General features: G+C 38.4%; 1 protein-coding gene across 5 annotated transcripts; it reads left to right on the top strand.

Moving 5' to 3' along the window:
• The first annotated feature begins 11,220 nt into the window (after window positions 1-11,220).
• On the top strand, window positions 11,221-54,723 carry Gel (Gelsolin). Of its 5 annotated transcripts, none has more exons than XM_065217459.1 (8): window positions 32,726-32,922; window positions 51,839-51,913; window positions 51,973-52,459; window positions 52,526-52,740; window positions 52,792-53,907; window positions 53,968-54,204; window positions 54,273-54,345; window positions 54,576-54,713. In XM_065217459.1, the coding sequence occupies exons 1-8, from the start codon at window positions 32,863-32,865 to the stop codon at window positions 54,632-54,634; spliced, it is 2,322 nt and encodes a 773-aa protein (XP_065073531.1). In that variant the 5' UTR covers window positions 32,726-32,862; the 3' UTR covers window positions 54,635-54,713. The 5 variants fall into 5 exon arrangements, with proteins under 5 accessions (XP_065073536.1, XP_065073531.1, XP_065073532.1 ...); XM_065217460.1 differs by having other exon boundaries at window positions 32,728-32,922; window positions 52,795-53,907; XM_065217461.1 differs by lacking the exon at window positions 54,273-54,345 and having other exon boundaries at window positions 32,734-32,922; window positions 54,576-54,723.
• The last annotated feature ends 8,039 nt before the right edge of the window (window positions 54,724-62,762 follow it).

The following is a 62,762-nucleotide window of genomic DNA, read 5'->3' as shown; positions in this document are numbered from 1 at the left end:
TTTGTTGAGCATCCAGATTGAGATTTAGATGTGTCACCCCCTCGGATTTGTCCAAAGTTCATTTTTACGTAAGTTTCATCGTCCAGTAAAATACATCCGTTATACTTGGTCAGAACTTGCTCGTAGCTTCCTTGCACGGTTTTCGGCAACCAGGTTTTGTTTCAGCGTCCTGTTGGGATGTTTGCTGGCATGGCACGACCGGAAACCTTCTCACATACAGATTTGCTGAACTGTGCTGTCGCGGTCGCGAAATCACGACCGGAGATCCCAGGATTCTTTTGGACTGCCCTTATGACCTTCGCTCGTAGTTTTCGGTCATATGTTCCACTTCTACGTGGAAGGGGATTCATTAGGAGCGCTTCTTTTGTTTTGAGAACAATGAGTGTAAATACTCATAGAATGCGCTCTAATAGGATTAATGTTGTAGCTAATGAACTAACCCTTCGGAACAAACCTATTATTGATTTGTGCACGGTGAAATCATTGATACTATTGATCTTTTCTGATCGATAGAACTGAAATGGACGATTACGACGAAGTAGCGCTCTACCCTATATGAATCCTGATGAAATTTTCACTACTTTTCTTGCTACGATAACTAGATGCACTACAGTAATTAAAAAGAAGCGGCCAAATACTAACTGGAACAGACTTTACACAGTTTTCTCTTGACGCCAGATTAAATATTGTTTACGTTTTTTTGTTGATGCAGGAATTTATTAAGCTTATTTTACTGCGAATAAAATTAATCGCCACCACCACCAAATTATTTACACCGTACCGGAGTCGAACTCAAGACGACCACATTGACGAACTTTGATACTACCAACTTCACTACGCCAACACTTTGAACTGACTTAAACAAATCTACATGCCCTTCTACAACAAGATCGCTAAGTAGAGGCTTTATAATAGTACACATGAATCACTTTTCTCGACTAGTTAATTCAACTTTGTGAAGAAGCAGATTAAAAGCTATAAAACTGCACACGTCTAAAAATTAAACCTACTTGACTGTAAAATAGCTTAAAATGTAGCGCTAACACAGTTTATTAGTTGAGCACAGGTTGCTTAATTGTTGAAAAGGCACTTTTGATGTTTATGTTATTCTTCAAGAGTGGTTGGTTGTGTATAAGTCATCAAATAAGTAATATGTTCGCAATAATATAATAGCATTCCGCTAACAACCCAATTTCATTACTTCATTACTTCATAATATATTCATTTTATTAGCTTTGTTTTGCAGCTAAAAGTTGAAAACTGATTAACATTTGCATAGAAGTGACATTAGCGTTTATTGACTGATGTTATTCAGTGCGACTGACAAATTGAATAATGGTTGTGAAAAGTTAAGTAAACGCTTTCAAAACTATTTGCTAGCACTCCCACAGTTATTAATTGAAAGCTTTCGATGCCTGTAGAATTTTTGCATTAGTATAATTGTGTGGCAAGTACAATCATACTCTGGACAAACCAAATGGAAACAATATATATATATACTCAACACCTTCCTGGCCTTTACCGCCCAACTAACATTTTCAGCTTTATAAGCCAACTTTTCCAGCGTGTTGCTTGTAGCTGTATCTGCAGCTTTGTTAAAGCTACTTTACTGCAACACGCTGGAAAAGTTGGCTTATAAAGCTGAAAATGTTAGTTGGGCGGTAAAGGCCAGGAAGGTGTTGAGTATATATATATATTGTTTCCATTTGGTTTGTCCAGAGTATGATTGTACTTGCCACACAATTATACTAATGCAAAAATTCTACACGCATCGAAAGCTTTCAATTAATAACTGTGGGAGTGCATCTAGAACATTAAGTTCGTAGAGTCGGATTCGTAGAGTCGGATTCGTAGAGTCGGATTCGTAGAGTCGAATTCGTAGAGTCGGATTCGTAGAGTCGGATTCGTAGAGTCGGATTCGTAGAGTCGGATTCGTAGAGTCGGATTCGTAGAGTCGGATTCGTAGAGTCGGATTCGTAGAGTCAGATTCGTAGAGTCGGATTCGTAGAGTCGGATTCGTAGAGTCGTATTCGTAGAGTCGGATTCGTAGAGTCGGATTCGTAGAGTCGGATTCGTAGAGTCGGATTCGTAGAGTCGGATTCGTAGAGTCGGATTCGTAGAGTCGGATTCGTAGAGTCGAATTCGTAGAGTCGAATTCGTAGAGTCGAATTCGTAGAGTCAGATTCGTAGAGTCGGATTCGTAGAGTCGGATTCGTAGAGTCGGATTCATAGAGTCGGATTCGTAGAGTCGGATTCGTAGAGTCGGATTCGTAGAGTCGGATTCGTAGAGTCGGATTCGTAGAGTCGGATTCGTAGAGTCGGATTCGTAGAGTCGGATTCGTAGAGTCGGATTCGTAGAGTCGGATTCGTAGAGTCGGATTCGTAGAGTCGGATTCGTAGAGTCGGATTCGTAGAGTCGGATTCGTAGAGTCGGATTCGTAGAGTCGGATTCGTAGAGTCTGATTCGTAGAGTCGGATTCGTAGAGTTGGATTCGTAGAGTCGGATTCGTAGAGTCGGATTCGTAGAGTCGGATTCGTAGAGTCGGATTCGTAGAGTCGGATTCGTAGAGTCGGATTCGTAGAGTCGGATTCGTAGAGTCGGATTCGTAGAGTCGGATTCGTAGAGTCGGATTCGTAGAGTCGGATTCGTAGAGTCGGATTCGTAGAGTCGGATTCGTAGAGTCGGATTCGTAGAGTCGGATTCGTAGAGTCGGATCCGTAGAGTCGGATTCGTAGAATCGGTTTCGTAGAGTCGGATTCGTAGAGTCGGATTCGTAGAGTCGGATTCGTAGAGTCGGATTCGTAGAGTCGGATTCGTAGAGTCGGATTCGTAGAGTCGGATTCGTAGAGTCGGATTCGTAGAGTCGGATTCGTAGAGTCGGATTCGTAGAGTCGGATTCGTAGAGTCGGATTCGTAGAGTCGGATTCGTAGAGTCGGATTCGTAGAGTCGGATTCGTAGAGTCAGATTCGTAGAGTCGGATTCGTAGAGTCGGATTCATAGAGTCGGAGTCATGGAATCGGAGTCCGAGTCGAAGTCTAAGAAATAGTAACGACTTCGACTGTTACGAAAAAATATATTTGAAACTAGAACCTAAGTTGGACCACGGCAACTTTTTTGGCTCATGGTCAATTCGATTCGATTGACATCCCTGCACTTTTTTCATAGAGCGTATAGAGCGGCGTTGTGTTAATTTGGTCGTGGCACATTTCGAGTATGAGAAAGTAATTGCAGTTAGATCAAAAGTGCCTGAGAAAAAAAAAAACAATTACTGTCGCGGATTACCCGAAGTTGCGATAGTGAAGATATGATCACAGACAAACAGACACAACACTCTCAAAATGTTCATTTGAATCGCGTAAATTTAAATGTTTTTTAGTCGGCTTGCGGCGCACATAATCAATTCCCTTGCGTTTGACGTTTACACACTACAGCCATCTGTTGAGTGTATTGCCCATCACAGTGTATACGACAGATGGCGGTAGGGTTTACAATGAGAAATGTTTAATGTGTTGTGTCTGTTTGTCTGTAATATAAGATTGAGGTAACATTAGGATAAAATCAAAACTGGCTAAAAAAAAGAAACCCCATGGTTTGGGTACTACCACTATAGTTTTCAACGATTGGATTACAAGTGTCTAATAGGTTTCTGAGTCCGCATCGTACTCTGATTTTTATTTAGTTCACTTCGAGTCTAGTGAACTAAACAACCTTCAGGCCTCAGAAAAACTAGCCTTATGCTCCATGTCCAATTGAAAAGGGAACACTTCAGGAAGACTGGAGGAAATTTCCAAAACCTCACCCAGTGCCGTAAGTGCCAGGGATTGGGTCATGGAACGAAACATTTCTACATGTCAGCTAAATGCATGAATTCTGGTGACTCCTTCCACATAAAGAACGCCTGTCCTGAAATTTTGATGTTAAAAGCGATCCTACAATCACGTTCTAAGCGACAGGAAACACTCTACGTTCTCGTTCAGGTACTAATACTTCTGCTGTTAACAAAGGTCAGCGAGGAACAAATTCTACATTCGTACCCGTCGGTAATACAGCTTCCCTGCTTAAATTCTTCATCTATTTTTTTTTCCTTGTCGGGTATTTTCATCACTGCGATCATTTTTCTGATCTATTGTGATATATTCCCCATTTTTTTTCTTTAGCTATATCAAGATGCCGTATCACTTTTATTAGGAGTGATCGCCATCGTTTGACTAATAGCATTATCCCAGCACGGCATTATACTTCGAATAAAGTGCACTGCCGTACTGGGAGTTGTTCTCCAAATGTCAAATGGTTCTATCAGCCCCTTGTCGAAGAACTTACGCCTTTTATTGAAAATTGCCGGACAGTGGCATAGCAAATGTTCCGAGTCTTCCTTTTCTATGCCACAGAAGCGACATACATCATCTTGAAGTTTTCCAATAAGCTTCAAGTGATAACGGCTCGTACAATGACCTGTTATAAGACCTGCATATATACTAAGATCTTTGTTAGAAATGCAATGTAAGTGTTCTTTCAGTTTTCCTCCATTTTTGAAGATACCCACGCTTTTAGCTCCATTCTAAGAGATGCAGCCGATAAGCCATAAAACGTCTCTGGCCCGATGAACTTATGAGAAGATCCGAGTCTTGCTAGTGCATCAGCTCTTTCATTTCCCTCAATCCCGCAATGATCAGAAACCCAATATAAGTTGACTTGATTATGACAAGACAATTTTTGAAGTGATTGAACACACTCCCAGACAAGTTTTGACGTACATGTCGCCGACTTTAAAGCATTTAGAGCAGCTTGACTGTCGGACATGACGCATATATTTGAACTCTTATAGTTTCTACGCAAACATATAACGGAACACTCTAAAATTGCTTGGATTTCAGCTTGGAACACAGTTGGCCATCTGCCCATAGGAACCGATATTTCTATCCCTGGGCCAGTTACTCCTGCTCCCACTTGATTGTTCAATCTTGAACCATCTGATAAAAAACAATCGATCCTGGACGAAGAACCGGGCCACCAAATTGCCATGAATTACGCCCAGGGTCAACTACTTGAAAAAGTCGATTGAAATTCTATCTTTTCTCCAACCAGTCTTCGTTGTTCCTTACTAGAGAGTTGATACTAACAGTTTTTAGAATCGTAACATGTCCTCTAAGGTCTCCTTCAAAGAGTTCCACTGACCTTGTAATCCTTAGAGCACACTTTTCGGCTTCTAATTGTACAAATTGATGCAATGGTAGCATATAAAGCAAAGCATCCAATGCTTTCGATGGTGTACTTCTCATTGCACCTGTTATTGAGAGAGTTGCTAACCTTTGGAGTTTTTCTAACTTTCTCTGAGCGACACTCTCTTTTGTTTTTGGCCACCAGACCAATGCACCATAAGTAATCCTGGGTTTCACAATTGCCGAGTAAATCCAATGGATCATTTTCGGTTTCAGTCCCCACTGTTTACCGAATGTTCTTTTGCATATCCATAGAACATTAGTAGCTTTGTAAGCTCTAGATGCATATTCCAATTAATTTTACTATCAAGGATTACTCTGAGATATTTGACAGCAGTAGAAAGTTCCAAAAGTGTGCCTTTCAATCTTATGTTGTCTAATGAAAATTTCTTCCTTCTGGTAAATGGCACGATAGTAGTTTTAGAAGGATTTATGTTTAGTCCTTCCCTATCACACCACGATGAGACAAAATTTAAAGCAATTTGCATTCTGTTAGCGTGTATTATCATATTTGCCACGTACAATTATTACTAAATCATCTGCGAAGCCAATTATTTCGAAGCCTTGGGCTATTAAATTTTTAAGAAGATCATCAACTATTAAAGACCACAATAGAGGTGATAACACGCCTCCTTGCGGGCATCCTTTGGTTGCTCTTACACTGATGAGTGAGCTTCCAAGGTTTGCTGATATTTCTCTTTTTGATAACATTTCATTGATCCAATTTACAATGCTTTGATCGAAACCACGTTTCATCATAGCCGTAGTCATTGAATCGTGAGATGAATTATCGAATGCACCTTCAATGTCAACGAATGCAGCAAGTGAAATTTCTTTTGCTTCAAAAGATCTTTCTAGTTTTGTAATAACCGTATGGAGTGCTGTTACTGATGACTTACCTTCCTGGTACGCACATTGATATTTGCTCAGAGGATTTGTAACTAAATATGATGACTTTATGTGTTCATCTATTATTTTTTCCATTATTTTTAGCAAAAAAGACAATAAGCTTATTGGCCTGAAGGATTTTGGTGAAGTTTTATCCTTTTTATTAGCCTTGGGGATAAAAATAACCCGCACTTGTCACCACACTGCCGGTATGTAGCTTAATATTAAGCTTGCTCGAAATATCTTTGTTAGAATAGGCATTAAAACCGCTTTTCCCTTCTGTAGTAGTACAGGAAAAATTCCATCCCTACCTGGTGACTTGAAAGGTTCAAAGGAGTCAATCGCCCATTCAACTTTTCTTTCAGTAAATATTTTGTTGGCCAAAGTGCAAGCATCAGCTCTTGTTCTGTCTAACTCAGTCGTTTCAATCAATATTTCATGAATATCCGTCCTAGTTTCATCGATACCAATTGAGTCACGTTTTGGTCTTCGTTTGAATTAATAATAGAACATGGAAAATGCGTTCTCATCATCAACTCTAACGTTTCATTCGTAGAAGTAGTAAAAGAGCCATCCTCTTTTTTCAAAATGCCCAGACCATTGGAATGATCTTTAGCGAGTATTTTCTGCAACCTAGCAGTTGCTTGAGTATTTTCAATGTTCTCACATGTATACCTCCAGTGTATCCTCGTTGATCTCCGTATTTCCTTATTATAGGCGGTTTGGGATTCCTTATATTGTTCCCACTGTTGTGTTCGTTTAGCCCTATTGAAAAGCTTCCGGGCTTTTAACGAATTTTCTGTAGCCTGTTGTTCCACCAAGGTACATTCCTGTTTGTAGAGCGTTCCTTTTCGATGCAACTCTCATAAAAGGCATGTTGGATCAAATTTTAAAGTTGTTTAGAACTATTCTCAAGTTCTTCACAAGTGTTTAAGTTAATTGCTATCGTGTCTCTTCCTGCCACTAGCTCTGAATTGTATAACTCCCTGTCTGTTTTCCTAGGATCTCTAAAAGTTTGTGTGAGCTGTTGACCAGCCTCATATTCAAATAATATTTGCTTGTGATCAGACAAAGATATTTCGTCTGACACATGCCAATTTTTGATTTTGTCTGAGATTATTAGACTACACAAAGTCAAATCAAGACCTTCTTGTCTAATTGCATTTATAAATGTTGGAGCATCTCCTCTGTTACATATATCTATATCCAGTGTTAGAAATATAATCTTAAAGGTACTCACCTCTGGCATTGATGTCCGTGCTAGCCCATATTGTGTGATGAGCATTTGCATCACAGCCAATTATAAATGCCTTATTTTGTTTCTTGCAGTATGAAACAAACGCCCCTACTTCTGCTGGAGGTACATCTCCCAAGTCTCCTGGAAAGTATGCTGAAGCAATATATATTTCCGTTTTCCCGTGAGCTGTTGGAACCTCCATCAGGACCGCAACAATGTCTCTTTTTATAAATTCTGTAATAGGAACTAAATTTACTCTTCCATTTACTAAAATTGCAGCTCTTGGAGCTAATTGCCCTTCATCGTAAATTAATTTACAAGATTTTGTAGGAACTCCTAATATCCTACTTTTATTTGTCCATGGCTCCTGGATAAGGGCAATATCCAGTTTTCTCTGTGAACCTTTATCAAAGTACAGCAGTTGCTCCCTTTGCATGGTGAAGGTTCACTTGAACAAATTTGATTTTATTGTTGTTGAAGTTGTTGTTGTTCGCCACTCGCATGGGGATTTAGTTCTTCCCCAACATTGGTTTTGCGGTTCCCCTTATTTGGATTCTTTTCTGCTTGGATCCTAGTAATTTTGTATCCTGGCTTCGATCCTTGTTTTTGTGGTGTAATCTTTTCTTTTCTTTTGTCACCGACTGTATTTGTAGTGTAGCCAGGAGCATTACGGTTTGTTTTTTGCTCTCGACACCACTTGGTCCTGGGATTTCATCAATTTGATCTACGATCATCTTGTCATCGCCAGTGCCTACGTGGGTCTTTTTAAAATTCACCATCATCCCTTTGCCCTGGTCCTGTAGATTTCTCTTCTGGAACTTTTTTCTTATGTTGACATTTCCAAACTTGAAATCAAGGATGAATTTACTGTTTTTGATGGAGTTCAAGGATCCTCCGTCGACAGTGAAAACTAGTTCTACATGTTGGTTTTTTTACGTTGCGCTGCTGTATCATCCATGCATCAACAGCCAACCCATCGTTTTGACTTTCTAGGAGAGTCAGAATTTCTTCATTTTTGTCCTCTGAACTCCAAGGGAAGAAACCAATGAGTATTTCAGGACACGGGATTTCCTTTTCATCCACTGCTAACAGCTCTGCCCCTGACCAGGGAGTTACTGTAGAAATAATGCTTTTTAGCCAGTCTGCCATTTCTTTATTTTTACAGACTATGACTAAATTTTGGTTTCAATGGTGCTTTTCGTTGTCCTGCTACTTTAGCTAAAATTTCTTTTTGCGTAGCAATTAATTGAGCTGTTGTAAGCTCCATATTCGGGTATCCTTTTGGGAGCACACCTAGCTTCACATACTTCGCAACATCGCTGTAGGATGGGTTGATCTTACCCTCTTTACCTCTAGGAGGTTCTGAGTGTTCTGATCGAAACGCATCAATACGGTTTTGAACCGAACTATTCTTGACTGGAGGTTTACGAGTAGCCCAGTTCTGCCGAGCAATTTTAGCGGGTGTTGGATTGCCACTTGTATTTGACCCATTCTGGTCCGATTCTTCATCTATACCTGCTGCTAACAATGTTCAGCAAGTAAATGGAGCTACCTATGTCAGTGGCGTTTCATTAATCTCAATCTACCTGTGCACCAACGCTCAAAACATAAACAATAATAAAATATTATTCCAATGGATAGATATCGAGGAAACTAGAAAATTAAGTGTATTTTACAACCGATTCGAGTATGAATATGGCATTAAATCTGGTTTAGAAAGTTGGTGCACAGATAAAAAATGAGGTTACGGGATGTCACTGACCTATGCTGGTAGAAATCGAAATCAAAAATCTAACGGAAATTTTGATGATTTTGACATAGAAAGCATTACTGCTCGTAAAATGGAATTTTTACAGAAATCATTAATCGACATGATAGCTGATATGCTGAAAACAAGCTCAATGTTTGATGCTATTCAAACTGGAGTTAAATGTGCTAACAATGTCGTCATGAGTTTGAAATTCAGTAATGGATTATAAATCATTAAATATTTTGAATTTTAAAGCTCGATCTCTTGATGATTACGAAGACGATCTATTTCATTTTTTGAGAATTAATAACATGCATATTGCCGTTATAACTGAAACGTTCCATAAACCTTGATTTTGAGATGTAAAAGATTCACTTCCTCAACATTGATTCTAGACGCTTTGAAACGGTTTTCAGTGAAGCAGAGAATTGTATATTTTGCTATGGTGTTCATTTTTAAAGTAGTCAACGGTTTGCTGCCTCGTATTTGTGTGATCGAATTGAAAGAGGAAGTGACTTTCATGGATATAATACTAGAAACGCAGATAAAATAAGAACACCACATTTCTTGACATTGATTTACAAAATTGATTGTATTTTAAAGTCGATGCCTAGACACATTAAACGTGCAACAACATTAGCAGAATCTAAGAGACATTGCATTTCACACGTTAAAATTGTCTTTTGAACAGTTATCCAGTGATTTTTTTTTTTATGAATTGACAAATTATGTATCTTGACGAAGTTATCTCTGAAGAATTATTTTGTAGGGATAGCTGTCATAACGACTTTTTCAATAATTATTATTGTAACACTACAAAAACTTTTTTTTGCCGCGATGGCGATGATATTTGATTTAGATTAAAAAAAAAAAATAGTCTACAAAGGTTTGAGCTTCGCGAGCGTATTACGGATATAGAGAACTGGATTTATCATTTCATAAAAAATGCGATTTGAAGCTTATTTGGAAGATACCTTGAGTCAGTAGTAAGTTTTCTGGCTGAATGTGGGGGGGTTCGTGAGTATGACATTGCTGAAAATTATGATAGCATCAGATTGCGGGGTTGCTAGTGTAATAGGATGCTTTGTTGATTGTTCATTAACTCTTGATCGCTTGTAATACTTATGAATATTTTAGGTGGACAAAAAGGCAAACTAAGAGTTGGAAGCCTAAGCTATTTCACATTTATATCGCTGTGAAGCAGAGGGAATTTATATCTGTAACTGTAACCAGTTCGATTTTGTTTGCTAACCTGGTTAAAATGTCATATTAAATTATATTAAAGATAAATCGTCCAGCACAAACCTTAGTAGGGCTAAAAGCGGTAGGACCATCATCATCATTTTTTTAAATGCTGCTCGGTTGCAACAATCTTTGAACCTGTTTAATTCTTGTAAGAAATTAAAAGCAGCCATCTTATCAATAACCTAATCCATCAAATGAATAGCAAACTCTTGCAGTTGGAACCGGTAAACTACGATGAACCTACTTCGACAACAGTTCCAAGAAGCAATTCTTATCACGCTAAACGAACGGCATCCACAAAGAACAACAAGTACCTATGTATACAAAAATGTGTAATTCCAGCAAGGCACAATAACATCATCATCAATGGGATTTTAAATTTCTGCCATTTAAAGCTACTACCGCCAATGACGTTTGTCATAAATTATGCATTTCGATCCAATTACGTCCAAAGGCCCGGATGACTTGTATAAGGAAAAGTTTGACATTATTATCAATCAGCAACCTATGTTGCTAATCAGTCTAATAGAGTCCCGCTTCGCAAAGAGTTCTATATTAGAAACAACCCGATTCCGAAGTAGACGACTCTATTGAAGCTGCTGCTGCTCTAGAACACGATCAAGTTATCAATCACTCATTCATCTTACGGCGACCGACAGTGGAACCTTCATAATCAGATTATCAATGAATGATACAAATTGTAGCCAGATGAGATCATCCCCACACGGATGCCACTGTAGTCGCCGTAACATTTTATGTAGTTTTTTTTCCTACAATGATTACTATTCCTTCCCAGCGGTTCGTTCGCAGTGAGCCGTTGTGATCATCCACTTACTTGGTTGGTGAGTGTTTGTTTCCAAAACAACACTCCGAGAGAAGCTAATTGCTATAAATTGACTTCGTCCAGTCTCAGTCCGAACGAGGAAACCGATCGGAGAGGTTCGAAAAGAGTAAAGTTAGAGAGACACACGGAATAACGGTGAGTTGTGGTTTTTTTTTATTAAGATCGAAGTGTGAACTTGTTCGATATTGAGCCGGGATCATACGAGGTGTGAAGTGAGTCTCGGTGTGGTTGTGGTGGAGATAAAGTTTTTTTGAAATTTGAGAAGGGTCCGGTTGAATGCTCAAGTGCTAAAAACTGAAAGTAAATGTGAAATTGAATCGAAAAGTTATATTAAAACTGAGACTTGGGAGTGAAGTACTACGGTGGTCATCCGCGTGACCACATAGGAATGGCGCAAACAAAAAGCCTTGAAACCGTTCGAAGACAGTGTGCATTATCGCTTGACTGACCTTTGATGTCAGTCGCAGACGGTCGATCGTATATTTGTGTATAAAAGTTGTCTATATGAACGCGTGGTTTAAAAACATTGATAACTCGCAAGGTGGGATTCACTTCAACGAGGATTTCTAGGAAGTAGTGCTGATTTTAACGAAAATAGTTAGCGTTATGAAAACAAATGACGTGGAAAGACCAACCGGAGGAAAAAGAGAAGGACGTTTAAGGGGCTGTTCATAAACTACGTAGACAGTTTAGGGGGGGGGGGGGTTTACAATTATCCACGGCCCATACAAATTTTAAAATTTTTGTATGGAAAATTGTCTACGCAAGGGGAGGGGGGGGGGTCAATAATCCCAAAAAACTGTCTACGTAGTTTATGAACAGCCCCTAAGTGATCTTAGTTAAAATGAATCAAATTATATTGAATAATTATTTCATTTTTTTTTTTTTTGTAACTGGCAAAATCATGGAACAAAACGACATGAGGGACATTTTCCTCGATGTTGGAATTGAATTCAAACCAGTTGTAACAACAGGGTTGTTCGGAAAGAACCAGGCCACAATCTTTCTGATTTCCGTCTAAAAAGTAGAGCTGTGGAGTCGGACGCATTTTTGAGCATAAGGACTTTGAGTCGGGGTCGAATAAATAGTTCCGACTCCGACTCCGATTGTTATGCACAAATAGTCTTAGACTAGAATCTAGTTTGGACCACGTGCAACTTTTTTGGCTTGTGATCGATTTGATGAACCGTCTAAGATATACCGAGATTATGATAGAGCCAGTCTTTTCATACTACAGTTCAACGCGTTTAACTTTCAACGTTTTTATTATTTTATTTTCAATATTCATTTTTTCATGATGCAAAATAATAAATATTTTCCAACTGAATACGGTGTATTAGGCACATATCCACTAAATTCTAGTTCTTTTTGGTGCACCAAGCAAGTGAGACGAAAACATATAATATTAAAGAAATTGGCTAAAACTGCTCAGACGTGTAAAATGATTTACCAGAAATTTATAAAACATTTGATCGCTACGTAGAAAAAAATTGTCTCGCCAGTTAAGGGGCGGTTTGAAAAATGTAAACTTAACTACAAAACAATTAAAAATTTATTAAAATATTAAAAATTACTCAAAAGCACTTTGGATATCCGTGCCATATACAAACATTGCGTAAACTTTGCTGTTTTTGATAACAGTTGGGCTAATTCAATTAGAAGTTCGGGTCGGTTTTCAAAAAAATATAAAATGATCAGTTGGCTCAAAAGTTGTGAAAATTTCCTTCGAACTTGCGCCAGATTTCCGTTCAAGTATGTTGAAAGTTGTGATAAATTTCGACTTCGTTAAGCATTGTGAACAATTTCATTTAAAGTTGCGACCAATTTATTTTGCAATTCAGACCAATGTTTGGTTAAAGTTCGGCATTCCAATGCAGGCCTTGAGCAAATTTTGATATTTTTTTGCATCAATCTCATAAAGAGTTATTGTCAATGTCTTTATATAAATACACGATAAATGTATTTGACATTTATAACAAGTTGTGTCCATTTTCGTTGAAATTGGTGAAAAATTGTTAAAATTTTGTCTTGAAGCGGTCAATGTCTTTTAATAATTATAAACATTTCATTGTAAGATGGGGAAAGTTTTGATTAAACGTTCAATAATGTTCATTGGAAAATGTGATTTGAAAGTTGTGACCCATTTCGTTTAGCTTACGATAAATTCCATGAAAATTTTATGATATTTCTATGAAAATTCTTTTTTAATCATCTATAGTTTTATACTCGAAACTGTGGCAAATTTCGAATTGAAAAGTATCCATTTTCCAGTTTGTAACCGATTTTGTTAGTTTTATGTCTTACAATAGGGTTTTTTTATTTCTTAAACTGGTAATCAAAGTAAAGACCAACTGATAAGTTCGATGTTCAAACCCATAATGACCCCCTAGTCACAGTTTTATTCAAACTTCTCGACTTTTTTGTATTCTTTATTAAGGAGATTTTTAGCCTATAGCTAGTTCATCTCCGGAGGAAGGAGAGGCCTCAAAGTGAGTAATCTCTAAATACGTGGCATATTAATATTTTGTAAATAACTTTGGTTGCTGGCTCTTCAACTTATATGGGAAAAATAAAAATATATAAAATAGCGAAACAGCGGAACAACATAAAACAAAATTATTTTAAAAAAAGTTACAAACGAATAATCCAAACTGAACAGAGCTCAGCTGGCATCGGTCCAATAGGGGAAATCCATCCAGCTGAGATGTCCCGACGGCCGAAAGAAATTCCTGCTATACCAAGTGGTAGATTTTGGCTTCTTTTAAGAAGGTTACTAGTACTGCCAAGCAGATCCCTGATGCCGAAGATTTTCGAACTCCGGGAAGTTGCACAGGATGTGTTCGACGGTGTAGGGTACCCCGCAGATGATGCAGCTTCTGCGGAACGGCAGGTCACCATAGTTATAGTAGAGTTTGGTGTGCACGGTCCGAAACCGCAAAATCACGCGTTGATCCCTCAGGGTGTCCAGTTCGCTCCATGTTTCAGTTGACCCTTTGACTTTGCGGATGAAGGCAGTTCTGTTGTGGAACCACTCGGCCTCCCATGCCGCTCGAATGGTCTGCATGATCCACCGTCTTGTCGTCTGGGACCCGATGTCCTGGCTCCGGCACCGACTTCTCGACGACTTTCAACTGCGAATCGTCTAACGTTTGATCTTTACAAAATTATCGCTCTGTTTTTTGACAGCGATCGGGATATGTTCGCTAGTGCACTACACGTTAAAGACAATCTACGCAAAGAAGATTTGTACATGACAGCAAGAAATAAAGACAAATTACGTTAAATATTGAGATCGGGTCACTTCAAAGTTATTCAACATCGATTGGTTAATTCCTTTTAAAAACACTATTTTTATTAAAATGTACGGTTTTTATCGATAGAAAATATTACCATTTCGATAAAGGTTGTTAGGGTTGTCAGTACCGGACCTTTTTTTCGGGTACCGGTATTTCGGTACTGAAAGGAAAATAGGAAGAAGGAAAGGTAAATTACCAGTACCAAGAGATTTAAGAAAATAAATGAAAAAAAATGCTTATAATTTATTTAAAGGATACCGTCTAAGTGAACTCTCACGCTTAAGGTCACTTCCCATAAGAGTCACGAAAAACCTAAAAATAATCAAGCGACTATAACAAAGGAATCATAGGTGTAGTGGTAAGCGTGATTGCCTCTCACACCAAAAGACCTGGGTTCAATCCCAGTCAGCACCGCCTCCGGGATGTTCTGAGGCATAACATCTCTGATCACGCTTCGGAAGGAAAGTAAAGCCCTTGGTCCCCGGTCTATGAGCTGACGGTAGGGTCCAGTTGTGGGAGCTGCCTCCCTGGCGTCGGTAGCATTGGTACACTGATACTACGCATTAGTACAAACAACACCTCAATGCGTCCCCTTTGAGGAGCGTCCATAATCGTAATTAAGGGAAGCTGAGCATTGGATTTTCGGTTTCAGCCATTCCACACAGAAAAAATTCTGAATGTTAACTATCACGTAAAATCTCCCTTCGTTTAATTTTGAGCTATACTTGTCATAAACAGTGAAATCGTTTACAAGCTTGCATACAATACAATACCATTTTGAGCTATACTTGCCATAAACAGTGAAATCGTTTACAAGCTTGCATACAATATTGCTAATTTATGTGATATTGCGCTTAAGTTTACACGAAATATCGCGTAAATTTATGCCAAATCTAGTGTTAATTTTATGTGCGCTATATCTCACAGAAAATTACATGAATTTTTCAAACGGTGCATAGCAAAACGATATAGTGGTTCTCAGAATTTCGTTAAAATGTGTAGTTTTGTTCCTTATCGCAAAATATTAGAACCGCATTTTTTATTCTGTCATTAGGTGACCATTTCCTGGTTAGGGTGGTCTAAACAACCGATTTTTTTATAACTTTTGAGCCACTAAACCGATTTCAAAGATCAAAATATCAAATGAAAGGTAATTAAAAATACTTTTTATTAAAAGTATAATAATTCTAAAAAAATAGATTTTGTTTAAAACAAGCTTTGATTGTATTTGTTTTTTTATGGTTTTAATGGTTTGTAGATAGAAGACGCAATATTACCGCAATGCACCGAAATCCAAACACTTAGGCCCAAGATCCGGACACGTTAAAACGGTGATTATTAAGCCCAAATACGATTCAAATACCACGAACATTTTATTACGATCCTATAGTGTCGTCCATGTTTATCTAACATAATTATTGTGTTATCAAGTGGGTGTCATATTTAATTAAAAATGAAACGTCCGGATTAAAAGAATTTCCGGTATTCGGTGCATTACGGTATATCACAAAATCAGCTATGTATTTTTTTTTCGTTTTTGAGTTACATTTTTATGAAGTTATCAAGTTTTGGGTTTTTGCTCAATACTCCTATGCGACTTGACTACCATGCATTTCCATCGATTTATAGCGACTTTAACATGGTTACGACGCATGGTAGTCTAGTCGCATAGAAGTATTGAGCGAAAACCCAAAACTTGATAACTTAAATAAAATATATCAAAATTTTTTTGTTTTATATTTATAGTTTTCCTAAGAACTATTTTTAATTACCTTTCATTTGACATTTTGATCTTTGAAATCGGACCATTGGTTCAAAAGTTATGAAAAAAGATTATTGAAAAAAAATGATTTTTTGACCACTCTAACATGGAAATGGTCACCCTAATGACAAAATAAAAACAATCTGGGTCTAATATTTTGCGATAAGGAACAAAACTACCAATGTTTACGAAATTTTGAGAACCACTATACCGTTTTGCTATGGAATGGCTGGTTTAACGGTAAATCAAAACGCTACGATGTTTTATCAGTCTTTGAACATTACCTTCTTCATAGGATAAAAAGTTGTACCAAGTTCCGTTCAGTGCAAAACATTTTACGATCTACTAAAAATAGCCTTGTTTAAGATCCCAACCGAAACCCTTTCAAGATCTTTTAAAGTCTAGACTTTTCAGAAGTTTTAGATGCAACTCTGAAATTATTGGTACTACCCTAAAGATCTCTAAACTTCAGCAAATTTCTCACGACTTCCTTGAATTTCTCATAACATTTTGCAAATTTCCTGAAGTTCATTAATCCATCCAGAAGTTCCTACATTTTCCTAAAGTTTTTGAAGCGGTGGATCATCATCATCAACATCCTTTAAAATCTCTAAACTTCCTCTAACTTCTCTGGATTTACCTGAAATATTTGCTCCTCCATGACAGTGTTCCCTAAATTATAAAAAAGTTCTCAGAAGTTCCTAAACGTTCCAACAGTTATCCTGATATTGATGGAATTTTCCTTACAACCCCGCAATATTTCTGAAATTTTTGAAACATTTATAAAATTTCAGGAATTATCGATAATTACTCGAAATTGTTTAAAAGTTCCAGCAATTAATTAAAGAAACTACTTTGCAGATCTCTGATCATCCTTCAAATCCTCTGAACCAGGGGCCCACAAAGTCACTTTCAATCGAAAATCTTCAAGTGACGATGAAGCTCTCAACCATCACTTTCAACTGAAAGTCATTCTGTCTTCTCTTCGAGCAGATCCCCGTCAACATCAACAGAACCACTTTCGATCGGTTTTCATGCTGTTTGTTTTGGGTTGACTTGTGTTCATTTATTCTTTCATTGTCAAATGAACTTACTTTTGCATTGAAGCAAAGCTGTTTGAACCAAATTCGCGCAGTTTTTATGACTTTTGTTGATTGTTCACTCGGTTCATTTAAGCGTGTGCGCATAGATCTGTGCAAGTGGTTGTAAAATTTATCATTGTTGGGTGGTTTGTTTACCCATCAATAGGGTACTTTTTGAATCGGGGTGACGTCTAGAGATCGAAAATTGATATGCGACGCCATTTTTAAATCCAAGATGGCGGCTGCCAGTTTAAGAAAAAGTGGGAAATTCTGTCAAATACTTATCAATAAAGGTATTTTTGGAATCGGGATAATTTCTAGAGGATGAAAATCGATATCCGACGCCATTTTGAAATCGAAAATGGTGGTTTCCGATTTTTTCGTAAATACAGTCAAATACAGATCGAAAATTGATATGCGACGCCAATTCGAAATCCAAGATGGTGGCTTCCGTTTTCAGAATAAGTGGGAAATATTATCAAATACCCATCAATATACGTATTTTTGGAACCGCGATGACGTCTAGAGGCCGTAAATCGATATCCGACGACATTTTGATATCAAATATGACGGCTTCCTATTTCAGAAAAAAAATGGGAAATGCTGATGCCGTCATATTGATGTGTATTTTTGGAATCGGGGTGATGTCTGGAGATTGGAAATCAATATCCGACGCCATTTTGTAATCCATCAAATACCCATAAAAACGGTTTTTGTTTTTAATCCGGGTAACGTCTAGAAGCCGGGAATCGATATCCAACGCCATTTTGTAATCCAAACGGCGGCTTCCGATTTGCGGAAAAGTGTCAAATACCCTTAAATATGGGTATTTTCAGGATGGGGATGAGAAATAGATGCCAAAAATTGATGTCACGCCGTCTTTTTTGGAATCAGGTGGACATGTAGAAGCCAGAAATCGATGTGCGACGACATCTTGAAATTCAATTTAAGAAGAAGTCAAGACCAACAATTGAAATTGCCTCAACTCCATTTTGTAAACAAACCTTGTAAGACCATTTTCTCGCGAACCGAAGTCCGCAAAGGGAAACCAACAGAATGAACAGGTAGTGGAAATCCTCCTCTACCCGATTGTGGTTTAGGTTTGCGAATGTAGGTTTCGGTTTCGCGAGAAAATGGCCTTACAAGGTTTGTTTTCAAAATGGAGTTGAGGCCATTTCAATTGTTGGTATTGAAGTGTCAAATAGCCTACAAATGGCATCGAATATCGATTTTCAGCATCTACTCGTGGTCCCCGTTCCGAAAATACGCAGACCTTAGGGTATTTGACACCTTTTTTGAAACCTTATGGACGCTATATTGGAGTTCAACATAGCATCGGATATCGATTTTCAGCATCTACGCGTGGTCCCCGTTCCGAAAATACCCATATCTTAGGGTATTTGACACGTTTTGGGAAACTTGATGGCCGCCATTTTTAATTAGTAAATGACGTCCAATATCGATTTTCCGCACCTTCATGTCGCCCTCGTTCGGAAAATACCCATATTGTGGGGTAGTTGAGACTTTCTCTGACCCCGATGCCTGCCATCTTGGAGTCCAGAATGGCCTCGTTAATTTAATTTTCGTTCAATGTAAAATAATATATTATTACTACACCTAATCTGGATGCCTTCCCTATCGGCAACCTATATTGTTCGGATACTATCCGGATACTAGATGTTGATGCCTGCGTCGCCAGGTCGTGACAAGTCGAATGAGCCCCGAATTGAAGTGAAAGTGGAAAAATCGAAGGAAGCAGTTTTCGAGTCCTTCATTGCGTGAATTGAAACAAGTCTGAATGAACTGAAGCACTCGACGAACGAAACAAGTGATAGTCCTGTCATGTTTGAAAAGAGGAATGTTCATCGTCACTCGATAACAAGAAACATGATGACTTGCACGAAAATGATATTGCTCGAAATGAAGCGATTTTGCGGAGAGTTCATTTTCTTTTCTTTGTTTCGAAAATGCAGAACCCTGCTCTGAACATTCCTAAATATAATGAAAGTGCCTAAAATCTAAAAACTACTCTAAAGCCCTCAACTTTCTAAACTCTGCTGAAGTTTCTGGCAATTCCCTGAGTTTCTATTTACGCTAATGAACTGCACTGAGGTTCTCTGATCTTCTCTGATGTTCTTGAAAAGCTGCCCAGAAGTTCGTGTAGTTCTAATAAAGTTCTAGATCTGAAGATTTTCCCGGAAAATTTATGAACTTCACTTATGTTTCCAAAATATGTAGGGTAAATTTTGGCTTCGACACGCATTGACTGTTTTCGGCAACCAAAATTCAATCGGTAATTTCACTAAATTTGATTTTCCAACGATTCCTTAGCCTTTCAGCTTCAAGCTTATTAGGATTTTACGACTGAGCAAACGCATTTTGCCAGGTTTTCCTTGAAATGAAACATACGCACTAAAAAATGCAGCTGATTTCGAGCTGCCGATAATAGAACAAGAGATTAACACGCAGTTCAAATGGAAAGGTTGTCGAAGAAAAAGAGATTACCAACAATAGTCACACTCACCTGAGAAGTTTGGAGTGGAGTCTTAAAACTGTGTTGGACAATTCCATCAATTGGAATGGATAGAGCACCAGACAGCAAATTAATGTAAACAAACTAACACTGTATATGTGTGCGTTACGTCGAGAAAAAGCCCATAGAAGCGCAGACGCTGCTTAGGTTGCCGAGAATACGTAAATTTCCCTATGCTCTTTTTTTAAATTTCTCAGGAGATTTCTGGACTTAAGTTTATCGAAATTTTCCTGGAATTAATATCCTGAATTTAAAGAAACTATCCTTTACAGACCTTTAAATTCCCCCAAAAGTCTTGATATTCCTAAAGTTATTGGAACTGCCCTTAGAATCTCTGAGCATGTCTTAAGATCTCAAGAACTAGCTTGTCTGAGGTTCTTGGAATTTTTTAAAGTATCCACAAGTTCATTAGACTTCTCTGAGGTTTTCTTGGCTCCCTGACGATCTTAGAACTTCTTAAAAGTTCCTGCAATTTCCATGAAGCTGATGGCACTCCTTTGAAGTTCTCAAAGATTAACTGAAGTGCCAAAAATGTTCTAGAAGTTCTCAGACTTTACTCTATTATTATTATTATTGGACCATTCTGAAGTTCTTTAATCTCTAAGTATGGAGCTGCCCTGAAATCAATTAAACTTTCCTGAAAATCTCTTAACATCTCGACGGTTTTTGCAACTCCTTGAACTTATTGGAGCTTCTATGAATTTTCATAATTTTTTATTGAGTTCTTTTAGCTTCCCTGATTTTTTTCTGAAATCAGCGGAGAATTTCAAGGGAATTCTGAGGAGAGTTTTAAGTTCAATGAAAATTTTGAGAAGAATTTCAAAGGAATCTGATTCTAATTAAAAAAGCAAAGGAATCTAAAGAGAGATTCCAAGTCAATAATTAGAATTCATCAATAAGTTTGTGTAAAACATAAATATGACTCGTTTTAATAAATTTGTACACCAATATAAAAACAAAAATATAATTAGTAATATAATTAGTATTATATAATTTACTTATTCCGGAAAAACTCCTATGGAATTCTGGAAAGTATTCTTGAGGTGTTCCATGGAGACTAAATAGAAAGAAATTCAAAGCCTTTGTAAGGAAAGCTATAGGAAAATTCTTAAGATAATTCAAAGGTAGGGTTAACTACCCCATTTCCGGCCTATTTAGCCCAACCCGCACTTAGTCTTTCTTAATCTAGCGCAGTTTAGCATCAAATGGAATATTATTATTACTGATGGCTTTCAAATTTATTTACCTTTCCATACGTACCGTAGGATTTGATAAAGATAAACCAATCGTTGAGATATTGTCAAAAGTTTAACACTGCTTCTTGACGTCAAACTCGGCCTACGGATTCTAAACTCGGCCTAACACATTGCAACGCCATTGAAACGCCAATGAATTCACTTCTGCCTATCGGATGAAGATAAAAATTGAATTGGTCGGAGTGCTTCTTTTGTTTTTGGGAATAATGGGTGCAAACCTTCATATCACGCGTTCTCATTGATTTCGTTTGGAAGCTTATTAACTAAAGTATCGTACCAAACGCATAATTGACTTGTTAACTCTGAAATCATGGATTTAGTTGAAGTTTTCTGCTCGATAGGCCCAAAATGGGCGATTAGGCCGAAGTAGTTCTCTACCCTAGTTATAAGTAGAATCAAAAGAATTACAATTTGAGAGCATGTAAGGGAATGTCCTGGAAAATTTCAAAGAATCTCTGAGAAGAACTCAAAGATTACCGGTGCCGATGGTGTAGTGATAAGTGTTATTGCTTCTCACTCCGAAGGGCCCAAGTGTAATTTCAGTCGGTGCCGCCAGGATTTTCTTAGGCATAAAATCTCTGATCAGGCATTCCTTCGGAAGGAAGTAAAGCCGTTGGTCCACGCTCAATGAGTTGATGGGTCAATATGTAGGATCCAGGTGTCTCCCTGGCGTCAGTAATTGATACTCAGTACTGAAAACAAGATCGAAGGCATGATCAGAGATGTTATGTCTCAGAACATCCCGGCGGCGCCGTCTGGGATTGAAGCCAGGCCTGCTGGGGTGAGAGTTAACCTGTCGATTTTGTTTAGAGCAGGCTTGATGGAGCCTCACTCGCGAGTTTGAAATGAGCCGAGCGTAGCATTTTTCTGAGGAGTAGAATGTCTACTGCCAAATCATTCCACTGATCTTCAGAGCTTGTGAGCGAAGGGGGATAAAATGAGAATGAAGTTTGCTGTCATTCATGTTCATGTTTTCTATCACACGCTCTTATAGTACGTTCAGACTACAGAGTTATAACATGTTATAGCGCAATCTTTATGGTGGTTTCTGTGTTGCAATTATTTGACAACCGTTATAACATGTTATAACTCTCCAGTCTGTACAGCGTTTTACTCTCACTCTGGGTGAACTCTGAGCTTCTTGTGTCGAACAAAAAAGTCATCCGGAGTCTCGAAAAGCGCAGCTCACGTCAAATCAACCTCTCGCTGAAGTTCACTCTACCTCTCTCTCAAGGAGTTTTTGTTTACTTCTTGCATATTCCTACCGCCACTCACTCGAGGTAAGGAATGGCTAAACTCTCAGGACAAGAGTTTTTTTTTAAACCTCCAGTGAGTTTGAGGAGTTTCAGCAAGCCTGGTGTAGAGTCAAAAAATATTTCATGATAAAATAGAAAAAATATTTTTCGATGTCACTTTTTAAGAATCCAATCCAGAAAATCCAAGAAAATCAGTGTTTCCTAAAATTCCTGAGAAAATGTACAATTTACGTGAAGATCACGGACCATGACAATATTCCAAGTTCCCATTTTTGAAAATAAATATAAAAATTATGAGATGAATGAGATTGAAAATTTTCCAATGTTCAAAGTCCCTAAGTTGTCTAAAATTCCAAGGTTTTAGGAAAATTCGAACGGAATTGGGAAGAGAAGTTCATGTGTAGTCTAAGGAGGATTTCATGGTAGTCCAGAAAGGACTAATAGGAGAAATAGAAGCGAATTCTGAAGATAATTTCAAAGAAATTCAAAGCACCTCTGAGGGGAGCTTCATTAAAATTTCTAGAAGAAGTACAAGGAAAAGATTAGGAGAGGTTCGAAGAAATTCTTAGGAGTATTTCTAGTTAAATTCGATGAGAATTTCAAATGAATTTCAGAGAAGCATTTCTTTGAATTCTGAAAATATAAGAAGCTTAATAAGCTTCTTTTTGAAGCTAATTCTAGTCGCTTACCCGTTGGCCATCACTGACCTAGCCTCAATTTAAAAAAAATAACCCAACCTAAAAAAAAAACACCAAATTAAATTCCATATATTTTTGCAGTCAAATATGCAACCCCGCAACCTACACCTAACGGTGTTGGCCGCCATCGTCGGTCTAACCCTGGCAGCCACCGTACCGAGCCAACCCAACCGCAAGCTCAACATTCCAGCCTTCAACAATGCCGGCAAAACCAAAGGCGTGGAAGTGTGGCGCGTTGAAAGCTTCCAACCCGTTGCCGTCCCGAAAGCCGATTACGGAAAGTTCTACACCGGCGATTCGTACGTTGTGCTGAATGTAAGTAATCCCATTCAAAACAACCTAAATTCCCAAAAATAACCATCATTCCCCCATCTAGACCCTGGAGGACAAGAACAAGAAGAAATCCTACGACGTGCACTTTTGGTTGGGTCTGAAAACCACCCAGGATGAAGCCGGTTCCGCAGCCATCCTTAGCGTTCAGTTGGATGACCTCCTGAATGGAGTCCCGGTTCAGCACCGCGAAGTGGAAAGCTCCGAATCGGATCTATTCATGAGCTACTTCAAGGGAGGCGTCCGCTATCTGGAGGGTGGAGTCGCTTCTGGATTCAAGCATGTCGAAACCAATGCCGCCCAACCGAAGCGTCTCTTTCTGATCAAGGGAGCCAAGAACATCCGTCTGCGTCAGGTTGAATTGGCCGTTTCGGCCATGAACAAGGGAGACTGTTTCATTCTGGACGCCGATCGGGACGTGTACGTCTGGGTCGGTCCCAAGTCGAATCGCATCGAGAAGCTGAAGGCCATCAACGTCGGAAATGACATTCGCGATCGTGATCACAATGGACGGGCTACGGTTCACATCGTTGATGAGTTTTCCTCGTTGACTGATAAGGAGAATTTCTTCAAGGTGCTAGGATCTGGTTCACCATCGTCCGTTCCGGATCAGTCAGCGGCCAAGGATGACGCCACATACGAGAAAACCGATGCCGCCCGAGTTGTCCTGTACAAGGTTACCGATTCCAAGGGAGGAAAGCTGGCCGTGGATCAGATCAACGAGAAACCCCTGAAGCAGGAGATGTTGAAGCCAGAAGACGCCTTCATCCTGGACACCGGATCCGGATTGTATGTCTGGATTGGCAAGAGTGCTACGCAGCAGGAGAAGACGCAAGCACTGGCCAAGGCTCAGGAATTTATCAAGAACAAGAAGTACCCGGCATGGACTCCGGTCGAGCGGATCGTGCAAAATGCCGAGACGGCACCGTTCAAGCATTTCTTCCAGACGTGGCGTGAGGCTGGATCCACGGGATCGAGACTGGTTTAGGACGATCAAAGTCTTATCGCTATGATTTTTGCAAGTAGCTGAAACTTTCAATTGAATGCTGTGAATAAACGAAGTTACCTAAAGTCAAATTTACGTGTGTTTTGTTTTACAAAATTGTGTATGAATTGTGTATTTCAATCCATGGACAAGATTGGAAACTTCGATATAGACCGAAAACCGGTTTCCCAGACATTAGTAAAAAAGTTGCTCGGTGCCTGCTCAAATGGTTGTTTATGACGTATTCAGGCAATCAATTGGGCAGGTTGATTGTTTCATTAATGATATCAAGAAAGTCGGGAGCCCGTGCGCAACAGTGGGTGGAACGCATTTATGAGGGTTGCTGCCACTCTGAAATCTTCAAACATATGCTGCATAACCACACTGAAATAACTTTGACGGAACAACTTGAAATCGCGCTTGAATCGTCCGTTAACTACCTCAATCACCCATCGACAGATGGTAACCAACCGTGACTGATCGGCCTGCTCCGTTGTCACTGCTTCATAGCCGAATCAACCCAGTTCTTCCATAGCGTCCCGAAATCCTCTGTCCAAAATAAAAACATCACATAACCAATTCAGAACTCCTTCATCACTGTGCAACATATTTTTCAAAATTGTTGCATCCGACGTTGTAGCTGCATAAGAACCATTTGCTTTAATTATGTATTCATCACAGCAAACGATTAGAAAGGGTTTCAATAGATTATCGTACTTATGGAGACTGTACGATTTTCGCTGGAAAGAATAGTTGCTGCTTTTTTGAAAATATACATAAGTACGTGCCATCGCAGATGACGAATGCTTTTCGCATTTTCAGTGGAACATCCATGTTTCCGTGTATTGCGTCTGGGATCATGAGATTTCTACTCACCACGCCATCTCGGTCAATATGATCAAATCCTAAATGCCTGGGTACAAACTCCAGTAATAAACATTCTCTGGTTTTGTTAAGGGGTTGTAAAGTGTCCATCGGCTCATTTTGAACAATGCACTTAGATTTTCGTTCGATGCACCACTACGCAACTTTACAAGATATATTCCCAAAGCCGTACCTGGAGTGTCACATCTGTTTGTAAGGGACGGAATTTGCTCAATATATTTTTCGAACTGTCAAATCCTACTAAATAATACAGTTCATTATCGTCCATTTCCAACAAGTTTTCGAAATCTAATGCATTTTGCAAGCAGCTCTAAAAATATCAAACATTTTTTTTTGTATGGGTGGCGTTGAAATAGTGGATTAGGTTGGGAGAATGCAATAATTCATCCCATTCGTTTTCGCGTAAATGCTCCTGGCACACTCTGGAATTTTGTGGAACATATTTGTAATGGTGGATTAGCAAAAACTTCTTGATTCCAGACGAAACACGGCATCTTGTATCGTTGTGGCAATTAGTAAAAATACAGCGATTAGATGTATTTACTGCCGTGAATACTCGTCAATCTTGAGGAATCCCACGGTATTAAGCTGTACATTTCCAGCATGAGCATTTCGGTTAGCTCTGACCTAGTAAACATGACAGAGATATTCCTCGATGTTAAAAACAATCTATGAATGAAAATGTTAACAATTCAACAGATATAGTATCTAAGTCTTGCATTATATTTATTGTCACTAGACTTGGAAACCGAAATGGCCAACTCGCGACAATCGATTTTACTCTCGTTCTGTACGTTAAACATAACGTCGCATCTAGTGCGCTGTATATCAGTCCGCATCGTGCTCTCTTGCCGTGCGGATCTATTTGTTTTTTGCTTAAGGAAGTGTTACTACTACCTAAAGCTACAACACATTTAAACAGCACTTTTCAGTGCTCAACCTGTAAAAATTTTCTACCTTGTTCAACTCTTATTCCTCTTCGATCCTTGTTTGGACCCTACCCGAGGTAATCCTTCTTGGATATCGATTTGGAAAATTCCTCTTCGATCCTTCAGATTCTTATAGTAATCTGCTTCGAAGTCGATTTGGATAAAAATTTACTGCCGCCATGGTGCCTAAACGCAAAAGAAAGGGGCAAACTCTTGATCCCCCTTCTGATGAAATTAATTTGAGTAATCAATTTGATTTGCTCACGGATGATGAGAATGATCCATCATCCAAGAAAAATTCTAGTAAACTTTCCCAGCTTAATGCCAAGAAGGAAAAGATTCCCCCTATTGTGATAACCACTTTCGATTTCCATGCTCTTCGCATGGAACTTTTGAATTTCGTAAAGTTAAGTTTTCACTACAAATTGGACGTCGGGGTGAATGCCGTGTATTGGCTGAAACCTTGGACGGATTTAAATGTCTTCTCAAGTATCTTACTGAGAAGAAGCACAATTTTTTTACTTACGACACCAAAACTGAACGTGTGTTCAAGGTTGTCATGAAAGGACTGCCCAGTGGTGAATCCCTGGATCAGATCAAAGATGAACTGGCAAAATTACTTGGATTTGTGCCACTCCAAGTAATCAAAATGAAAATGAAATCCCGTCCTGGCGATTCGCGCAACGGGATTTCTAATGATTTTTATTTAGTTCACTTCAAGTCTAGTGAACTAAACAACCTTAAGGCCTTAGAAAAAGCTAGCCTTATGCTCAATGTCCGAGTGAAGACTGGAGGAAATTTCCAAAACCTCACTTAGTGCCGTAAGTGCCAGGGATGGGGTCATGGAACTAAAAATTGCTACATGCCAGCTAAATGCATGAATTGTGGTGATTCCTATCACGCAAAGAACGACTGTCCTGTTGAGGAAGATCCTAAGAAATTTAAATGTTCAAATTGTGGTGAAAACCACAAATCCAATTTTTGGGAATGTAAGACTCGCAAAGCGATCCTACAATCTCGTTCTAACCGTCAGGTAGGAAACGCTCCACGTTTCCGACCAGATACAAATTCCTCTGCTGATAACAACGGTCAGCTGGGATCAAATTCTACATTCGTACCCGTAGGTACAAATATCACCCCTGCTTCAAATTTTTCATCTGTACCTACTCTCCTCGCTGATAACAATGTTCAGTGAGTTAATGGAGCTACCTATGCTCCTATTGCGGCGGGTAGAAATCAAAATACTAACCAACGTAATTCTAACGGAAATTTTGACAATTTTGACTTAGGAAGCATTACTGGAATTTTTACAGAAATCATTAATTGACATGATTTCTGATATGCTTAAATCTAACTCCATGTTTGATGCTATTCAAACTGGAGTAAAATTTGCAAATAATATTGTCATGACTTTAAAATTCAGTAGTGGATTTTAAAGCATTAAACATTTTAAATTGGAATGCTCGATCTCTTAAAGATAATGAAGACGAGCTATTTAACTTTTCGAGAGTTCATAACGTGCATATTGCCGTTATAACTGACACGTTCCTTAAACCTGACCATAAGGTTAGGAAGGACTCAAATTATTTAATTTATAGAAATGATCGTCTTGATGGACCCTGTGGTGGCGTTGCCATCATTGTTCATAGACGAATCAAACATAAAATTCTTTCTTCATTTAAAACCAAAGTTTTTGAAAATTTGGGAGTTTCTGTTGAAACAAAATTTGGACAACTTACGTTTATAGCTGCCTATTTGCCATTCCAATGCGTAGGCCAGAAAAAGAATTTTCTCAAGGGTGACCTTCAGAAACTTACCCGTCAGAGGTCTAAATTCTTCATTGTTGGTGATTTTAATGCAAAACACCGCTCATGGAATAATGCTCAAAGCAATTCCAGTGGTAATATTGTGTTTGATGATTGTTCTGCAGGTTATTACACTATTCAATATCCAAACAGCCCAACATGCTTTTCTTCTGCAAGAAATCCCTCAACTATTGATTTGGTCTTAACTGATTCATGTCAACTTTGTAGCCAATTGTTTACCCATGCTGACTTCTGATCACCTTCCAGTAACTTTTGAAATATGCCAAGAAATAATTTGTAATCCCAACAGCCCTATTTTCAATTACCATAGAGCTGATTGGGAGCAATATCGAACATTTATGGAATATAACTTCGATCCAAACATTCCTTTGCAAACCAAATATGAAATTAATTATGCTCTTGAATCTCTGACTAGTTCTATAGTTGAAACAAGAGCTGCCTCAGTTCCAAAATGCGAGGTTAAATTCGATTCAATTATAATAGACGACGATCTTCAGCTCTTGATCCGTCTTAAAAATGTCCGTAGGAGACAATATCAAAGAACACGCTATCCTGCCATGAAAGTTATCTGGCGGGATTTACAAAAACAAATTAAAAAACGATTATCTGGCCTGAGGAACAAAAATTTTGAAAATAATGTTTTTAAATTAGACCCGAGTTCCAAATCCTTTTGGAAACTCACAAAAATTTTGAAAAAACCTCAAAAGCCAATTCCAGCGCTTAAAGAAGGTGGTAAAATTTTGATCACAAATTTGGAAAAAGCTCAGAAACTTGCTAAGCAATTCGAGAGTTCCCATATTGTCAGTTTGGCTCTTACTAGTCCTATTGAGAATCAGGTTGCTCGGGATTATATGAATATTTTCTCTCAGGAAAATATTTTTGATGATTCCTGGGGGACTGATTTGGACGAAGTAAGGTCTATAACTAAAAAGTTTCAAAATATGAAAGCTCCAGGTGATGATGGAATTTTCTATATCCTCATCAAAAAACTCCCAGAGAGTACCTTTTCTTTCTTGGTAAAATTATTTAACAGATGCTTCCATTTGGCATACTTTCCTAATAAATGGAAAAATGCAAAAGTTGTTCCAATTTTGAAGCCGGATAAAAATCCAGCTGAAGCTTCTAGCTACCGTCCAATAAGTTTGCTTTCTTCAATAAGTATACTTTTTGAAAAGATAATTTTAAATAGAATGATGCTTCACATCAATACGAACTCAATTTTTGCAGATGAGCAATTTGGATTTCGCCATGGGCATTCAACTACTCATCAACTCTTAAGAGTTACCAATTTAATTCGTTCAAACAAATCTGAAGGCCACTCAACTGGAGTTGCTCTTCTAGACATAGAAAAAAGCATTCGACAGTGTTTGGCATGAAGGTTTGATTGCTGAATTGAAAAAGTTTAATTTTCCACTTTACATTATGAAATTAGTTTAAAATTATTTAACTGACAGAACTCTGCAGGTAAATTATCAAAATTCCAAATCTAATCGACTACCTGTTAGAGCAGGAGTTCCTCAGGGTAGCATTCTTGGGCCTATATTGTATAACATTTTCACTTCGGACCTCCCTGATTTGCCTCAGGGTTGCCACAAATCTTTGTTCGCTGATGACACAGGCATTTCCGCTAAAGGAAGAAGTCTTCGTGTTATTTGCAGCAGACTGCAGAAAAGTTTAGATATTTTCTCTTCTTATTTACAAAAATGGAAGATTTCTCCCAACGCTTCCAAAACACAACTTATAATATTTCCACACAAGCCTAGAGCTTCGTTTTTGAAACCTAGTAGTAGTCACATAGTCACTATGAACGGAGTTCCAATTTCCTGGTCAAACCAAGTGAAATATCTTGGATTAATACTTGACCAAAAATTAACTTTTGAAGATCACATTGAGGGCATTCAAGCCAAATGTAACAAATATATAAAATGTTTGTATCCTCTTATAAACAGGAAATCCAAACTTTGCCTGACGAATAAACTTCTAATATTTAAACAAGTTTTTAGACCGGCCATGCTTTACGCTGTGCCAATATGGTCTTGTTGTTGCACTACCAGGAAAAAAGCACTTCAAAGGATTCAGAACAATCACGGTGAAAACGAAGTGAAATCATAACTTGTCACTCCCAGTGAAGTTATTTCCTATTTGATTTGCCCAGTAATCACTTCAGCGTGGATGAGAATTCATCACTTCCCTTCATTTTCCCCATGAAATGACACCCATAACAAGGGCCAAATACTTTTTCCATAACACTAAATCCATACAACTCAAACAAATCTTTTGCTTATTGAGGCACTCATCCCAAAAATATAAACGGATGTACTACCTCATTAGGTACAACTGCACCAGTCATGAAAACGGCCACATCAGGATGTAATTCGAAGAAATCTCTAGTTAACAGACGAAGACATCTACGAAGTACCGAACAGTTACAAAGTAGGCAAAACATGATTTCTGTGTTGCACGGGAAATCAATTGAATTTTTTTTTAGCGATTGCTCAACGAAGTATGTGCAGAACAAATAAATATTTTAAAGATAGTTGACATTACTCTTATGAATTTTATTACATGAAAAACTGTACAAATGTAACACAAAATACTGAGATATTTATAAAGTTAACGAATTCTGGCAATCAAAATGGAGTTGGCAATAAATCTGAGTGAATTTGATTTAGATAGGATACACTACTCGAGCTCCGTCGAAACGTTACCTGCACTTATAGCAAATCAGAAAAATAAAAAAAGTGCGGGATCAACAAATAAGAGAGTAATTATGTAATAGCTTATAATAGGTTGATGCTCCCTTATTGAAATCATCGAACAATGGTGTATGATAATGATAAGCATATACAGGAATCTGAGGTCACTTGATCCCTGTTATTATTTTCCAGTGCTATTGGATCCTTGTTATTAAACAGTTTATAGAATTCTCTAACAAGCATCAACTCCGATACTTTTATTTAATACTCATTATTTGGCTACTCATACTTATATACTTGTTACATTTCGTTGATACGTAGCGTTAATCTAACTTAGTAGGCGCTAAGGCCAGATATATTTATTGAGTACCCCGAGAGACCCAATTAAAGAGATTAGTGATGTAAGGCTGCTCGTGTTTACCTACAAGCGTATGTGAGATCAGCGAGCTTGTAACTCGGAGCCACGGAGCATTTGAAAACCACCGCTCTTAGGGAGTGCCGGGATGATGACACAACACACCACATGCAAAAAGGAAAAGATGATTAAATAGCAAAATGAGCAAAATGACCAATTGCCAACATTACACATTGAGTAACTTTTTTCTCCCACGGTAAAAAATTTTGACCTCATACTAACTTTTTCTTGTCTCAATGATACCTTTCGAATGAGATATCAGTCATTGATGTATATTCTTGGACCAGTCTCCATACATTTTTGCCCAATTTCCTTTATAACATTTTCACTAGAACGAAAACGACGCAGCAAAACAAAACACGTCATTTTCGCAGCACGGCCTACTTCGATCTTCTGAAGCACTTTAAAACAGTTTTACTGCAGAAATTGAATAACATACCAAGTCTTAACTAGTTTCCATAGAGGCTATGCCCCACTCATTGTTGTCAACCCTCCCCTGTAATATTTTCAACCAGGCTTGCAAATGCTCGTTACAGCTAAAATGCTACTTTTAGATATAATGAAACTACAATATATTATAACGATATTTTGTGTTTGTAAGATGCAAGAAGACGAGGTAAAGTTTGTGTATGACACGTAAAACCTGTCAATTTTGAAATACAGAGGGTCAAATAAGCGATTTTAGCTATAATGAGCAATAGCGAAATACAAAATATCGTTATAATATATCATAGTTTAAAATTCCGAATAATAACATTTAACTAAAATGAGCAATTGTTTTCAACGCAAGGAATATAAGTAACAAAAGAACAGCAACAACCGCAAAAACTTCAACCCTGTCGATAGGATTTTCAACCAGATCACTTTTATTGGTGTACAACAGCTACAGCTAAAACCTTTATGGTTGACTCACCGTCCGCAAGATCATAGATACCTTTTATAAATTAGCCCATTCATCGAAATAGCAACCAGACGCTGGTAATGTTTGCGAGAGGTGGAAACTGATAAGCCTCTATCAACAATGAATAAGCTCACTGCTACAAGCCGGCGTGGCGATTAACAAAATTGTATATCTACAAAAAAAAGTAACCACGTGATGTCATAAGTGCGTTTTTCGCGTGTCAACGCGCGAGCATTGCTTTGATATGTTGGTAAACACGCAACTTCTACGTCTGAGAAGCATTCGCGAGAAGATCCACCAGTTGGTGTAGAGTTACACTCATACACTGTTGGATGAGTTTGTACTGCATAAGGAGAATTCATAAATGACGCAAAGCGCAAATTATATTTATGATTAATTGAACATCGTGGCACCATTTCAAGCCGATCCCTTATGTACCGGCACAATCTCCGCCAAAACAGAGAGCAGCTTCTCCCCGCTTCCGACTCTCGAGGAAACGACTGAACCATCTTCTCTCTGTTTACGCCGACGACGACCGGAGCAAACACACACCGGCATATCTAACGGGGCTCCATTCTGTAGTACATCCTCTAAGCTATATCGTACAAATGTTGAATTAGTAGGTTTGGTTGAATCAGTACCACATCAGAATTCAAGTGAGTCGCAGTTGCTCTATCGCTTAGGTAGTTAGAGCAACGGAAAGTAGAGAACAACTTTAATTAAAAAAAAGTAATAGCCCCATTGTTATAATCTTTATACATTGCTGTGGACTGCCAGAGAAAAAAAGTTAATTTTTCACCTGATTCGCCATATTATTCGAAGTCGTGATGCATCCAGCGTTCGAAAATGCCGGTACCAGCAAGGGTCTGGAGGTGTGGAGAATTGAGGTGAGTAATACGCGAGTGGTCAGCTTCTGGTGCAAATGGAAAATGTGCTAAACAGGTTTCAAATTAGATCAGTTTTGTTGGTAAAATTAACTTTTTTTTCTGAACTGGGCGCGTGTCGGTGAGTAATAAATCTAATGGATTTTCCCAAGAAACAAACAAGATATATCAACCGAGATCCAACGGGGGTAGAACATAAACAGTGCGAGCAAAAAAAATCAACTCTGCATATTTTTGGGGGTCATGAAAATCGATTTCCCTTGCACAGTGATTCAAGGTTCGTTCGATGTCGGATGAATGGCGGTGTGGTGCGACGCGGGATAGACGTCTGCTCTGGGAGGCACGGAGAAACATCATTCGACACATTGGCGACATGTGAAATAGTGAACTGTAAAATGTGTTCGCATCTGGTGGTTTGTTGAAAGATTGGTTTATTCGAAACATTAGTCGGTCGGTAAACAGATCAGTGTAAAACTTTGATGACCAAAGAGCGTGGTCTTTGAAGCTTTATGATACTACACCATCAGCTCGAATTTCGCATGTCTAAAGGCAATAAATATGACCAACGAACATAGAAACAGTCCTTGATAAAAAATAAAATAAAGGGTCAACACTATGTAAAATTAAGCCACGTAGTATTTAGTGACCAATTACGATTTGAATTGGGTAAAGTCTATTGCTTTGATAAGCAGGTATTTATCAGTATAATTGATAAAAATAGATAGATAATCCTATTTTCGATCGAATCAAACAAGTTGTTTGTTGTAAAATAATTCGTTTACTGCTCATAGACATCGGCCATCTTTATTTAGAGCCTGTTGTAAGGAAGTAATTCGAAATGAAATACCTCTGGTACAAATGAGATTAGGAGAGCTGGATTGCATTTATTACATTGCAGGAAGTCTGTAAAAGCTATGAATTTATGATTTAAATTAAATTTTTGGGCACACTACAACATTCTATAGGGATCATAATTGACTGGCTATCTATCTGAAAAACTATAGGAAGAAATGGTATAAAACTACAGGAAATAATACTAAATTAAGTCAGGATCAGTGGGCGAAGACTTGTAAACTTGTAACACACTTCTGATCGAAACTACGTCTGAGACAAAGTTATATCCAACAAATTCTGATATTTACTTCAAGTAAAATGGTTTGCTGAAAAAAGTTCAGCCAAATTGTATTTACTGAAATATTATCAAACAGATTATTTATTACTGAACACCCAGTAAGTCAGAATTATTGCTGGAAACCAGTAAAAATTAACTGTCAAATGTACTTTCGCAGATAGAGATTGTTTTCTCTTTGATAATAATTGCTGTACGAAATGGAAATACTTTGGCGAAGAAATATTATCCCTAATGACATAATCTTTATTCCTAGGTTGTCCAAACATTCATCCAGATTTTCCCGCAAAATTGCACTTCTAAAAGGCTTGTGCAATGTTAGTTAAAATGAAATTAGTAAATTATTTATAACTTCTCCAATATATTTGTTTTATATATATGTTTTTATTGAAATATAGAGAGAAAAAATGTCTCTAATAAATGCTGGATTTGCAGCACAATTACCCGGATCTTCTCATATAACAATTGCTGGATTTTATGCAAACTTCTGATATTTGCTGGTTTTCCAGTTCTGCAATATCCAGCGAAATTTTGCTGGTTTCCATCAAAATTAAAATAATGTGAAGCGATAAATTGTGTTTTTCTAGGGAAAATATAAAGAATAATGTTTTTAGTAATTCAGGGTGGTCAATGAATTTTCAGTTTAAGATTCCCCCTCAAAATATTCCCAATTTTTAATATTTAGTGGAAATAAAGATTACAATAACACGATATTTTCGATTTACTTAGGTACCAGATTAATATATTTTTAGGTCGCATAACCGAACGCTTTTGGGCTGAATGGGTAATTATACCGAATTTTAGAGGGAGAGATTACATTAAGAAATTGTTTTGAAAATCTTCAACTTAATTTGCAGCAAGATTTTTTTTAGTATCGTGATCTGAACGAATATAAAACGTAAAAACAAATGTAATCTTAAGAACAATTTTAATTTCTTTGATTCTGAGGCTTTGACATGTATTTAGAGTCTTAAAATATATATTTTTTTTTAGAAATTTGTGACTTATGAAAATCTAGCCTAGATATAGAAGTAAAAACAGGGTTGGATTTATTTATAAAACTGAAAAAAAACACCCAATATGTGGGATTTTAAAAAAAATTCTTGATCCCTGAATTAGAATTTTTTTTTTTGGGATTCCTGATTTGAAAAAATACAGTCGGGAAAATTTTGTGGGCTTGGAAAAATGTGCAGGATTCTAATAATTTAAAGAAATTTTTATAGAATTTTGAAAAATCAAAATTGTGAGAAGATAGAACTTGACCTTAAAGCAAGAGAAAAATGCCGGGGAATGTGTTCTGACGTATATAAAGCCAAAAGGTGAAGAATTTAAATTAAATTCTTGCGAAAGTTTCAAGAAAATTCAGCACAGAATTCCAAGGTATTCTGAGGAGAGTTTTGGGAAAGGTCAAATAGTTTTAAAGGTTTAAGATGATTATGAGCTGAATAAACCATTTTTTAGCTGAAGAAACATATGTTTGCTTGATTAAGCTCAAGCTGTTATTCAACTTTCAATTTTTGTAGGAATATGTTAAAGTTAATTGATGTTTCTTGGATCTCCCGTCAAGTTCCCGGCTTTTTCCCGGTTTTCCCTGCTTCTTTTCAAGTTTTCGGTTATTTTCCGGTTACACGGTTTTCCCGGTTTGCTGGCCACCCTGGTAATTTCAAATAAAAATTTTAAAAAACATATTAAAACCTATATATCTTAGAATATCCATGACCGAATTTTTATTAAAGCTGTTTGAAAATTATGGACACTTAAAAATTGTGAAAAATCGTAGAATAAGAACTTTTGGTCAAATGTTTAAACTTTTTGTAACTGAAAAATATACACAAAAAAGCGTACAAACAAGAAGTTTTAAACTTTGACCAAAACTTCTTGTTCTACAATTATTATCAGTATCATGCCAAAAGATTGCATTTTTCATAAGCTTATTTTATGAAAAATAGTTTTCAAATGTTCTGTAGTCACCCAGTACTTAAATCAGTGCTGGAACTGCCCAAAGAATCCCTAAACATCCTTGAAAATCTCTGAACTTCTGTAACTTTTTCTTCTTTTTCTTCTTCTTCTTCTTCTTCTTCTTCTTCTTATTCTCCTTCTTCTTCGCATTTCAAGCTTAGTGCGTGCTCTCAATTTAGTGTTCTAGATGCACGTTCACAGTAATTCATTGAGAGCTGTCGATGCCTGTACCATTTTTGCATTAGTATAATTCTGTGGCAAGTACAATCAAACTCCATATGCCCAGGGAAGTCGAGAAATGTTTCAACCCGAAAATTTCCTAGATCGGACCAGGAATCGAACCCAGCCACCTCCAGTATAGTCTTGCTTTGTAGCTGCGCCTTTACCGGCTGAGCTAAGGGAACTTTTGTAAGGTTCTCATTTTTTTCTGAACTTTTCTAAACATCTCTGAAGTTCTCTGGATTTCTTGATTTTTTTTTTTTTTTGTTTATTGATTTATTTGATAAGGCTCAAACGAATTAACTTTACAGAGCCGATGATTCTTGGTCACTATACTATACATCTAAAAATTATAGTCAAAAGGTACAACACAATAAACACTTTATCTTTCGCTATCCAAAAAGCCTCCTCCATCAGAACTGGAGCCGCTTGCAGTGGGCTCATTGTATGTCAGTTACGCCAGCGAGGTTCAGAGCGCTTCCATTGCAGCAATGGACGCAAAACGTGGCCAGCACTCACACACTTATCACTAAACGGTTGCTTTCCAAAGTCGACGACGCATCGACCGAAAGAACTGCTGATGAAGAACAAAGAGGAGGACCACATGCCAAGAAAACAGACGATCGCGTGGCACACATCGAGAGTGGCCTGCTTTTGTCGACACCCGAGTAAACACTGGCTTGAAAATTTGGGAATCTCACAATTTTCCTGAAATTAATGGAGCTTCAATGAACTTCCCTTAGGTCCCCCCAATTCTTGAAACTGTCCTGAAACTATGCTGAAATTCTCTAAGTTTCCCTGAAGTTCTTGAATTTTTCCTAACATTTTCCAGAGTTGTATGAAGTTCCCGAAATTCACTCGAACTTTTGTGAAGATCTCGAAGTTTTCCTGAAATTTTTAAACATCCCTGGAGTTCATTAGACTTCATTGACATTTCCGGAACTTTCCGGGAGATTTCTGCTATTTCCCTGAAATTAAAACAAAATAATTAATGTAGTTCTTAGATTTTCAATGAAGTTCTCGAAATTTTCCTGAAGTTCATGGGACTTACTTTAAATTATCGAAAAAAGAGTTACTTCAACTAGAAGTTCCTCAAAACTCTAGACTTTGTTTTTCCTGGATTTGTTCCCCGTCGATCTTGTTTTTCATACTGAATACCAATGCTCCGCACCCTGGACCCTACCTATCAACCCATCAACTCATGGACCGAGGACCAAAGGCTTTACTTCCCTACCGATCAGAGCGTGATCATAGATTTTATGCCTCAGAAAATCCCGACGACGCTGGCTGGGATTGAATCCAGGCCCTTTGGTGTGAGAGACAGTCAAGCTTACCATTACACGACCGGTGCAGCTGATTCTTGACATTCCTGATGTTATTGTAACTGCCCATATGATCTCTGAGCTTCGTTAACTTCTCGAAACTTTCCTGAATTTCTCAGTATTATTTAAAAGTTTCTCTCGAAACCAATATTTGACGGTGTAATCTGACGGAGTATTAACCCCATAATATTTATCCTTTTGTTCCTTCGCCGTTTTGCCTCTCAAAAATAATGTTTTATGAGAGAACGAAAATCGTGTTTATACATACTCAGGCTGTGAACCATTTGCCGAGTTAAATTTAACTCGTGGTTAAAAGTGACATTTCGAAAGTTATTCTTGATGTTCGAAAATCCCTGTGCTGTCGATTGACCGGTTTTCGAGAAAAACTCAGCCACGGTTGTCAACATTTAACTTTTTGTCTGTCAGAAATAACCCCGCTCGGATAGCAGGGTTAATCGATAACTTTCAATCGGTCAAATTTTAACCAAAAGTTAAAATAATCCACCAAATGGTTCAGAGCCTCAACATGATGCCAAATACACAGTAGGCTGTGCGTGTGAACGAACATGAGGTTCGTTTTTTTTTTCTCGGAGTTTTTTATGCTTATTTGGTTATTAATCCAGGTAACATTTTCGACGATTGGACATTTCAAATTGGTTCTACATATGACGGGACTAGTTTTTGTCGATCCCCATCAAGCGAACCATCTTTGATTGGAACCTAGGGGTAAGACAACTGTACTCAGAGTTAATATATTTGCAGGGAGTAAATTTGAGTTACTCATATTTACTCAAAAACAAACAAAGTAGTCTAATATTTTTCATCAAATAATGTTCAAACAATCCCCGTCTGACAGAATGTTTTGATTTCAAGATTTAGTGTTCATTCATTAAAAGATCCAAGTTATAGTGAATTCGTTTATTATTCAGTTCCAACCTGGATCGCGTATCAAGATTGGGTCTGCTTGTTTTCTGACAAACTGACGTTTGTTTTTAAAACCTAGCTCAGGTTGAAGTTAGCACTGAAAAAAAGTTCGGCTTTGCACTAGGTCTCTTTTGCTTTCTAGGATGGATGGCTAAAGTGTAATGTCTTTGAAGTTTCTGGTGATGTGGTGGTGTTAGTGTTTCCATATCCCAGCCATTTATAATTACCCGGGAATCTTAAAATAGCTGAAGACTCTTCCCGGAAATCGGGAAATATTTTCGGTAGTTATTTATTAAAACTTGAACTTCGTCAGGATTTCTCCCGGATGATTTTTCCGACAATTTATGGAAGTTTCTTCCAACATCTCCTGGAAGTTTTTTCTCTCCACCTTCTCCCGCAAATTTCGTCCTTTATTCAACGGAAGTTTTATCATCTTTTCATTCCGACAGTATCAGATTACAATCAGAAGTCCTACCACTGGAAGTGGAAACTATTTCCCATTTCATCCAGGACTTCCCACGGAAAACTTTTCTGAATTATTCTGAAAGTTTCATCCGGCTGCCTAAATTTGCATGGAAGTCTCCTCTAACTTTGCCCGGGAGTTTCTCACAGATTGTTTCAGAAGCGTCTACCGGTTTCGTTTGAAAGATTCTTCTCCAGGAAGCTTTCCTGACTTCGCACTAAAGATTCGTCAAACTTTCTCCGGAAATTTCTATCAATTTTCTCCAAAACTTGTGTGGTCATTTTTAATATAATATATGTTTAACATGGTTTTCGTACAAAAAAACTGCTTCTCGGGAAGTCAAACTAGTTTTCTAGGAATCGGCAAATGATAATTCTGGTAAATTGCCCGATGGTGTGATTTCAACACTAAGGAAGTAAGAATTTGGCCAAATGATTTCAGAAGATTAATAAGGCTCATGAAAATTAAAACTCAATCTCACAAAGTCGGTCAAAGCGGTTTCATATTTTGTTGCACTACATGCCTGAAATGAGGAAACTCGTAATTGGGTTCTTTAATTTTGAAAAATGTATCGTTTTTTATACATCATCTGAAAGAACTTCGTTTTCTGAGCATAGCGATATTTTTTTTCGAACCCACACACTTTCATCTCGATTTTTAAATCAAGATTTGAAGCAAAATAATAACTTCACTGTTTGACGCTAAACTAACAAACTGACAGCTCGCTCCCATACAAAGTGACACCGATGGGCGCTAATAAGGTGATTTTTGCAAATATAATCGTGCTTATTTAAAATAGTTCCAGTGTACCTAAATTGATGAAATTTTGGGTTGGGGTTCCATTTTTAATGCAGATTACGATTATGAATTTACTTCAATACGCTTAAAGAACCCAATTAATAATTATTATTAATATTTACGGTCTTTCGTGATAAGCAACATTTTATTTACCAGCATTCATTAAGGAAGAGGGGTTTAAATCTCTGAGAATATTTAGCTGGAAAATGTCAGAGTTAGGGTCAACTCTCTCCAAAAGCGTTCGTTGTTTTCCCTGATACTCCTGCAAAAAGACATCAATAGACACGAGATGAAAAAGGTTGAACAGGAACAGGTTGAATTTTCATCGTCTGGTGTTGTTGTGTTGATCGATATTTAACACAAAAGGAGCATTGCTGGAGTTTTTTTACTTAATTTTTCATCCCACTTCATAGTTGATTCTATTCTGAAACTTATATTAAGTTTGTCAATGAGCGATCGTCGAAAGGAACCATCACATACCATTTTTTTATAACTGGGATTGTCCAGAATCTACCTTTGGATTAACTGGATTGTATGGAATCCCCCTGGACAGTCATGGATCCCCCTCAATATTGAGTGAAATTCTTCCTGTGATTGTCCGGAATCCTCCCTGGGATAGTTCATATTCCTTCTTTGGATTTTCCGAAGTTACCTTTAATATTGTTGGGAAATCGAACTGGGATTGTCTGAAATTCTCCCTAGGCTTGTTCGGAATCTCTACTGAGACTGCCAAAAAATCCCCTTTGCGATTGAATGGAACCCTCCTAGAGATCGTACAAAATCCCCCTGTAATAGAACGTCGTCGGCATGGCAGTAAAGCAAGACAGCTCTGACTGTTCCGTAAGGTCACCATCAAAATCTTCCATCGATTTTGAGGGGACAGCTTGTAGTTCCTTTCATACACGTGCAATTGCCCTTTCATTGCTGAAAGATCTTCCCAGTAAAGCATTGTAAGCGCACCGTTTAAAATGTTGTTGCTTTGCTTTGCTTGACAGTATCGGTTGCTATGTGTAGTTTATGGGTCTGTTCATTAACTACGTAGAAGGTTTTTTAGGATTATTGACCCCCCCCCCTCCCCCTGCGTAGACAATTGTCCATACAATTTTTTTTTTAAATTTGTATGGGCCGTGGATAATGAACAGCCCCTATGTTGAGCACCGCGAGTTACTCAGCCCAAGTAACATTGCAAGTTTTATGGAAGTTATTTAGCATTCTACAAGTCTAAATCATGATCTACAGAACCCTCATAAAACCAATATTGTTACTTGGGAGAGTTACTCAAAATTAACTCTGATTTTACTCATGATCAAAAGCTGTCTTGCCCCAAGATTATATATATCAGTTTGGCCACATCCTGCCACTCCGTGAACCGTTTCCCCAAACAACATTATATTATATACTGGGTTGGGGGGGGTTGGGGGCAGCCTAAGGGAATCAAAGGATTTGTTGACTGGACGAAGGTTCGTGATTACAGATGACCATCTGGTCGTTTTGTTTTCCAAAGGTCTTCAATATAGCTGATTCACCCTGCTGCAACAAACCATCAGGCAGAACTTTACAACCGGTAAAGTATCTGCAGACATTGGTAATCCTTGCACTGATGGTGGGTTCCATTCACATCACATCACATCACATCACTCAACGTGATGCCAAACACGTCAACAACAATCAGCTGTCAAAACAAAACTAAAGACTGTATCGCACTGAAATTTGGCTTGTCTGCCTAATTATGAACGGACTACAAGGCACCATAAGCTTTTTTGCAGTAGCAGCGCATTCTGACGGTCAAGGTGGTTGCTTTTCACCTCACGTAATAATATTTCCCAAAATTATCTTATTTTTTGATTTTTCTGAAGTTTTTGGTGTTTCCCTGAAGTTGCCTATAGTTTGAAATGTTCTGTCAATTTTCCTGGTACTCATTATCCTCACTGAAAACCTAAAGTTTTCTAAACATTCCTGAAATTTTCGGAATATACCATATTTCCTCGAGAGTCCTTGAAAGTTCCTGCAATTTACCTAAAGTAAATGCAACTGCTTTGAAGTTCCCTGTTCAGTGGCGGTGTAGTGGTAAGCGTATTTGCCTCGCACATCAAAGGGCCTTGGTTCAATCCCATACAACCTCTGATCACAAATGACGTAAATCTGGTCCCCGGTCCATGAGTTGATGGGTTGATAGGTAGGACAACAAGGAAAAAAAGTTCCCCGTTCATCCTTGAGGTACACGAAACTTCCCTGAATATAATGAAATTACTTTAAAATCTATAATCTTCGTGGAAGTTCTATGGACTTCCTAAAAGATTTCGGAACTTCTTAAAAGTTTTCGAAATTTTCTTGAGATTACCGGAACTGCTTTAAAATTATTTGTTGAAGTACCTGACTTTTTTTGAAGATCTTGAAAGTGTCATGCAAATTACGGAGCTTCCTTTTAAATGTTCTAATGATACAGATGAAATTCCGCCATTATTCGAATAAAAGTCCTATACCGCAGCTATAGCTATACTCCACTAAAACCCCTACCATATAGAAACCCATTCCAATTTTCTAGGTTCATAAGTTATAAATATTAGCTATAGACCAGTTCCAGGCCAAATAGGATGAAAAAAACAAAAAAATAAGACTCGACCCTCTCCGATTTGCATCAAACTTTACAAAGCATAACACATAATGGGCAATAGACTGATGCAAAATTTGACTTTTTCGCTCCACAGTGCTTAAATGGTTTCAAATCGGGTCCTGATAAGCCTCCCAAAGTTACAACTCATTTGGTTAGAAACAGACTTCGCACAAGCCATTTGAAGTTTACATGTAAATTACTATGGGAAATCTCAACTTTTTGTTCATTACCTTCTAGTCTTTTTCGATATTGAGCTGCGAAACAGTTCGATAGCTATTCTTATAGAAAACGAAACAGCTACAACTTTGCTGAAGATTGTTTCTATGTAAAACGAGACAGGAAAAAGTTATTAATTATTTAAGAGATTGGTAAACTTATGACATGATCAAGCAGCTGCTCTATAGGCAACACTGTATTTTGCAACGCCCCAGAAACACCAATGTTGCCTGCTGAGCAGTTGATTGAGCATGATCATAAGACATCAGCGCATTGAACCATTGATAACTTTCGATTCTTGCATTTAATCAAAAAGTGGTCTTCAGCAAAGTTGTAGCTGGGAAAATTTCCTACAAGTACAAATGAAAGTTTTTGAAGCAGACCGATATGGTGAATTATTTGATAGACATGAACAAAAATCTTGGTTTTCCCATAGTAATTCCTATACAAACTTCAAATGGTTTGTGCCATCTCAGTTTCTCACCAAATGGGTTCAAATTTTGAGAGGTTAGTCAGGATCTGATTTGGAATCGTTTAAGTATTGTGGAGCGAAAATTTCAAATTTTGCATCACTCTAATGGGCAATCATTGATATTTTTTTGCAAAAAATTGGCAATTTTGAATCTTGTTATTTTTTTCTCCAAATGGCATTTTTAACATTTTTCAACACATTTTAGCACCAAAACATCACTTCTGATCGAAATGACGTCTGAGAAAAGCAAATCTTTTAATTTTGACGAACCTCTTAACGGAATCCCTTTATGAAGAGCTTTTTGAGTGTTCCGTTATTATTGCTTATCTTTAGACAGATACGCATATCTCGTCTACTACTTGCAGACTTCATCAGTGCCAAGTGGTGTTGAGTACTTGGCACTGATGAAGTCTCCAAGTAGTAGACGAAACACGCGTATCTGTCTAAAGATACGCAATTATAACGGAATATAAAGGAAATAAATCAACAGGCTCAAACAGCTCGTCATAGGAAAGTGAAGTAACTGTGGTAAATTTTAAGAAAGTATTCAATACAATATAAAGTTATTAAATCCAATATCTACAATTTATTTATTTTTAAAAAAGCTCATGAAAAATGCAAATTTTAGGAATGTAAAACCATGGACACTCGAAATTCGTAAAACATCCATTGTTGGTTATATTTTTAAACTTCTTGTTGACTAGATTTTTTAAAGTAATTTTTGCACAGATAACAATTTATACTGTCTCAAATATTATTTCCTCTGCAGAAATTACTTAAAAAAACGTACTAGCAAAAAGTTCAAATATTTAACCAAAAGTTCTTGGTCAACGATTTAGGTCAATTTCCAAGAGTCTAAATTGTTTTAAATATTCCCAAAAGTTTGCATTTTTATGAGCTTTTTTGTGGCAAAAAGTAGAAGGGTCTGTGCCTAGGGGTACGAACGGAAGCTTGACGTAGGACCGCTAGTGGACGGAACAAATGTGAACATTTAGTTCTTTTAGTTGATCAATCATCATTTATCTTAACTCTTTCCGTTTTTTATTTGTAAGCGTAACAAATTTGTAGTATTTATTTCAAAGAGAAAGTTGATGAAGAGAATCCAAGGGACCGTCAACTTGAGTATTTTCGATTCATCTACCCGGCTTTAAAAAGTGTATTTTGATTTTTTTTGTTATTTATGAATTTTTAAGTTTTGTGCATTTTGGTATTAAAGAGTATTCAATTAACCCCTCACAGGATTTACTTCCGAATTATATGAATGGGGAAAAGGAGGGGCTTCGAGAGATTGTACTCGTGAGAGCTAATTTTCTCACAAATTTGATTTTATTGGCTTCTGGGGACTGAATATACACCCAAAGCGTATTATTCCCACTTCTCTCAAATTCTATATGGATTTTTAACACTTCCTACCAGCGTGTTCTGGAAAATGATCGAACGATGATTAATCTCATCAATCCATTCGTGCCTACAATTCCACGCCTTCTATAGAGACCAGGTTGAGCCTTGATAGCTAGCTGCTTGCGGGAACTGATGACCTTGACAAATGTCCAAATAATACTCTTAACAAATTTATGGTGCTCCTGAAAAGGACCGTTTTGTAGTGATGGTTGAGCAATGCTGAGCTGAGCACGACGAGTTTCTGATTCCGATCCTAGCCTAGCGGTGGGATTTCTTCCTCCTTCTCTATGGTTGCTCATATGAGCTCTGCAGCTCGCTGCTTGCAGGCAGCCTTTCGTTGTTGTTGAAAGCACTCCCCAGGTAGCAAATTGATGCTTAACAAGTGTTCTTTCAACGATTTTAATTCAGGCTTAGTTTTAATAATTGTTGTACATAGACCACTTTAACCTTTGTTCAGCTTTTAAACATCTAAATCTGGTGATTTTAATCAGCCCAAAGCTTAACAACAATCTAAATTATAAGCTTTTCAATGCATTAACCAACAGTCTTTTCCAACCCTTGTTCAGCCTTAATTTTTTATTTAAAAAAAATATAATGGAAGACCGCTTCATATCTTATATTTTTTTATGAGACTGCTTTACAATGTTGCTGACTAATTGGATTTACATATTTATATTGTTATTATATGTCTAAAAATTACCTTTACATTTCGGGATTCGAACCGGCAGTCGCTGATTCACAGGCGTCAACTATACCCACTCGACCACATAAGCATATTTGAGGCAGAAGGTATGATCATTAACATGAAGCACGTCAAAATTATGTTGAATAATAGCAACCGGAAGAGTATTATACAGCAATGCCGAATTATAAACAATAAATTGTGACAGTAAAACATTCCTCTCATTTCAAGTGCAGTAAACACAATGTGGACAAAAGTGCGCGATGTATTTCGATGCTATTTCAGTGCTATTATTGAATTCTATTTTTGAAATGCGGTATGAAAATTAAGTGCAATATAAAGTGGTGAACAGACAAAACACAGGAATACTACCGCAGCTATAGCTATACTCCACTAAAACCCCTACCATATAGAAACCCATTCCAATTGTCTAGGTTCATAAGTTATAAATATTAGCTATAGACCAGTTCCAGGCCAAATAGGATGAAAAAACAAAAATATAAGACTCTTTCTTTCCTTTATTTAACGTCGGTCTCTGTTCCGCAATCTAGTGCCAATCACCGACGGACATCGATTGCCATCAATTGACGGCAATCGAATGTGCAGGAAGGCAGCTTCCACACCTGCGTAGGATATCGTACCCATTCACAACACACATGGGCCGGGACCAACGGCTTTACTTCCCTTCCGAAGGAAGACGTGACCAGAGATTTTTATGCCTCAGAAAAATCCCACCGACCTCGGCTGGGATTGAACCCAGACCCATCGGGGTGTTAGAAAGCAGTCACGCTTACCACTACACCACCGGCGCCGGCTAATATATAAGACTCGACCTTCTCCGATTTGCATCAAACTTTACAAAGCATTGCACATAATGGGCAATAGACTGATGCAAAATTTGACTTTTTCGCTCCACTGTGCTTAAATGGTTTCAAATCGGGTCCTGATAAGCCTCCCAAAGTTACAACTCATTTGTTCACAGACTTCGCACAAGCCATTTGAAGTTTACATGTAAATTACTATGGGAAATCTCAACTTTTTGTTCATTGCCTTCTAGTTTTTTCCATATTGAGCTGCGAAACAGTTATTCCCACTTCTCTCAAATTCTATATGGAATGTTAACACTTCCTACCAGCGTGTTCTGGAAAATGATCGAACGATGATTAATCTCATCAATCCATTCGTGCCTACAATTCCACGCCTTCTATAGAGACCAGGTTGAGCCTTGATAGCTAGCTGCTTGCGGGAACTGATGACCTTGACAAATGTCCAAATAATACTCTTAACAAATTTATGGTGCTCCTGAAAAGGACCGTTTTGTAGTGATGGTTGAGCAATGCTGAGCTGAGTACGACGAGTTTCTGATTCCGATCCTAGCCTAGCGGTGGGACTTCTTCCTCCTTCTCTATGGTTGCTCATATGAGCTCTGCAGCTCGCTGCTTGCAGGCAGCCTTTCGTTGTTGTTGAAAGCACTCCCCAGGTAACAAATTGATGCTTAACAAGTGTTCTTTCAACGATTTTAATTCAGGCTTAGTTTTAATAATTGTTGTACATAGACCACTTTAACCTTTGTTCAGCTTTTAAACATCTAAATCTGGTGATTTTAATCAGCCCAAAGCTTAACAACAATCTAAATTATAAGCTTTTCAATGCATTAACCAACAGTCTTTTCCAACCCTTGTTCGGCCTTAATTTTTTATTTAAAAAAAATATAATGGAAGACCGCTTCATATCTTATATTTTTTATGAGACTGCTTTAGAATGTTGCTGACTAATTGGATTTACATATTTATATTGTTATTATATGTCTAAAAATTACCCTTACATTTCGGGATTCGAACCGGCAGTCGCTGATTCACAGGCGTCAACTATACCCACTCGACCACATAAGCATATTTGAGGCAGAAGGTATGATCATTAACATGGAGCACGTCAAAATTATGTTGAATAATAGCAACCGGAAGAGTATTATACAGCAATGCCGAATTATAAACAATAAATTGTGACAGTAAAACATTCCTCTCATTTCAAGTGCAGTAAACACAATGTGGACACAAGTGCGCGATGTATTTCGATGCTATTTTAGTGCTATTATTGAATTCTATTTTTGAAATGCGGTATGAAAATTAAGTGCAATATAAAGTGGTGAACAGACAAAACACAGGAATACTAATGTTAATACTTCCGACGTCGTCGCAGTCCACTTCTAGGTGGAACTATTCTTAAAAAGCTCCTCTTCCTTGTCAATTGTCTCTACTGCTGGTGCTGCTTGGGATTAGAAAGGTAGGCAGTGAATTTAGAATAACTAAAATGTCGGAAATGCAACTGACGACATTTAACAATATTGTGCAATAAATTCATATTATTCTATCAAGCTATCAGTATATTTGTAGCGTATTGCTGGTTTGTGGAGTAGTATTAAGCTTAAATAAGTCTTGTTCAGTCTTTATATCAGCTAACTTACTGAGGTTGAATTATGGGGATACAATTCGCTTCATGCACTACTAATCAACTGTATATTCAGCCTGGTGTTAATCAGCTTCGTACACCTTAAATCAACCAATAATCAACCTTTGTTCTTACAATTCAGCTTGAATTGTTACTTGGGTCCTACTACTACTGCTGCTGCTGCTACTACTGCTGCTGCTGCTGGACTGGACACAACCACTTAGGGTGATTGAATGAGCACCGTTCAGTGGGACCGCATCGAATTCGATTTTTAAGTCTGTGTTAGGGAATGCGCTGTTTTCAGACATTCGGTGATAATTTTGATCACCATGGCAACAGTTGGACATTTGGCATTTTTCAATAGTGACCTATTGAAAATTAACTAAGTGTTCATTTTAGCAGATTGGTAGATAATTTTCCCATCGTTTGGCTTGTTTAGAATTAAAATCTATCTGCTATTGGTCGAAACCTGACCTCTTTTCGTAATGCTGTGCATTTTAGGTTTTTGAAATTGCGTGGATTCTATAGATCCTGTGGAGATCTATCTAGCCCTGATGTATCTGTTGGTAGAGGGAAAAATGTAAACTTTGCGGGAGACGATGTCTTAACACTCGAAAGCAATTTTGTGAAATATGAAGTGAAACATATCCTAGCTAGTTCTGCATGATGATTTTGTTTGATTTTATATATTTGTAAAGTCGCCGGGAAATACCAGCTGGCGATTTGTTTTTTATGATAACTCCTTACTTGAAAACAGGCAAAAACTCACAAACAGGCTGCTTTTTCATGGTATACAGTGTGATAATTCAATAATCAATAAATTATCTCAACATTTAGTGGCAAACTTTGGTAACATACAAAAAATTCTATAATCCATATTAAATTTCATATGTAAGCGCCGATTGAAGCAATCTTTTCGACGTCACTACAAGGGTGATTGATTAAACGAAAGAAACGAATCGTGCGGAATGAAAGCCGAGGAAAAACTAATTGCACCAATATATTCAGGCCTACAATTCCACACCTTCTATAGACAGGTTGAGCCTTGATAGCTAGCTGCTTGCGGGAACTGATGACCTTGACCAATGTCCAAATAATACTCTTTAACAAATTTTTGGTGGCCCTGAAAGGACCGTTTTGTAGTGATGGTTGAGTAATTCTGACCTGGGTGTGCAACACGGATGAGGCTGTCGAGCTGTATGTTGTTTGGAGCGAGGGTGACACGCATGGCATAGATGACCGACCCGCAGCGACTCACGAAGAGCTACTGATTCCGATCCATAGCATAGCGGTACAGCTTCTTCCTCCTTTGATGGTTGCTTATGTGGGCTCTGCAGCTCGCTGCTTGCAAGCAGCCTTTCGTTGTTACTGGAGAACAATTTTCAACGCCACACGCCGAAAGCACTGCTACTGTTGCTACTGCTGCTACTAATTTCGACGACCGAACACCACCACACAGTGGTGTGGTCGTTGGGAGCGTGTGATTCGGAGTATGGCGATGAGTGTGCAAAATATAACGCAATTCCATCCTCCCTATTTGCACGCGCCCGAGGATCGGAGGCGAATGCCACTTCGACTTGTTTCGTCTACTTACTACTCTCTGACGACTGCGCTGGGGAAGCAGCATATGCATGTAGGTAATTGATGGATTTGTTAGTTAATTCGACGCTTTTGAACAATGCTGTACAATCACCAGTTTTTAAATAGTTTCTTGTTGAAAATCAACATTCGGACGCATTGTTATCGATGCGTAGCCATGTTTATGATCGATTGGTGATAAAATTATTGAAATTGGGCCATGGGCAGCTGAGTTATTAACATTCAAAATCTTTCTTGATTTGTTACATGTTCCATTTTTGGTTTTCACAAAGTGTACCCCCATATAGAAATCAAAGACGTAGTCCTACGTCAAAATGATTTTCTAGGAGCGCTTCTTTGTTTTGAGAACAATTAGTTTAAATATTCATACAACGCACTCGTATAGGCTTTGTGATGAAGCTTATGAGCTAACGCATCGAAACAAACGTATTATAGATTTGTGTACGGTGAAATTATGAATATTATTGATGATTTCTGTTCGATAGAACGGAAATCGGCAATCACGACGAAGTAGTGCTCTACCCTATACACGAAAACCAAAAATCTATTATATTCAATGTTAGTTGCATTTCCTGTCATCCTCCGCAGCGAATGATATAAGTTGACCTCGCAGACGATGTAATGGTTTTTTCGTGTTCTGTCTACGCTTTCGACTATACCACCCAGCTTTTTATTTATAACATTGTAGAACGACGCATACACTTGCATCGATTCTCTGCAATGCTCGTTCAGCAGTAAAAGTAGACCTTCCATTTCTCGGGGGTTCCCACCATCCCGGGATTCGGGGAATATTTACCACTATATCGTTTCGCTATGGAATTTCTGTGTATTCAGCCTGTTGTTAATCAGCGTTATACACTTTAAATCAACTAATAATCAGATTATGTTCTTACTGTTCAGCTTTAATTGTTACGTGGGTTCTGACCAGAACTGCAAGCTTATATTGAGATAATTTCCTAAGAAACTCTGAGATGAATTCCAAGAGATTTCTGGGGAGAAGAAAGGAAGCTCTGTATTAAATTCCGATTGGTTCTGTTAAGAATAAGAAGAAAATTTTAAGGAGAATAGCAGATGAATTTTTAGGATAATTCCAAAAGAATTCTGATGAGAATTCAAGGAGGATAATAAACAAAATTTAAAGGGTGTCCTACAGAATAATTTCAATGGAGTACTTCAGAAAGTTAAGAAAAGAGCTTCAAGCGAATTCTGAGAAAAATATATAAAGTATCATATTCTGAGGATAAATTTAAAAAAAAATGGACAATCTTAAATAAATTCTTAGGAAATTTTCAAGAAATGATCACGATATTTCACGTTGCTGCCTCAGTGCCACTACAAATTAATATTTTTGATATCTTTTAAAAATAGTTCCTCGCATTTTTTTTCTGAAATTTGTGGGAAAGTTAGTTAGTCAGGAGAGGTGTATTAATCATAGCGGATACAAAAACTGCTAAATGCCTTTGTCGATAAAAAAAAAATGTGACTTCAGTGGTTTCTGAAATAAATGATTCAAATATTCGAGATGCTGGACTTTGGATCGATCCATCAAGTACGTCAGTCTGATTTAAGGAAAATCAAGCCCTTCCTCTTCCCTCTTTCGTCTCACTTTTTCCAATCTGAATACATTGCTTGTCACAGATTTAAAATCCCCCGATCCCCCTTAAAGCGTGACGTCACATTTTCTAGACACTTTGAAACATTTTTTAATTAGAGATTCATATCCAGCATTCAGTCTACGGGTGCAATTTTTCATCGTTCTGCTTTATAATCAACTATAGGTACATTTTATTCCTAACACTCATAGGTACCGATCCAACAAATAGCAATAAAGCTGTCAATATTGGCATTTATTAATCATTGTAGCAAAAGCATGTTGCGTGCTTTATATACGACTAAAGTCACCGCAAATACAGAAACAATCCAATCGCAAACTAGAAGATAAGATATTGCTCGACTGCTGTGAGTGTACCGTTATCTCCCCCTTAACAAACGCGGACACGCTGACTACTAGACACACTCCAGTGGAGCCAAATTTCACGAAATTACACTGGTTCCGAACAAATTAAATTACCTACTTGAGTAACCTTGAAACCGCTGAACAAGAACATTCATCAAAAGAATAACAACGACTTTACGCTCCACTGATTCGAACGCAGTTTTCCGTGGCTGCGCTGCTGCGATCTCGTCGGTCGCAATCAATGAATCACCAGATCGTATGAACATTCTGCCAAAATGTAAAAAACCCAAGCATCATTAGCAGTGGGTTGTTTATAGGGTAAGTTGGGATAAGAGGCGCTCCTGGAGCAAGATGACGTTTTGCTAATTTTGAATACATTTTACATATATTTTCTATTGCTGCCATTTGAAACTACATAATTTTAAAACTTATTCGGTGACAGCAGAATTAAAATCTATCGATAAATTGATGAAAAATGATTGTTCAAACATAGCCAATTTGCCGTGACACATTTTACCAGAGGCATCGTGTTTGGGTGTTTACAGATCGCCGAAAAAGAGGTATTTTAAACGAGAAAATGTTTTTCCCCGGGGGTGCATCGTGCCCCATTTTACACTAAAACTTAAGTTTTGAAACCCAACTTATATAGGAACGACAATCACGAACAGATAGGAAGCGTGACTAATACTTATATTCTTGCAATCGTCTATTTCCAGAACTTTGAACCCGTTCCAGTGCCGAAAAATTCCCATGGCAAATTTCATACCGGTGATTCGTACATTGTGTTAAATGTAGGTTTTTGTCTTACTCTGGAAAATCTGACATAACTCCTAGCTGCTCTTAATTACAGACCAATCAGAGCAAAGGTGGAATATTCTCGTGGGACATCCACTTTTGGTTGGGACTGGAAACCACACAGGACGAGGCAGGTTCGGCGGCGATCTTGAGCGTTCAGCTGGACGATCGCCACAATGGAGCCCCGGTGCAGCACCGCGAAGTTCAGGACCACGAGTCTAGTCTGTTTCTGAGCTACTTCCCGGGAGGGGTTCGCTACGCTGCGGGTGGCATAAAGAGCGGCTTCAACGAGGTTGAAACAAATGCTGCCGGCGAGCAACGGCTCTTCCAGGTCAAGGGCTCGAAAAATGTGCGCGTACGGCAGGTACCGCTCGGCATCGCTTCCATGAACAAGGGTGATTGTTTCATTTTGGATGGAGGGTACGAAATCTACGTGTACGTCGGACCGAGCGCCAAGCGGGTGGAGAAGATCAAGGCAATTAGCGCTGCCTCGCAAATTCGAGACCAAGATCATGCGGGTCGCGCCAATTTGCATATTCTGGGTAAGGGCGCTCCGGATTGATGGTTTGATCGTTGTAAATTGTATCATTTCAAATTATCGTTTACAGATGAATTCGCCAGTTCGTCAGAGCAACAAGAATTCTTCGACGTACTTGGTGAGGGATCTTCCGACGAAGTCCCAGACCAATCGGAATGCGACGATGAGTTCGAGCAAACCGATTGCAAATCGGTTACCTTGTACAAGGTTTCCGACGCCGGTGGCAGCCTGAGCATTGATCCTATCGGAGAACGCCCTCTGAAGCAGAACATGCTGGATTCGGATGTAAGATCATTTTCGTTGAGCAGTAACCTGTAACTAATCATAATTCTCTAGCAGGATTGCTTCATTCTGGATACGGGAGCATCCGGAATCTTCGTATGGGTCGGTAAGGGTGCCACCACTCAGGAGCGAGCGCAGTCAATGATCAAGGCACAGGAGTTCATTTCGACTAAGGGTTACCCGATGTACACCCAGGTCCACCGGGTCATTGAAAACGGCGAAACCACCGACTTCAAGCAGTACTTTACCAGATGGCAGGACAAAGGAATCAATCATAGTCATCTGATCAAGGCCGCCATGGATGACGACAGCTCCGTGGAAGGGGAAGAACGCGAGTTCGATCCGGAGATTCTGCACATGTTCAAGAAGAATGGTGGACGAGCTCTTGGATTCATGCCGGATAACGGTCAAGGCGATGCCGAAATCTGGCGCGTTGAAAACTTCGATCTGGTTCCCGTCGAACCACATGCTTATGGCATGTTCTTCGGTGGGGATTCTTATGTAGTCAAGTACGAGTACCACAACAAACGAGGTGGTCATGGATACATCATCTACTTCTGGCTAGGTAACGAATCAAGTACAGATGAAAAGGCTTCAGCTGCCCTACACACCGTTCGTTTGGATAATGAACTGAATGGCAAAGCTGTTCAGGTTCGTGTTACCCAAGGTAACGAGCCACGACACTTCCTGAAGATCTTCAAGGGCAAAATGATCAACTTCACCGGTGGTCACGCTTCCGGTTTCAAGAACGTCCATGACCACGACACATACGACGTTGACGGAACTCGTCTCTTCCGAATCCGTGGAACAAGTTCAGATGACGTGCGTGCCGAACAGCTTCCGGAAACGGCTAGCTCTCTCGCTTCCGACGATGTATTCATCCTGGAAACACCTTCCGCCACCTACGTATGGCATGGCGTTGGAGCTTCCGATCTGGAAAAGGACATGGCAGCCAACATTGTCGGAATCGTCTCACCGGATGCGGCGCCGCAGGTGATCGATGAAGGTTCCGAACCAAATGAATTCTGGGCTGCTCTTGGCGGCCAGGGAGACTACGACCGGGAACTGGATCCAACTGGAGTACCCTTCCTGAATCCTCGCCTCTTCCACTGCAGAATCCTGTTCAACAAACGACTCCGGGTCGAGGAAGTCCCACACTTCGAACAAGATGTGAGTTTCCTTCGAATTGGTAAAAAAAAAACCGAAATCACTCCAATTCCCTTCTCTTAGGACCTCAACGTAGACGACGTAATGGTGCTGGACGGAGGCGACGAGATCTACGTCTGGATCGGTAACGGAGCCACCGAGGAGGAGCGTACCAAATCGATCGACATGGCCAAACAGTACATTCGGACCGATCCTTCCGAGCGCAACGAAGATACGGTTCCGATCGTGGTTCTAAAGCAGGGCGAAGAACCACGCAGCTTCAAACGGCTGTTCCCTGCCTGGGACGATGGCCACTGGGAGGTTCGTCACTAAACCACCCCACTATAGCATTATTTTACTACTAGATATTTATATTCTTTTCTCCAAAGAACCCTGTCACCTCCTGTTTGTTCAGTTCTCGTGACATTGAGATGTTTCGATTCCAGAACGTCTATTATTTGGGTAAAACTTGGTTTGCGCGCTGGACTAATAAAATGTGTTTTGGGTTGCTTTCGCTAACATTCAGGTTTTGTCTACCATCTACGCTAACAGCAATTTTACTTCCGTTTGTAGTGTGAATTCTATAATCTGTAGTCCTGTAGACTTCTATGTGTGCACTAAGTATTTTGATTTCAACGAACATTGCGGTCATGATCTCTAATAGAAACATTCCATCATGTACTTTTCCACAGTCACAGCCTTCGTACGAGAGCATTCGCCAGCAGGTACTGGACCAAAATCAACCACTTGAGTAATGTACGAACCAAATGTGTATCTTTCATACTGCGCACAAACAGCCAACGTATTTATGCCCATGTAATATTTTGTGCTTACGATAAATATACAAAAAGTAATCTGATTGAAGTGTTTGAAACAGCGAACTGATTTCCGAAACATCAATGTTTTAAATGCACTGCGAAAAAATCTAGTCAAAGGAAGAAGTAAAATGAGTCCAAGTTTTCGCTATGCATCTTTCGTTGTAAATGTTCTACGACAACTTTGTGTTTGAAGGACTTTAAAAAAGGTTACCAAGTCACTAAAAAGCTTTCTGCTGCCAGCCCTGCAAATGTGGCAGAACTCAAAAGAACACAAAAAAATAAGCATTGCTAAATCTTCCACCATTTGACAATATAGTTTTTTACTCATTTGGCATCTGTTTGAAAATAATCCACCGGGGGATCACTAACCTCCGAACATGGGATGTTGATTAGGCATATTTATCTAATTAGATAATTGTAAAAAGAATTCCAATTTGTTTAAGTCCTTGCAAGTGGATTGTACATCCATCATTGTCCATATTTTTCAATTGTCAATTTGAGAACAGGGACCCATCTGGATACTGGGACTATTTTGGGATTTGATCATATCCATACACACATGAGGCCAATACAAGGTTAAGACCAGAAGGTCCCGAAGAAACGAGCTTAATTTTTTGGCTCAGCTCTGGTACTATCTTCGGTCCCAAGCTAATCGGTGCACCCCTCGAAACATAGGAACATCCACGAACCCCTCATTTTATCTGTCAAACTTTCATAGCGAATCAAAACAAACATTGTTTAGTACTTGAATTTCGACTAGAATGGGATACGTTAATCGTTTGCTTGGGACCAATAGGCTAGTCAAGTAGTGAGCCAATTTAAAATCGTTACTTTCGTATTGATTGTTGGTTTTACCATAGAGGTAACTCTAAGACTAGCAGGTCCCGAAGAAACGTGCTCAACTGCTCTGGTACTATCTTCAGTCCCAAGCTAATCGATGCACCCCTCCAAACATAGGAAAATCCACTAACCCCTCATTTTATCTGTCAAAATTTCATAGCGAATCAAAACAAACATAGTGTAGTACTAGAATTTTGACTAGAATGGGGTACGCTAATCAATTTGCTTGGGACCAATAGGCTAGTCAAGTAACGAGAAAATTTAAAATCGTTAGTTTCCACCGGTTGGTTTTACCGTGCCCTAAATCGCGTTGATTTTGTTGTACTACATATGTCATATGTGTCAAATGACGCTTGTTCTATTAGGTTGCATCATCTGCGCTAAAAAAGATGGCATATTTAAAGGGTGGAACGGTCAAAAATTGGTCAATCATGATTAAGTGCACACTGATTTAGGTATTGTATAAGGATCGCAGTGTGCTGTGCTCGCGGATGGAATTGTGTTTTTTTCGGTCGCTGTTTTTTCGTTGATTTTTGTCACTTTTTTCAAATATTTTTGCATTTTTTTTTATAAATATCTAAAGCCATACAGTAGGAAATTAGTGTCTTTGCAAAGCATGCATCTGAATCTGAAGGTGTGCTTGCAGTTCCATTAACCATGTGATTTCGGAACTGTAGACATGTGGAGCTTATGGCTTCTGAAAGTGACTTCGGAATTGGTATGCATTATCAAACATTTTAAAATGGGTTTCTGGATCAACAGTAGAGCTAGCACCTTCTAATTCCTGGACTAAAACTGCTTTCAGTTATCTCTAATATGATAATTTCAAGTATATTTCTTCCATAATACCACTTGCAAGAAATGTTGCAAACAATATTTTGAATGTTAACTTGTATGATACATGACGCTTCTTTTATATGCATCATAGTGATAGAAATTCACATTACTTTTTTCAACTGTGTAGGCTTAGAACCATTTTGAACCAACTTGGCCAAATTCGAGAACGGTTACTCTCAAGGAAATGATCAAAATGTGTTTTGAAATAAAATAAAAAAGGGTAAAATAAAAAATAAAATAGCGTAAAAACATAATTGAGTGTTATTTGATTACAATTTAATTACCGATGGTCATAGCCTACTTCGATGCCACCACAGAACAGAAGGAGAAGTGCAAACAAATCGGTGAATCAAAAAGTGTTCGTTTTTCTGCTCAACAAGCGATGTGTTGTGGTAGCGTTTCACACGGGCTTTCTATGTGCACTCACACTATTATAGCATGCTGCCTATCTCAACTGCAGGCAGAAGATGCCTTCTACCGCTAGGTGCGCTAGTGTTTGCAAATGACAAGTGGAGCCACTTTCTGATCCAAAGTTCCACTCCTGTGATGCCACGCTTGTATTTGCGTCGAATCATTTTTTTTTTTTCATTAGACTTGATATCAAAAAACATAATTTTGCACTAACTTTCGAAAGTTTCCGAAACATAGGGATGTGATTTTTGAAAAGTTGATAAAGATTCCTTTAGACAATGCCAATAAGGAAGAAAAAAATTATCTGTTTTTATACATCATCTGAAAGAGGTTCGTTTTCTGAACACAACGATATGTTTTCGAGCCCACTCACTTTCATCTCGATTTTTAAATCAAGATTTAAAGCAAGATAAAAACTTCACTGTTTGACACTAAACTGACAAACTAATAAGGTGATTTTTGCAAATGTAATCTACTTATTTAAAATAGTTCCAGTGTATCAAAATTGATGATAATTTGGGTTTGGGTTCCATTTTTAATGCAGATTACGACTAAGCATTTACCTCAATACCCTTAAAGAACCCAATGGGGATTTCGCCTATGCGTGAGCAAAATGTTGATACGCTGTTCCTTTTGCAAAATGGCAAAAACATAATAGAGGCAACATTCGGTTCGGTCTGTGTCTATAAAATGAGGGGTGTTCAAGTTTTTTAAATGCACGATTAAAACAAATCGTTAAATTTGAGTCGACCAATTTTTGACCATTCCACCCTTTACATGAACGGTTCACAACATAATATAATCTTTCATAAACCAGTCTGTATTGTGTTCCCTTGCCGTGCCCTATTTACTTTTTGCTGAAGGAATTGTTACTGCTACCTAAAGGTACAACATATTTAAACACTGGGGGTGCGACACATCTAAATCTCAATTTTTGATTGTTGAAAAATATCACACAAGCGATCAATACACGAAAAATCTTTTTTCATCTCTTGCATCTACAGCCATCTACTCACATCGCTTTCCACCTTCTTGCAGGATATCTTTAAAATCTTAATCAATCTTTTTTTCTATCTACATAGCGTGCGAGTATATCACAACAGAAAACAAATTTGTTCCAGCATTTTAGATAGAGTCGCCCCTCTCGTTTAAACAGCACTTCTCAGTGCTAAATAACCTGTAATTTTTCTACATTGTTGAAGCATTGTCAAATGTCAAATGTCATTAGCCAAATACCAACCGGTGGAAATTAACGATTTTAAATTGGCTCACTACTTGACTAGCCTATTGGTCCCAAGCAAATCGATTAACGCACCCCATTCTAGTCGAAATTCTAGTACTACACTATGTTTGTTTTGATTCGCTATGAAAGTTTGACAGATAATATGATGGGTTCGTGGATTTTCCTATGTTTGGAGGGGTGCATCGATTAGCTTGGGTCCGAAGATAGTACCAGAGCTGAGCCTTTTTGATCCCTGGTTGGACCCTACCTGAGGTAAGCTTGGACATCGACTTGGAAAATTCCTCTTCGATCCATCGCATTCTTATAGTAACCCTAATAGTAATCTGCTTGGAAATCGATTTGGAGAAAAATATACAAATTTCTATTGAATTATTTCTTTTCGATCCTTGTTTGGATACTACCCGATATAATCCTGCTTGGATATCGATTTGGAAAATTTATCTTCGATCCAACGGTTTCTTATAGTAATCTGTTTCGAAGTCGATTTGCAGAAATTTTTTACTGCCATCAGGCGGCCTATGCCTAATCGCAAAAGAAAAGGGCAATCTTTTGATCCCCCTTCTGATGAAATTAATTTGTGCAATCAATTTGAAAAGGTCCCCCTATTGTGGTAACCACTTTCGATTTCCATGCTTTTCGTTACATTCAAGTTTTCACTTCATATTGGCCGTCGGGATAAATGCCGTGTATTGGATGAAATCTTGGACGGATTCAAATGTCTTCCCCAGTATGTTACTGAGAAGCAACACAAATGTTTTACTTATGACACCAAAACTGAACGAATGTTCAAGGTTGTATTGAATCCCTGGATCAGATAAAAAAAAATTGAAAAAAAAATACTTAGAGTTGCGCCAGTCCAAGTAATCAAAATTAAAATGACGGGCTGGCGATTCATACAACGGGATTTTTAATGATTTTTATTTAGTTCACTTCAAGTGAACTAAACAACCTTAAGGCCTTAGAAAAAGCTATCCTTATGCTCCATGTCCGAGTGACATGGGAACATTTAACGAAGACTGGAGGAAATGTCCACAACTTCCAAAAAATTGCTACATGCCAGCATGAATGCATGAATTGTGGTGATTCCTCTCACGTAAAGGACGACTGTCCTGCGAAGGAAGGTCCTAAGAAATGTAAACCGTAAAAATGGGGTGAAAACCACAATTCCAATTTTTGGGAATGTAATACCCTATTCTCATTATGCTCTATATCAAGTGATATAGAGTGATTCGTAGCTATATCATGTTCTATATTACGTGATATCCCATACAATACAAACGATCTGTCAATCTATATCATGAATAGTTCTTGGTATAGCTCATATCATGCTGTGTACTTGATAAAATCCTGAAAAGCAGTGGTTGGCAGGGCCACGATACAGCTGGTCGCTATTTTTGGCTTCAAATGTCACGTTTCCGTCGAGCCAATCGAAACATTTAAAAAATCCGAACTGGCAGTTTGCAGCAACCATTCTGAATCTCCTGACCCACCTACCCAAAACGAAGTTCTTTCGCAATCAATACCATCGGGTTGGCTCCATTCAATTGTTGCCAACTAATGGAAGATTTCACGGTGGTGATCGCCTTCGAAGTGTGCCCGTCAAACAAAAAAATGGAGCAAATCAAAGATTTTCTCCGGTACCCAACCAAAACGTCCCGTCACCAGAACGGACGCCGTTTTGTGTCGACTTCCCAGGTACCGTAGGAGGAATTAAATTAACAAGCTCTTCCGATAGGAAGTCATCAACATCAAGGTGAAAATCGGTGAATAAGAGATTTCTCGCGAGCGTGATCCAACTGTAATCAATGGTGCTGAGCGCTGCGCATGTTGTTTCCGCCTCAGACGTTCGATGATACTAAAAAGATCCGCATTTAAAGAATGTCCATGTGGGCTTTCTTTACCTTGCTCTGACTGTCCTGTGTAGCCTGCAAAATCGTCGCAATGTCCTGATCCAGGAAACCATCGGTTTGAAAGTGAAAATGCAGCGTTGAAGAGCTTTCCATTTGTATGATATGAAACTGGTCAGGCTGTAGAAAATATTCCGACATTCATTGGTCAAAAGTATCCGGATATCCTCGGTACTGGCTTCGTACGCTCTGAAAGCTTCTACCCGATACCGCCGTCAGGATAAGTTTCCACAGTAAACGCAAATCCCTGATGCTGCACATGCAAACAATAACAAAGTAGTACTTTTTTCTCACTGTCATAAAGGACAAACTATATCAAGTCACCATAATGTGAACACCTCAACTTGATATCGATATCATCTCGTTAAATCACGTGATATAGAGCGTAATGAGAACGAGGTATGAGACTCGCAAAGCGATCCTACACTGACGTTCTAAGCGACAGGAGCAACAAGGAACAAGTACTACAGCTAACAAACTTTCAAATTCTTCATCTATACCTGCTGTTAAAAATGTTCAACAAGTAAATAGAGCTACCTATGCTGCTATTGCAGCTGGTGGAAATAAAAAATTCTAGCCAATGTAATTTTAACCGAAATTTGGATGATTTTGACCTACCATACCATTACTGCTCCTAAAATTGAATTTTTACACAAATCATTAATCGACATGATTACTAATATGCTGAAAACTAAATATTTTGAATAGGAATGCTTGATCTATTAAAGATAATGAAGACGAGCATTTTAACTTGTTGAGAGTAACTGAATCGTTCCTTAAACCTGACCATAAAGTTAAAAGCGATGCAAATTAATTAATTTATCGAAATGATCTTCTTGATGGAGCCGGCGCACAGTGGGACCATTCTGAAACAAGACGGTCAAAACGCTTTTCACACCTCTCCCGATGTTTTAGCGTTTAGGTGTCTTCGTAGAAGTTTCGTGAAATGTGATCAAAATTTTGCCATTTTCCCAGCGCTTAAAGAATAGGCTTTTGAGGTTTTTTTTTTCGAACATTTTGTGAATTTCTAAAAGGGCTTGAAACTCGGGTCTAACTTCGACACATTATTTTCAAATGTTTTGTTCCTCATGGCAGAGAATCGCTGTTGAATTTGTTTTTGCAAATCCCGCCAGATAACTTTCGTGGTAGGATCGCGTGTTCTTTGATATTGTCTCCTACGGACATTTTTAAGACTGATCAAGAGCTGAAGATCGTCGTCTATTATAATTGAATCGAATTTAATCTCGCATTTTGCTTCAACTATAGAAGTAGTCAGAGATTGAAGAACATAATTAACATCATATTTAATTTGCAATGGAATATTTGGATCTTAGTGATATTCCATAAATATTCGATGTTGTTCCCAATCAGCTCTATGGTAATTGAAAGTAGAGCTGTTGGGATAAGACATTATTTCTTGGGATATTTAAAGGTTACGATAAATTGATCAGAACCGAAGCCAGCATGGGTAACCAATTGGCTACAAAGTTGACATGAATTCCAAACCCTTTTGAAATCTTTCAAAAATTTAAAAAAAAAAACCCCTTAGGCCTATTCGGGCGCTTAAAGAAGGTGGCAAATTTTGTGTGTGTGTGTCATCCTCTATCCCTCACCCAGCCAGGGGCGTTGGACAAGTAGAACTGCGAATAATTTGATCAAATCTCATGCTCCGTAATGGTGCCCTTTATGTTGTGAAGACTAGTACTTCAAAAAAGGTAACTTTTGAGGCAAGACAGGGTGTCCTTTACAAGTTAAGGGAACAGGATGCACTAGATGTCCACAACAGGTAAAGTAAAACATCACATAGACGCCCTTATTCACACTAACTACTCAGGGGGTAGAAGGTCAAGAAGAGCCACCGCCGCCAACTAAAGTTTGAACCGGGTACCTGGGACTCCCACGATATACCCGCGGCAATGGTCAGCAGACGATGCCCTGTGCGTATTTAGTATGTAATATGTTTTATTTGGATACACAAAATGTTTGAAGCCATCCGTCATCAAAACCATAATTTGAATCACCACAAATACACTTGTCAACAATCTTCAACAAGAATTGGAGGCGAGTGAGAGTTATAGCCATTAAAAAGCCTGGAAAACCCGCGTCAGATCATAACTCGTATCGTCCCATCGCGATGTTATCGTGCATTCGAAAATTGTTGGAGAAAATGATCCTTTTTCGCCTCGACAAATGGGTTGAGACGAACCACCTACTCTCAGATACTCAATTTGGATTCCGTAGGGGCAAGGGAACAAACGACTGTCTCGCGTTGCTTTCCACAGAAATACAGTTGGCTTTTGCTAAAAAAGATCAAATGGCTTCTGTGTTCTTGGATATTAAGGGGGCTTTTGATTCAGTATCGGTTGAAGTCCTTTCAGACAAACTCCAGGCTTGTGGCCTTTCTCCATTAATTAATAACTTTTTGTACAATTTGCTGTCAGAGAAACATATGAGCTTTTCTCATGGAAACTCTACAGCTTCTCGATTTAGTTACATGGGTCTCCCCCAGGGCTCATGTTTAAGCCCCCTTTTGTACAATTTCTATGTCAGAGAAATTGACAATTGTCTAAGTGACAACTGCACGTTGAGACAACTTGCAGATGATGGCGTAGTGTCTATGACAGGGCCCAAAGGTCAACCTGCAAGGACCCTTACAGGATACCTTAGACAATTTGTCTACTTGGGCTATCCAGCTAGATATCGAATTCTCCACGGAGAAAACTGAGTTGGTCGTTTTTTCTAGGAAGCATAGCCCAGCACAACCGAAGCTTCAACTTTTGGGTAAGCCGATCACTCAGTCCATGTCTTTCAAATATCTTGGGG

This window comes from Ochlerotatus camptorhynchus, unplaced genomic scaffold (genome assembly GCF_037179485.1).
Source record: "Ochlerotatus camptorhynchus isolate MF236.1 unplaced genomic scaffold, CSIRO-AGI_Acam_v1.1 ptg000077l, whole genome shotgun sequence".
In the NCBI taxonomy this organism is placed as follows: Eukaryota; Metazoa; Arthropoda; class Insecta; order Diptera; family Culicidae; genus Ochlerotatus; species Ochlerotatus camptorhynchus.
This window is presented reverse-complemented; position numbering and strand designations above follow the sequence as displayed.

Coding starts and splice junctions, on each gene's coding strand:
- Gel (XM_065217464.1), top strand. CDS start 23,156: ATGCAACCCCGCAACCTACACCTAACGGTGTTGGCCGCCATCGTCGGT. Junction 24,347..52,988: donor TTCAAGCATTTCTTCCAGAC/GTGGCGTGAGGC, acceptor GTACTTTACCAG/ATGGCAGGACAAAGGAATCA. Junction 53,908..53,967: donor TCCCACACTTCGAACAAGAT/GTGAGTTTCCTT, acceptor CCCTTCTCTTAG/GACCTCAACGTAGACGACGT.